The following is a 72,089-nucleotide window of genomic DNA, read 5'->3' as shown; positions in this document are numbered from 1 at the left end:
TATATCATCTTCGCATTCACAACGCTAACTCTGTTTCTCTGTCTCTGCAGGTGCTACCAGACCTGCTGAGTTTCTCCAGAAATGAATAGGCATAGCACAAATTTTCAATTAAACAAATAACTATGAATAGTTAAAATAAAAATGCACAAATTGCTGTAGAAACTGGGAGGTTTGTCGAAGGGTCACTGGACCCAAAAGATGAACTCAGCTTTCACTCCATAAGATGCGGAGAATCCTGCTTAGTTTCTTCAGCAATTTCTGCTTTTGAACATTTTCCAAAGACGTGTGTCGAATCTGCTCAAAAGCCCTGTCCAGCATGGAGCGCTGTACATTGGGAAGTGAACAAAAACGCAAAGTGTACTGGTTCATTGGCTCTGAAACATGAGGCTGGCATCACTGACACGACAGAGGTCTTAATCATGGTCAGGGAGAAAAATAGAGTTAAAAAACATTCACTTCAAACTCACAAGATATGATAATGGGAAAGAAAATGATTCATATTAATAGTTCGCACATCAGAAACCAGGTTAGGTACTGAGTACAGGTCTGATGGGTGGATGGTTCTTGGTGTGAACTGGGGGGACGTCTGTCGAATTGATTTGCAGATATTGCAGCTCACACTGGATTATCTTGTGATGCTGTAGATCACAGCAGCAGCCGCAGCAGAATTGCGTTCAATCACAATCCATAACTTTTCCCCAGTCTACCATTATCATCAAGCCGAGTGATGGTTCAGTGATGAATGTTGGTGAACATGCCAGAGTCAGAGTCATGTGTATCTAAACCTGATGACAACCCATTAAAGCTACGGAACGTGACTGGTTACATTATAAACAGCAGAACTACCATCTGGTGGAGAAGGGGAAATGATCCCTCGACAACAGATAAGATCTAAACTCTGCAGTCAAGGCACATCCATTCATCATTGTCGATGGATTAATAAACAACGTACTGGAGGAGAGGACTCCACAAATATCCCGAGCCCTGTACATCAGGGTGAAAGACAAGGATGTAGTATCTGCACCATCCTCAGCCAAAAGTGTTGAGTCGATAATCCACCTCACCCTCCTCATGATGCCCACGGAATCACAGATGCCAGTCTTCAACCAATTCGATTCGCTGCACGTGACATGAAGAAACAGCTGAGCACAATAGATATGATAACTGTAATGGGCCCTGACCCCATTCCTGCAACAGGAGTGAAGACGTGTGCTGCACAACAAGTCGTGTCACTGAGGAAGCTGTTTCAATCCAGCTCCAACTCTCACATCTGCCTGGCCAGGTGGAAAGTTCCTCAACTCTATTCAGTCCCATAGCAAGGGAATGACTACAGTCTGACCATATACCACGCCCTCAGTCCCATCGCGATAGTCGCATTGGTGGGAGTTCTTCTTGACAGAGCTGTCATACAGCACAGAAATAATGTGCTCAGTGTGGTTTCCGATAGGTCTCCATGTGGAGATGGTGCTGTTGTACAAATGTCACTGGATTACTGATCCAGACCAGAATTAATCTCTGGCAGCTGGTGGAAGTTAAAAAGAATTTACAAAATATCGAGACATAAAATCTGGTGCCAGTAATATTGACCTTGCATCTAATGTCCATTGTAAACATTTGTCCCTTCCCCAATGTACTTTCAGGAAGAGAATCTCCCGTGCTTCCTGGTCTGGCCAACGAGTGTGTCCACACACAGACATGTGACACTCTACAATGGTCTCTGAAACGGCCAAGCAAGACACTCAATTACATCAAATTACTGTGAGTTCTTAAAGGATAAAACGAGACAGAACACCCACAACGAGCTTTGGAACGGGGAACGGGAAACACAGTCCTGTCAGCCAGACAGATGCTGCCTTCCTAATGTTTAAGAGCTTGTGACAACAATGACAGAGCATTCCCGCACACTGCACAGAAACATCAGGAAGGGAGCAGGGCATTAGACACTTTTAGCTTTCCCCATTCTAGCTCATGGAGACAAGTTCACTTTTATAACCCTAGTTCATACATTCTTCTGAAACTGATCAATTCCTGTCTTACGCTGCTCAATGATTGGCCCATACAATCACAGAAGCACTGGCTCTGTACTGACATAAATACAGCACGATCTACATTAGTCCCACTTTCCGATACGAGGCCCATACCATGTATGTTATGGCACTTCAACGTCACGACCATGTATTTATTAATGGTTGTGAGGTTACCTGTGCCAACTGCCCTCTCAGAAAGTGCATTCCTGACCCCAACTGCCTCTTGATGAAAACCAATCCTTAAATCCTGACTAAACATCAAACCCTTCACTTTAAAATGGTACTCCCTTGTTTTTAGCCCTTTGACTGAAAGGAACAGCTGCTGCCTATCCATCCCGTCCATGCCCCTGGTAATCTTATCCTTCTGAAGCACGTTCATCTCAGCCTTCTCTGCTTCAAAGTAAACCACCCGAGCTGATCTACTCCATCCAAGGGAACATCCTGGTGAATCTCCACTGCACCCTCTCCAGTGCAATCACATACTTCCTGTAATGTGACTCCCAGAACTGCACATAATATTCCATTTGGACTAGCCGAAGTTCTACATAGCTCTTATAATCTGTGCCTCCATGAATAAAGGCTATGTTTATGGTCACTGTGCTTTTTCAACTTGTGCGTTAACCCGTTTAATCACATTCAGGAATATGTGGAGAAGCACCCTCTGAGCTTCCTAGTGTGCTGCTATTCATTGAGTCCTCCCCGTCTGGTTCCTTCTACCAAAGTACATCGCCGCATATTTATCAGGGTTACATTCCACCGGCCATTGATCCACCCATTTGATCATTCCATCTGTATCTTCCTATAATGTAAGGCCTTCCTTCTCACCGCCAATCATACAGATAAACTTTGTGTCAAACGCAAACTGGTTTATCACACTCACCCCAAACCCCTCCATATTCACACCTGCATCATTTATGAATATTACAAAAAATAAGGTTAAAAATCACACTACACCAGGTTATAATCCAACAGTTTTATTCAGACGCACTAGCTTTCGCAGTGCTGTTCCTTCATCACGTGATTATGCTCTTGGAAAGGTCGTGCCTCCAAATAAACTGTTGGACTATCATCTAGTGTTCTGTAATTTTTAAACTTTGCCGAAGCCAGTCCTGCACTGGCATCTCCGAATCACAAATAATATGGGACACAGCACGGATATCTGTGGTACACGCCTGGATACTGGTCTCCACTCAAACAAACAGACTTCTACCAGCAGACATTCTGTCTCCTATCACTAAGTTGATTCGGATGTAACTTGGCAAGTCACTAATGAATCCTACCTGTTCCCTGGTTATTCTGTTCCACTTGACATACCAGGAGAATATCTGGGGATTCTCCCTAATCTTTCCTGCCAGCCGGGTTCCATGTCGCTGTGTTCGTCAGTCCCCTTCAAATGAAGAATTGCCTTCTTATTGCAGTCTGAAATGGTCTATCCTTTACCTGCCAGTATTTGCCTTAAATGTAGAGTAGACACCCAGAGAAAACTCCTGTTTATTTCCACCTTGTCAGATGTTGAGTGACTTTTCTAAATTTCACTATGATCACTTCTCATTCTTTGAAACTCGAAAGAACAGAGGCCGAGTTTCCTCAATCGGCAATCTCACAACCTGAGGGATTAATCTGGAGAATGTCCTTTGCACATCCTCCGTGGTCAGTATATCCTTTCTCAGATTGGGTCACCAACACTGGACTCAATACTCTATGTACAGTTTCATTAGCAAGCTGTGAAACTGTTTCAGCATGACCTTCCGACTATGTTCTGATTCTCTTAAATGAAGGCGAACCTTACTTTAATTTTCCACTGCCATATATTCCTCCAATTACCATTCACATTACTTTATTTATGAATTCACTGCATGTGTTCTTATAAAAAGCCTTCTGAAAATCAAAATACGCCATTTTTATTTTGCAATAAACAAGTTCAAATCATTCTGAAGTTTGTCAAGGATGAAGACTCTGTCAGAGTCTGATTCTCTCCAATGTTGCTGTTAATTTCTAAATATCCAATATCATATCCTACGTAATATATTCCATCAGTTTACCTATAGATGTCAAGTTAATTGGTCTGCAGTTCTCCACACTATCTCTTCTTCCCTTTGCAGATGCTTGAATCCCTTCCATTCATCTACAATGCTTGGAACACATTTACTAAGTTCCGGCCTCTGCAGAATGTACAGGAAAATAAAACAGTCATCGACAGCACAATTCATGCGTCTATTGCTGATTTATTTCTAATATTTTGATACGAAGTACAACTGGCTCATCAGACTTAGCAATGCTCAATCCAGCTACAATACTACTATGCTAGCCTTCAACTATTACCTTGTGACTGATATGAATTGACTTTCTGTCTTTAGTTCCACAAGTTCCATGTGATCATTTGGTATTACTCAGCGATTTTATCGATCTTCCTGCTTGATGACAGATGCAAAGAAACTGGTTATTTTCTTGGTCATTTCCTTGTTCTCCTCAATAACCTCTCCTCTCCTAATTACGAAATTCCACATTTGACCCTGTTTTTATTTTGTTTTATTTGCAATACAGATTGTAGATTCATGTAGTCTTTGTGTTCTTCTTTCACAGAATCCTTAAAAGCCCACAGTGAGGAAAAGGCCTTTTGGTTGAGCAAGTCCACCCTGCCCCTCCGAAGAGAAACCACACAGACCCATTCCCATCCAATTCTACATTTTGGGACCTAATCTACACATTCCTGAACACTGCGCAAATAAGCATGGCCAATTCACCTAACCTGTGTGAGGAAATCGGAGCACCCGGAGGAAACCCACGCGGACAAGGAGAGAATATGCAATCTCCACAAAAACAAATTTCTGAGAATTCTCTGGTTGCCACAATGTCTAAAATTCTTCTGGGCTCACTTCCTATGATTAATATAATCTTCAATTTAATCTTCATGAAGTCACTTTCCCTTTCTTTGCTGATTCTACCTTAAAGAAATATACATATTTTTCAGACATTGCAGTATTTCTGTAGATCTCCTGGTCCTGAACAGGTGTAACCAAGAACACAGCAAGAGGCGAGAGAAGATATTGCGGGGGCCCTGGCTGATCTTTTTGCATCACCGCTGTCCAAGGGGGAGGTCCCAGAATACGAGAGGGTCGTGAACGTTGTATTCTGGTTCAAGGAGGGCTGCGAAGAAGAACCTGTGAACTATAGACCAGTTAGCTTAACAACTGTGACATGTAAGTTCCTTGAGAAGGTTCTGAAAGATAACATATGCATACATTTGAAAAGACATGGTTTCATAAGGAGCAGTCAGCACTGCTTTGTGCATAGGATATCATGGCTCACAATTCTTTAGCGTTCCTTTGAGGAAGGGAGTTCAAAAGGTGGTAGGGTGGTAGACGTAGTCTATCTAGATTTCAGAAAGGCCTTTGATAAGATTCCACATGATAGGCTGCTCTGAAAGGTTCGATGGCATGGAATTCAGTGGGATCTGGCAAATTGGACACTCAATGGGCTTGATGGGAGAAAGCAGAGGTTAATACTGAAAGGATGCTTTTTGGATTTGAGGCCTGTGACTAGTGGACTGTCTCAGGCGTCGGAAATGGGCATATTACTGTTTGTTATCTGTATCAGTGATTTTGGATGAGAATGTGCAAAGCATGATTAGTAATTAGGATGATGACAATAAAATAGGCAGTACTGTGAACAGTGGGAAAGGTTATCAGAAATTTTAGCAGTACCTTTATCAGCTGGGGAAGTGGGCCGAGAAATGGCAAATAGAGATTAATATAGATATATGTGGAGTGTTTCATTTTGGAAAGTCAAATCCAGGTTGGAGTTTCGTGGTGAATGTTTGACCCTGAAGGAGGGTAGAGGAACAGAGGGACCTTGGATCTCAGGTCAGTGGTTCTCTGAAAGTAGTTGTACGTAGACAGGACAGTGAAAAAGGCTTTTGGCACACTGGCCTTCATCAGTCAGGGCATTGAGTATAGAAGTTTGCGAGTTATATTGCAGTTAGACAGGATGCTGGTGAGGTATGCACTTGGAATATTGTGTTCAGTTTTGTTCACTTTGCCATAGGAAGGATGTGATTAAACTGGAAAGAGGACAGAAGAAATTTACAAGGATGTTGCCAGTACTCGACGGTCTGAGTTGTAGGGAGAGTTTGGATCGGCCAGAACATTATCCTTTGAGTGTAAGAAACTGAGGGGAAATCGTATAAAAAAGTATAAAATCATGAGAAGCATGGATAAGGTGAATGCACTCATTCGTCTTGTCAGTTTTGGCAATCAAGGTCTAGAGGACATCAGGTTAGAGGTGAAAGAATAAAAAGGATCCTGAGCGCCAACTTTTTTATGTCGAGGTTGGTACACATATGAAATTAGCAGACAGCGGTTTGGTTGAGGCATGCACATTAACAACATTCAAAATGCTTTTAGACAAATACGCGGATATGAAAGATTTAGAAGAATAAGGGCAAGGGCAGGGAAATGGAATGAGCAGGATGGACATTTTGGTCGGCACGGCCCACTTTGGTCCAAAGGGCCTGTGTCCAAGCTGCAGGGCCCCATGGTTCTAGCACTCTAACGGCCATTGCGTGTCGACCACTTCATGTTCAAACATTCTATGTTGTATGCAGGCGCTGTGTAGAATACAACATATTAACGTCTCTATTCCTCAGAGCTAGGTTTCCTAATGAGTCCTTCTCACCACACAACTCCAAATCCAAAATAACCTGCTGTCTTGTTTGAGTCACAATATAATCTTTAACCAACCTGATATATGCTTATGGAATTTATTTTTCACAACATTATCAGTTACTTAGTTAACGCAGTTAAGATGCAATTTGAGATCATTCAACAATACTGTAGCACCCACAATATTTGCATCTCTAATTTCCAGAGCATACAATGCACAGAATTTGCACGAGAGCATTGGTTTAGATGTATAATACACCAATGCTTGCTTCTCCTTCCTATTTGTAAGATCCACCCAAACGGATTCTGTAGAATCTGAGGGACAGGGTCTGTGGTGTTATTAGTGATAGCCTTGGACAAGACATTCGGGGAGGGTCACCTCAACACTGACATGATCTGAAGAAAGGACCAGCATCAGAGGACAAGTATCAATATCCTCCCCACTCTGTCAGGTTAACTGTCACCGTACTCTCTCTGCTCCCTCACACTCACCCTGTTATAGCACCTACCAAATAACAAGGCTCACACTCTATCTCCAAATGAGGCTCACACACTACCACTCTCATGTTGAATTCAGCACCCACCCCACCCCACTCCCACCCCGCACGCTCTCTCTCCCTCCACTATACTCCCAACACTAATAACGTTGCATGGATTCAACACGGTGGACTGACTCCCTCCTGACATCTCACCATTCCTCCTCCCCCTCCACCTGCACCAGCACTAACAGCAGGGCCACACACTCCCACCATCACTCCCTCCCCCCCCCTTTCTCCCATTCCAGGAGAAAAAGGACTGTAATAGGAGAGAAAGGGCCAAACCAGATGGTGGAGCACCCGATATCTGATCCCTTCTCCACACACCCCCCCCCAACCATGTGGGAATGACCCTGGTATGAGCCGGCGTGGACCGGGATGCGTCGTATGGAGATTCTGTGACATCCATGTCCCTCTAACGGAGTGAAAAATAATGTTTAGTGAAGGGCAATTCGCACTTTAACCACTCTGTCTGTTCTCACAATTTTCTCCCCCCAAAGACAACAAATATCTCATTGTAGAGAGATACAGACAACAAAAATATTCAGAGACCTATGTAAACACGCTAATATACTGACACTCGCAGTACGTACACGGAGATAGAACTGCACACAAGTAGTGGCATATGGAGAAATAGACAGTCGCACACAAATAGACACAAGCACAAGTAAAACACACAGGCGAATACACAGATGAACCGATGCCAGCACATAAATACGCAGATAAACCAATGTCAGCACATAAATACACAAACACACAGACACATGAACAACCACACACAAGTGCGCATACGGACACACAGAGACACAGACACTAGTGCTTATAAGGAAAAGATAGGTTTTTGATGAATAAGCGTGTCAAGAGTTACAGAGAACCGTCAGGAGAATGATGTTGAGAAATCTATAAGCCAGTATTAAATGGCATTCAGAGTCGATGGGCCGAATGTCCTAATTCTGCGTTTTTAATGCTAATGTGGTGTCATACTATCAGTTATTCTCTTCCTGGGACAGGAGCAGAGAATGAGTTTAATAAATATTTGATTGAAAAGGGTCACTGGTCCTATTGGACAGGTTTAGAGGGCTGAATGGTTTATGTCTATGACTAATTATTCTGGCCTTGTGTTTCAAAAGAGGTGGCGATTTCATGTTAGGTTAACACAGTTTAAGATAACGGGTCCCACACTGAAATAAGGTCATCCTATTACACTTTTGTATTGTACTATCTGTAGGGTCCTCATTCTCAGGGAGCAGTGAAGATTCAGTTTTTGAAGATATTCAAGACTGAGCTCAACTGATCTTTGCTGGACAGGACAGTCAATATCCATTGGGAACAGACAGGAGATGGATGGTCAAACACAATCAGATCAGTCATGAGCATTCTGAGTGGTGGCACCGAATGGCCAACTGCTGCCCCTATCCAATGTGTTGATCCCTCAATCCACCTCGATGTGGTTACAGGGATATACTGCTGCCGTTACCGCATGTATTGTGCCCTCAATCCGCCCCTCGAAGTTGGGACAGAGATAGGGGACCACCTCATTCAGCTAGTCATTATCATTACCATGAGACTGAAGGAGACCATTCTGCCTCTTTAACGAGTTACAGAGAAAAATGGAACGAATCATTTTAGCTCATTGAGGACATTTTAATGCACAACAGGCCATTGTAACTGCCCGAACTGCTACACAGGAAGCGGTTGCAAATAGTCAATAGAAAGAAGAGATAAATGCTTGTTTTCACATTACAAAGCTGTAACTGGTGGAGTGCCTCAGAGATCACTATGGGATCATCAACGATCAACATCTTTATCAAAGATCTGGAGGAATGGCCTGAATATACCAATGCCCAATTAGCTGAAACACCAAGCTGGTCATCCAGTATGTCATCAAATGGAGGTTGTGTGTCATCAATGTGATATAGGAAAAGGGAAGTTAGTGAGCAAACCTTCAGCAGATATAGCATAATGTGAGTTGTCAATTTTGGATGGAAGGATAAAACAATGTTAAACAATTTAAGTGTAGAGAGAATAGAGAACTCTGTGGTACAGACGGTATTCATGATCCTGGTACATGAATCATATGTAGTTAGTCTGCACTTGCAGTAAGTGATTTGGAAACTAAGTGGAATGATTGTGTTGCTGTCAAAGGGTACCAGATTTGATCAGGAATGTTTTATTCCATCTGCACCGGTAAAAGTGAGGAGTGCATTTGCTGGTGATCAGAGTCGAACAGTGTGAAGCTGGAAAAGCACAACCAATCAGGCAGCATCCGAGGAGCAGGAGAATTGGCGTCACGGGTACAAGTCCTTCATCAGGAATGTGCCATAAACATCGAGACTCCTGTTCGTTGGGTGCTGCCTGACCTGTTGTTATTTTCCAGAATCACATTTTTCGAATCTACATCTGTACAGGCATTGCTAAGACCACATATGACATTTTATATGCAGTTTTGATCCCTTAACCTAAAAACAAGATAATTGTTTCAGATGCTTATCAAGAATGCTTGTTCACATTTTCCTGGAGTGAAGGCCTTTGTTCTGAAACATTATCAGTTTTGGTCTTAGATGAGAAATCTTTTTGAAGCATACACAATTTCAAGAAAAATCCGCTGGATACATATGTTCTCTTCTCAGGGACACTTAAAATATGGAATAAATGTTCAGAATAAAATTATTGATTTTCACACAGATATTTTGAAGACATCAAACGATTTTTAAAAATATTAACCATATGCATACCTACATATCATCAAATTATAAAGCAGGAATTTTCTTTATTTTTCTAATGAAAGGCACTGTGTATAACAACAGCAATGATGCACTTTCATATCGTCCATTAATATCCATTCCAGAGGATTTTCATGACGAGCGCACATGGTCCAGTTTGGTGTTCAGTTGACATGATTGCATGTTTCAACACAGAGAGGGAGAACAATGTTCCCTGCCGGAGAAGCAGCAACCGATTGATCCCTCTCTGTTATTGTGTTCCACCTGACAACAGTAAATCCCTGACTCACCGCTACCAGATGCGTCGTGGAGAATTCCTGTTGAGAAATTCGTTGGAATCTCCCTACCATCTGAAACAAAGGGAATTCAGCTAAATCCACCTATTCTGGTGAGGAATTGCATTGCAAGCAACTTGTCTGAGCAGAATGGGTGGCACGGTTGATCAGCGGTTAGCACTGCTGCCTCACTGAATCAGGATCCCAGGTTTGATTCCAGCCTCGGGCGACTGCCTGTGTGGAGTTTGCATATTCTCCCGGTGTCTGTGTTGGTTTCCTCCAAGTGCTCTGGTTTCCTCCCTCAGGTCCAAAAATGTGGAGGTCAGGTGAATTAACCATGCAAAATTGCCCATCGTGATGGGTGCATTAGCCAGAGGGAAATGGGACTCTTTGGAGGGTCGGTGTGGACTTGTTGATCTGAAGGGCCTGTTTTCACACTGTAGTGAATCTAATCTAATAACTTCAGTGGATAGAATAACATTTGGTCAGTCTATCAGCTATCCAATTGTTATGAGTTCAACTATTATGACACTCTGGAAATCTTTCATTTTTCTATTTTGTCCTAAGATGTGAATGAATGTGTGTGTGTGTTTGACATTTTTCTAGAGGATGAGCCAGGCTAACATTTATATCATTAGCCATATCACTAAACTTTGAAATTTGTTGTAAACAGTGGAGGAGTCTGACTGCAAAAGGAAACACTGACCGTGAAACATTGATTGGAGCACGAAGTCTAAAAGGGTTGCTCAAGTGGGAATTCCCTTCCCCAGAAGTTTGTGGTGCCTGGATGTTTACATTTATTCAAAGCTGTGTCTGTTAATTATTTGATAGATATGCGAATGTAGGAAAATGGTGCACGTACAGAAGAAGTACTGCTGAGACCACAATCAGATCAGCTACGATCTTAGTGCGAGACAGAGCCAAGACAACGTCCCTAATGGCCCACTTCTTCTCCTCAGTCCGATGTTCCTATATTCCATTCAGCCCCTCACAGCTCCTGCACAGGAGTAGATGGAGGCCACTTGCTCCAAATACCTGGTCCACAGTAATCCAGCTCCTTTTGTCCCTCACAATTGGCACACACGGTTTGGTGTGGGGTGAAAAATGTTAATTCAAAACCCAGGCTGGGCTCAAAAGACGCCTCTGATCTATTTATAGACTGTCTCCTCTCTGCAACTTGTGCTTCATTTGTTGGTCATGGTGCAGACCCAGATTCACCGTGAATACAGTCCCCATACCTCACCCAGAGATGACTCAGAAAATGCTTTGCCCTCTCGAACTGCAACATCCAATAACGGAATGCTCAGGAAAATTGCAACCATTAACTTTCTAATTACAGAATATGAAAGCATGAGGAACAGGATCGGATGGTCAGGCCTGCCGTGCCACTGTATAAGATTATGGATGATCCAAAGTTCTTATCAACTCTGTTTTATTTCCCAATTCTTCACAACCCTCAATTCTATGACAGGGTCAAAAACCCACCTACCTCCTCTACAAATCCTTTCGGTGACACAGCTCCCCAAACTCTGTCTGTACCAGATAATTCCTGACATTCACAATCCTCTGTGAGAAGGTTACACTCCCCAAATATATACAATAAACTATTTGTATGTTCAAAAGAGGTGAACGCAACAGCTCACGTAAGAGTGACAGACCCTGACATCAAGGCCGGAGTTGACTCCGGATGGTATCAAGAAACGTTGACTAAATTAAATTTAATAGGAATCAGTCACAATCTCTCCACTGGGGGTCAGAAGACAATGGATCAGAATGTTCCATCAATGACAGGAGTTTATCCAAGGGTTTTTTAAATACCTTTCTCAGCCTTGGATACCATTAACATCGCGGATTGAAGATAACCTTTGGATTACTCAAGGTGGTTGCTATCCCATCCTCGTTATAGTTGGTGTTCCTAGTAAGTCATTGTCTTTGTCTATTAAACCATTCAGCTCAATCCAGTCTGCTCAAACATCAGTCAAAGCTGATAAATTTCTCAAACCCATTCTCCCCATAACCCTTGATCCTCTTTTCAGTGGAGAACCTATCCTATGCAGGCTTAAATATACTCAATGACTTGGCCTCCACTCCTTCTGAGGTAGTGAATTCCATAGACTCACAATGCTCTGTCTGAAGGAGTTACTCGTTATCTCTGTTCGAAAAGGTCTTCGCTGTGGTCTATATCTATGCCTCGGATCCTAGTCTTACCTACGAATGGACACGTTTTCCAAAAATCCATTCTGTCCAGGTCATTCAGTATTCTATAAGTTTGAATTAGATTCCCCTCATCCTTCTAAACCCCATCGAGTATCGAACCAGGCCCTCAAACGTTCCTCGTATGTTAAGCTTTTCATTCCTAGGACAATTCCAGTGAACTTGTTGGGCCAAAGGGCCTGTTTCCACACAGTAAGTAATCTAATCTAATCTAAAACAAATCTAAATGTGGCCTGACCAGAGCTTTTAACTTCAATTCCTCTCGAAATAAATCCCTTCATTGTATTTACCTTCTTAACTACTGACTCAACTTGCAAGTTTACTGTGAGAGAAACCTGGACTAGGATTCCCAAGACTTTTTGCATTTCAGACTTCTGAATTTTCTCCCCATTTAGAAAATAGTCCGTGTCTCTATTCTTCGTACCAGAGTGCATGACCTCATACTAGCCCATGTTTTACTCCAACTGCCACTGCTTTGCCCATCTCCTAACCTGTCCAAACCCTTCTGCAGCTTCTCTGCCTCCTGAGTGCTAACTGCCCCTCTAGATATCTTTGTAATGTCTGCAAACGTGGCCAGAATGCCCTCCGTTCCATCATCTAGATCATTAATGTACAATGTGACAAGTTGTCCAAACACTGAGTCTTGCAGAATACCGTTTGCCCTCCTGGGAAGGACCATTTTATCCACACTACCTGCTTTTTACCAAACGGCCAAACTTCAATCCATGCTAGCACTTTGCCTCTGTCACCATGGGCCCTTATCTTAATCAATAGTCTTCTGTGTAGCATTCGCCAAAAGCCTTTTTGTGGTCCGGGTAAGAGAATACATTGGCGCACCTGGCTCTAAGCTGATCGTTACTTTCTCAAAAGGTTCAAGCAGATGCGTCAGACATGACCTCCCTTTGATGATAACATGCTGACTTTGCCGTATATTTCTATACACCTCCAAATATTCAGAAATATTAACCTTCCAGTTTGGTTCCAGGATCTTACCCACGACTGAGGTTAGGCTGTTTGGTGTGTAATTTTCCGTCTTCTGCCTTATTCCCTTTGTAAACAGGGATTTTACGTTAGCGTTATTCCAGTCCTCTGGGACATTCCCTAATTCTAATGATTCTGGAAAGGTCAACACTAACGCCTCCACTACCTCTGAGCTTTCTCTCTTTGAACTCTGTGTTATAGTCATTCCCGTCCAGGTGATTTATCCATCTTCAGCCCATTTAGCTTTTCTACCCTGTTTGCCTTGGCGATGGGTGACATACTGAGCATTGCGTCTTCACATTCTTGAACAATTAGGAATTTATTTGTGTCTTCGGCCATTTCTTTGTTCCCCACTACTGTCTGTACTGTGCCATTGTCCACTTTTGTCTCGCCTTTGCCTTTTTTATATCTAAAGAAAATCTTCCAACTTTCCTTGATTTAACTGGCAAACATATCCTCATATTTAATCTCCTCGCTCCATATTCATTATTCTATTGTCCTCTGTTGGTCTTTGTGAGCTTACAAATCGTCTGGTTTTCCTGTGCCCTTCGTCACATTATACGCTTGCTTTCCTGTCCCTGACTTTCTACACAAACACCTGTTGAAGTAGCTCCACTCTGAAAGCTAGTGTGCTTCCAATTAAACCTGGCTGAACTATAACCTGGTGTTGTGTAATTTGTAACCTAACCATCCATGGTTGCTTCATCCTCCCCTATACCATCCTTCTTTTTTCACGGGAAGAATCTCTGTTGTGTCTCCTGAATTACTCGCAGATACTCCTTCCATTGTTGTTCTACTGTTTTTCATGTTAGACCCATCCCAGGCAATTCTACCAAGCTCCTCCCTCATGCCCCTGTAGTTGACTTCATACAGCTGAAATACGATTACCTCTCATTCTATGTTCTCCCTCTCAAATTGCAGAATAAAATCAATCATATTATGATTACTGCTTCCTTTGTGCTCCTTAGTTTAAGTTCTCTAGAACAGTGTGCCTCATTGCACAACACTAAACCCAGTATTGCCTGTTCCTGAGTGGGCTCCACCACAAGCTGCTCCAAAAAGCCCTATCGAAGATATTGGCGCAAACTATTTCTTCTGCAAACCACTAACAACTTGATCTTCCCAGGCCACCCGTGTATGGAAATCTCCATGACCACTGTACTTTGCCTTTTTTATGCATCTTTTCTATCTCCTGGTGTGTGTGTGTGTGTATATATATATATATAGGCCCTGCCTACTTTTTGGAATCCTGAACATATCGCCATGTAGAACATAGAATATAGAACATTACAGCACAGAACAGGCCCTTCAGCACACGATCTTGTGCCGTCCACTGATTCTCATGTATGCACCCTCAAAATTCTGTGACCATATGCATGTCCAGCAGTCCTTAAATGTCTCTAATGACCTCGGTTCAACAACTGCTGCTGGCAACACCTTCCATGCTCTCACAACTCCATGTAAAGAACCGGCCTCTGACATCCCTTCTATACTTTTCTCCAACCAGCTTAAAACTATGACCCCTCATGTTAGCCATTTCTGCCCTGGGAAAATCGTCTCTCACTACTGACTCTATCTATGCCTCGCATTATCTTGTATATCTCAATTAGGTCCCCTCTCCTCCTTTCCTCCAATGAAAAAAATCCGAGCTCAGTCAACCTCTCTTCATAAGATAAGCCCTCCAGTCCAGGCAGCATCGTGGTAAATCTCCTCTGAGCCCGCTCCAAAGCATCCACATCTTTCCAGTAATAGGGCGACCAGAACTGGATGCAATATTCCAAGTGCGGTCTAACCAAAGTTTTATAGAGCTGCAAAAAGATCTCACGATTCTTAAACTCAATCCCACTGTTAATGAAAGCCAAAACAACATATGCTTTCTGAACAACCCTGTCCACTTGGGTGGCCATTTTAAGGGATCGATGTACCTGCACACCAAGATTCCTCTGTTCCTCCACATTGCCAAGGATCCTATACTTTATCCTGTATTCAGCTTTCAAATTCGGCCTTCCAAAATGCATCACTTCGCATTTATCCAGGTTGAACTCCATCTGCCACCTCTCAACCCATCTCTGCATCCTGTCAATATCCCGCTGCAGCCTACAACAGCCCTCTATACTGTGATCGACACCTCCAACCATTTTGTCGTCTGCAATCTTGCTGACCCATCCTTCAACCGCCTCATCCAAGTCATTAAAAAAATTACAAACAGTAGAGGCCCTAGGACAGAGTCCTGTGGAACACCACTCACCACTGACTTCCGGGCAGAATATTTTCCTTCTAATATCACTTGCTGTCTTCTGTTGGCCAGGCAATTCTGTATCCAGACAGCGAAATTCACTTGTATCCCATCCTCCTGACCTTCTGAATGAGCCTACCATGGGGAACCTTATCAAATGCCTTGCTAAAGTCCACATACACCACATCCACTGCTTGACCCTCATCAACTTTTCTATTCTCATACTTAAAGAACTCGATAAGATTCGTGAGGCATGACCTTCCCCACACAAAACCGGGTTGACTGCATTTAATCAAGCCATGCTCTTCCAGATGGTCATAAATCCTATCTCTCAGAATCCTTTCTAACACCTTGCAGACGACAGACGTGAGACGTATGGTCTGTAATTGTCGGGGATATCCATATTTCCTTCCTTGAAGAGAGGAATTACATTTGCCTCTCTCCAGTCCTCAGGTACGCCTCCAGTGGAGAGCGTGGATGCAACGATCTTCGCAAGCGGTGAAGCAATCGCATTTCCTGTTTCCCAAACCAGCCGAGGACAAATCTGGCCAGGGCCTGGCGACTTATCAATCTTAATGTTTGACAAAATTTTCAGAACATCAGCTTCCTCCATCTGTATCCATTCCAGCATGCACATCTGCTCTTCAAAGGTTTCACTAACCATCTATATTTCTTCAACCTTTGGGGCTACTCAATTCTACCCACACCCATTTTGTGCCATCTGATCCTACTTTATGTCATACAGTCAGAGAGCTGTACAGTCAGAGAGCTGTACAGTCAGAGAGATGTACAGTCAGAGAGATGTACAGACAGAGAGATGAACAGAACGGAAACAGATCCTTCGGTCCAACTCGTCTATGCCAATCAGATTACCCAACCTAATCTAGTCCCATTTGCCAGCACTTGGCCTATATCATTTTTACACCTCCTCTTTGAATACCCATCCAAATGCCTTTTAAATGTTGGAATGGGACTAGCGTCCACCACTTCCTCCCACAGTTGTTTCCAAAGACATACACCACCCTGTGAATGATAAAAAAAAACCTGCTCTTTTGGTAACTTTTAAATCTTTCCCTTCTCAACCTAAACCTATGCGCTCTAGTTCTCCCCCACCCCATGGAAAATAATTTGTCTATTTATCCCATGCATGCCCCTTGTGATTTTCTAAATAGCTATAAGGTCACCCCTCAGCCTCTGAAGCTCCAGGGCAAACAGCCCCAGCCTATTCACCTTCTGCATGTAGCTCCAATAGTCCAATCCTTGTAAATTTTTCAGAATACTTTCAAGTTTCACAACATTCTTCCGATAGCAAGGAGACCAGGGTTCTTACGATTGATTCATTTTCATTCTTACTCCCCACGACTCAACCTATCTTTTCGATAGGATGCATACACTTGAATGCATCAGCTGTCAATCCTGATTCCCTTGCAGCACGTCTCTGCCAATTTCAATCAGCTCTACAAGCTCATTTACCTTATTTCTTATACGGCATGCATGCAGACATACAACTTACAGTCCTATATTAACTGTCCATCCTTCTCATTTTCATTTGTCTGTCCAGTGTGCTTGAAGTTTGATTGTTTACACTTTCAATACACTGTGTCCTATTTGTGCCTGTGCTCGAGATTTCCTTAAATTCTCCTGCGTTCTTCACTCTTACCTCCTCTTTGAATTCAAGTTTTCTAATTTCCCCTATAACTGAAATCGCACCCAAACCTAAAGATTATTTGAAAGACCTGACCGCAGCCCTCATTACGTGATTTGTTAGGACTCTGGACCCAGCATTGTTCAGATGAAGACCATACCATCAGAACAAGTCCCTTCTTAATCCATAATTCAATACGCATATGCAACACAAAATACAGGTACAAAATGACTTGTTGTACATTCCAAAATGTGGAAAGTACAAACAGATAAGATTGGTAAAATACAATCATGACCTTGAGCTGTATAAATTGAAATGTGAATTACAAAACCATGGAAGTGCTGTGCAAACGTTATCAATCAGTATTCGACCCACAGCTGAGATGCTGATTTCCCCTTTAACAGTGATCTCCCTCACTGAGAATCTCTGGTCCAGTCCCACACACAGTATTTCGGGGGCTTATCAGTTCCTGCTGCTGTTCGCCCAGTCTATTTAAGTTAATCCACTTTCTCCCTGGAACCAATCAATTGATCTATTGGATTCCGTTTAACTGTCAGAAACTGTGATGTTTTTGCAGATAAATGATCTGGAATGACAGCTCGTGTCAGCACAGTGCTCACAGGTTATGGCACTAGACAAAGGGCTTGCAGTCCAGAGGAATAACTAAATAAAAATTCCATTTTCTGTCTATTTTCCTCATGCTGTCTCCTGATCTATCCAGGTTCACTTCCTTCTAAAACCCGTTTCTCCCACTCAGTCAGTCGCTCCACTTTCTATCCACTGTGTTGGCTTCCCTTCACATACTTTCTTTCTATTTCTCTCTCTCTCTCTCTGTCTCTCTCTGTCTCTCTCTCTCTCTGTCTCTGTCTCTCACTCTCTCTCTCTCTCTCTTTCTCTTCTCTCTCTCTCTCTCTCTCTCTCTCTCTCTCTCTCTCTATCTCTCTCTATCTCTCTCTCTATTTCTCTCTCTCTGTATCTCCAATAACTCTCTCTGCTTTCGGATAGTGCAGTTGGAGAGCTTGTGGATGTAGGATGGGCTAAATTGCCAACGTTTGTGCTGTATTAATTCTAAGGGTCTCTGATCCACAATAAATACTTTCAGTGCCTGGAGAAACAAGCTGGTCCTGCGATGGACACAGTGCATTATCATTCATTATCACTTCCTGTTTTCTGACATGCAATATCCTCTAAATATCTGTTCAAACAAAATAGATTGACATTCGAGCAGTTGGGACGACATTCACCAGACAATATTGAAATCAGGATTTAATAAACAGTCCCACCATGCAAAATGTGGATTTTCCTGACAGCAGCTCCTTCCAATTAACAGCCCCTCGCTTCTGCCTGATGTAGATTTGCCTTCCTTCAATTTACTAACTTCCAAAGATCCTGACTTATTCCATGATCGTAGCTATCTCAAACCTGAGGGCATTGTTATCACTGTTTCTAAAATGATCTTCTACTCAATGGTCAGTCACGTGGACATGCTCATTTTCTACTACGAGGTCCAGTATGGCCCATGTTGTAGTTGGACTATCCACATGCCGCTGCAAATAACTTTCCTGGGTGCGCTTAAGAAATTCTACCCCGTCTACGCCTCTTGCTGTAAAAGATTCCCAGTCAATATTGGGGATGTTAAAGTCCCTCACTATGGCAACTCACGTCTCCATAATCGGCCGACATATTCGTTCCTCAATTTCTCGGTGGCAGTTGGAGGGACTGCAGTACAATCCTAACACATGCATCCATCATATCTTGAGCTCTCTCCATGTTGCCTCAGTAGATGAGCCTTCCAATACGTCCTAAGTGCAGATGTGAAAAAACTCCCTGATTAGTAATGCAACTCCTCCCCCTCTTTTAGCTTCCCCTCTATATCATCTAAAAGAACAAAACCCTGGAAGGTTGAGCAGCCAGTACTGTCTCTTTCTCAACAAAGTCCCTATAATGTTTGCAACAGCGCAGTCCCATGTAGGGAATCATGCTCTAAATTCAACTGTTTACACATAATTATCCTTGCTTTGAAATAAATACACTTCCGCCAAACACATTAGATACTTACGTGATATTTGGTTTGAGTTTCCCTGAAGTACTTTCTGCTGCTATTTTCCGGTGACAGGAGATTACAAAAGACTATCAGTAAAGCAGAAAAGATTGTTGACAGACAATTCCAGTTTCCTCCTTTGTCACTTCAATCTGTACCTTGCATTACACATGGTCCGATTTCGATAGAGTGCTGAATAATTATTTCACTTTAAACAACTGTCTCCAGCCACTCACTGCATATTCAGCAAGTATTTCTGGACCCACTGGATTGATTGCTCTCTTGTCCCTCTCTCACGAATTCTTGGTAATATTTACATTGTAGTTATATGTACTCATACAATCTCCAAGTACTCACCTGCCAGATTCCTCACATGAAACTAATAACACTTCAAGTTGCCAGTCCCATTGTGTTCAGTGCCCTCTACTTCTTTCTTGTTGGTTTTAGATGCACTGGTTTTAGTCCCCAATTCCTCATCAGTCACTGTATTGTGGACCGACTGCTCTGGTTCCCACTCCACAGTGCCACACTAGTTTAAACCCTCCGGAGTGACAATAGCAAAGCTACCTGCCAGGGGATTGCCGCCAGTACAGGTCCGTTCCGTCCTTCTTGTGCACATCCTACTGACCCGGGAATCCCAATCATCCACATATCGGAGATTGCCGCCTGTTCAGGTCCATCCCGTCCTTCTTGTGTATATCCTACTGACCCGGGAAACCCAAAGATCTACACATCAAAGCTTGCTGCTACTTCAGGTCCATCCCGTCCTCCTTGGCAATATCCTACCGAGTCGGTAATCCCAATCATCCACATATCAGAAGTGCTACCATCTTTTTGGCCGTTTATATAACTGTACTACCTTCCTATTCCTCATCTCACTCGCACGTGACATATTCTAGCGTCTCCAAAATTCAAATATCCTTTCAGCACAACTCGAGGAAGGCCTTTTCTTTAAAGTGGATAGACGTGATTATAAAAACGTAAGTGTGACCACATTTACCAGAAAGGTGGAGCCCACTGACACAGTCCGATGGCCAGAGGATCTGATATCTATCACCTCCACCAAACCTGTTTGACAAGGTAGACATATGGGCCATTTATTTGCAGATTGACGAGAATAAACAGAAGACTACAAAATGACAGAGTAGATGGATGTCATTCAGCCTGTTTACTCTGCTTTGCTATTAAATTGGATTTTAATTATTCTGTTCCTTTCAATGGCAGGGTCTTTACCCCAGCATCCCCAGCGGGTGAGGGAGTGCCCAGTGTCGTTGTGTGCACAGTCCTGCGAAGAGAGTATCCAGAGCCAGGCGATGTGGTGTGGGGAGTCCCAGGTTTGGCAAAGGAAAGGCTGCATGCAGTATGGATGGACTGAGGGACTGAAAGAGATGGAATGCGGGACACTGCATTCAACAAGATCCCTGAACAACCAGGGAACACGAGAATCATGGCTGCTTTTACAAAAGCTGCCACATTTACTGCATTCCTCCATGAAATATAAGGAAATATACTGTAGATTGTAGAAATCTGAAGCAAATACAGAGAAATCCTGTGGAAAGAGAAAGGAGTTAATGCTCCCAATGCAGACACGGGAAGAATGTACAACGTACACACAGACAGATTCGAGAGATTGGAATTGAACCCAAGTACCTATCACTATGAGGCAGCATTGCTGCGCACACAACCGTCATCTCTGGGTTGTTGCCGGTGCCACATGACAGTGAGGTAAGGAATAGGGAGAGAGTGAAGTTGAACACGTGGCTGCAAGGATTGTGTAGCAGGGAGGGATTCAGGTATTTGGACAATTGGACTGCATTCTGGGGAAGTTGGGACCTGTACAAGCAGGACGGGATGCACCTGAACCAGAAGAGCACCAATATCCTGGGGGGTAGGTTTGCTAGCACGCTTCTGGGGGTCGGGGGGTGGGTGGGGGAGTTAAATTTATTTGGCAGGGGGATGGGATCCGGACTTGTCGTCCATAAAGTAGGTTAGCTCTTTTTCAGGATGTCCAAGAATGTAGCGAGGCTGTGGAGTAGGTAGCACTGACAGGGAATACTTGCAGACACAGATGGGTTCAAGTGTGTATACTTCAACGCAAGGGGTATCAGAAATAAGGTGGGTGAACTTAAGGAATGTTTGTTACTTGGGAGTACAATGTTGTGGCCATCACGGAAACGTGGATAGAAGAGGGAGAGGAATGGTTGTTGTTTTTTCCTGTTACAGATGTTTCAGTAAGAATAGGGAGGGTGGTAAGAAAGGAGGGGGTGTGGCGTTGCTAATTAGAAATGGTATAATGGCTGCAGAAAGGCAGTTCGAGGGGGATCTGTCTTTGGAGGTAATATGGGCTGAAGTCAGAAATAGGAAAGGAGCAGTCACCTTGTTGGGTATTTACTATAGACCCCGCAATAGCAGCGGAGATGTGGAGAAACAGATTGGGAAGCAGATGTTGGAAAGGTGCCGAAGCCACAGGGTAGTAGTCATGGGCGATTTCAACTTCCCAAATTTTGATGGGAAATTGTTTAGATCAAGTTGATTGGACGGAGCGGTGTTTGTGCAGTGTGTCCAGGAAGCTTTTCCAATTCAGTGTGTAGATTGTCCGACCAGACGGGAGGCCATATTGAATTTGATACTTGGTAAAGTACCGGGACAAGTGATGGGCTTGTTAGTGGGTGAGCATTTTGGTGATGGTGACCACAATTCTGTGACTTTCACCTTGGTTCTGGAGGGAGGTAGGTGTGTGCAACAGGTTTGGTTTTACAATTGGGGGAAGGGTAAATACGATGCTGCAAGACAGGATCTGAGGAGCATATGTTGGGAGCATAGGCTGTCAGGGAAGAATGTCATTGAAATGTGGAACTTTTTCAAGGAACAGATACGACGTGTCCTTGATATGTATGTAACTGTTAGGCAGGAAAGAGATGGTCGTGTAAGGGAACCTTTGTTGACGAGGGAGGTTGAATGTCTAGTAAATAGGAAGAAGGAGGCTTATAGAAGGATGAGGAAACAAGGTTCAGGCAGAGCTTTGGAGGGATACAGAATAGCCAGGAGGGAGCTGAAGAAAGGGATTAGGAGAGCTAAGAGAGGGCATGAAAAATCTTTGGCGGGTAGGATCAAGGATAACCCCAAGATCTTTTATGCATATGTGAAAAACACGCGAATGACGAGAACGAGGGTAGGTCCGATCGAGGACCGTAGTGGGAGACTGTGTATTGAGTTGGAAGAGATAGGAGAGGGCTTGAATGAGTACTTTTCTTCAGTATTTACAAATGAGAGGGACCGCATTGTTGAAGAGGAGAGTATGAAACGGATTGGTAAGCTCGAGGAGATACTTGTTAGGAAGGAAGGTGTGTTGGGCATTTTGAAAAATTTGAGGATAGACAAGTCCCTGGGGCCTGATGAGATATATCCTAGGATTATGTGGGAAGCAAGAGAGGAAATTGCAGAGCCGTTGGCAATGATCTTTTCGTCTTCACTGACAACGGGGAGGTACCAGGGGACAGGGGAGTGGCGAATGTTGTGCCCCTGTTGAAAATAGGGAATAGGGATAACCCCGGGAATTACAGGCCAGTTCGTCATACTTCGGTGGTAGGCAAAGCAATGGAAAGCGTACTGAGGCACAGGATTTATGAGTATCTGGAAAGACACTGCTTGGTTAGGGACAGCCATCACGGATTTGTGAGGGGTAAGTCTTGCCTTACAAGTCTTATTGAATTCTTTGAGAAGGTGACAAAGCATGTGCTTGAGGGTAGAGCAGTGGATGTAGTGTACGTGGACTTTAGTTAGGCAATTGATAACGTTTCTCTTGGTAGGCTTATGCGGAAAGTCAGGAGGCATGGGATAGTGTGAAATTCTGGCTAGTTGGATAGAGAACTGGCTCACCAGTCGAAGTCAGTGAGTGGTGGTAGATGGTAAATATTCAGCCTGGAGCCCAGTTACAAGTTGAGTTCCACAGGGATCAGTTCTGGGTCCTCTGATGTTTGTAAGTTTTATTAATGACTTGGAAGAGGGAGTCGATGGGTGGGTCAGTAAATTTGCAGACGATATGACGATTGGTGGAGTTGTGGATAGTGAGGAGAGCTGTTGTCAGCTGCAAAGGGACTTAGATATGATGCAGAGCTGGGCTGAGGAGTGGCAGATGGAGTTCAACTCTGTCAAATGTGAGGTTGTCCATTTTCGAATGACAAATAAGAATGCAGAATACAGTGTTAACGGTAGGGTTCTTAGTAAGGTGAAGGAGCAGAGGGATCTTGGAGTCTATGTTCATAGCTCTTTGAAAGTTGCCACTCAGGTGAATAGAGCTTGTAAGAAGGCCTTTGGTGTATTAGCGTTCATTAACAGAGGGATTGAATTCAAGATTCGTGAGGTGATGTTTCAGCTGGACTGGACCTTGGTAAGGCCACATTTAGAGTACTGTGTGCAATTCTGGTCGCCTCACTTTAGGAAAGATGTGGAAGGTTTGGAGAGGGTGCATAGGAGATTAACAAAGATGTTGCCTGGAATGGGGAATAGGTGGAGAGTGCTAGGTATTTTCTTATTGGAACGGCGAAGGATGGGGGGTGACTTGATAGAGGTTTATAAGATGATCAGGGGAATAGCTAGAGTAGACAGTCAGAGAATTCTTCCACGGGTACAACAGAGTGTTACAAGGGGACATAAATTTAAAGTGAAAGGTGGAAGTATAGGGGGGATGTCAGGGGTGGGTTCTTTATCCAGAGAGTGGTGGGGGCATGGAATGCGCTGCCTGTGGGAGTGGTAGAGTCAGAATCATTGACGACCTTTAAGCGGCAATTGGATAGATACATGGATAGGTGCTTAAGCTAGGACAAATGTTCGGCACAACATAGTGGGCTGAAGGGCCTGTTCTGTGCTGTATTGTTCTATGTTCTATGTTGCCCAATTATGGATAATTACGGATAGTACAGTTAGAGGCATAGATAGCATTCTCTGTGACCAGGAATGAAAGTCCTGAAGGTTGTATTGCATACCTGGTGCTTGAGCTTGGGATATGTCATCTGGGGTGCAGATGAACTTGGAGTGGGAGGGGAATGATTCAATGGCCAGGGTTCGTGGAGGTACGAACGGGCTGGACAAACAAATGACAATGAGAAGAGGGACGGTAAATACTGAACTGAACTGTTATATCGGAATGCAAGCAGTGGAAGGAATAATGTAAATAAGCTTGTGACGCATACACAAATTGGCAGGTATGACGTGGTAAGCATCACAGTGACGTCACTGCAACAGGATCAGGATTGGGAGCTGAATATTCAAGGATATCAATCCTGTCGAAATGATAGGCAGGTGGGCAGAGGGACAAATGGTTCTCATTAATATGAAATGGAATTGAATCAGTTCAAAGAAATGAAGTAACATCAGATGGTGTAGAATCTGTGTCGGTAGAATTGGGGAATCAAAAAGTTGAAAAAATGCAATTGAAGTTATGTACAGGCCTCCAAACAGTAGTCAGGATCTTGGGTGCACGATACACCTGGAGATAGAAACATTTGTAGGAAAGGCAACGTTACACTGATCATGTGGGATTTCATTATGCAGGTGGACTGGAAATTCAGTTTGATACTGCTTTGCAGGAGAAGGATTTTGTAGAATGTCTATGAGATGGCTTTTTGTAGAAGCTTCTGCAGGCAGATTAGATGAGGGGAGCTTTAGATGAAGGAAATAATAGGAGGCAGTGATCATAATATGATAGAATTTACTCTGCAATTTCAGATGGAGAAGTTAGAATCAGAGGTAATGATATTACAGCTGAATAAAGGCAAATACAGAGGCATGAGAGAGGAGCTGGGTAGAATTAACTGGGAGACGGGCCCAGAAGGAAAGACAGTGGAACAGCAATGACAGGAGATTTTTGGGCTAATTCAGGATGCAGCAGAGAATTATCCTGAGGAAAAATAGGCATGGTACAGGAAGGATGAGGCAACCATCGCTGACTAGGGAATTCAGGGACAGCACAGAAATAAATGAGAACGCATATAATGTGCCGAGGGACAGTGGGAAACTAGAGGATTGAGAAGCTTACAAAGACAAAACAGAGGGCAAACAAAATAAAATAAGGAGGGAGATTAGTAAATATGGGGGTAAACGACCCACTAATATAAAAGAAGTCTGTAAGTGCTTCTTTCAATATATAAATTACAAAAGAGAGGCAAAAGTGGACATTGGACTGCTGGAAAATGATACTGGAGAGATAGTAGTGGTGAACAAGAAAAGGCCGAGGAACTGAAAAATTAGTTCACCGTGGAAGATATGAGTAATACCTTAACATTCAAGATAGTGAGGGGCCAGAGCTGAGTATGCTGGCCACCACTATGGATAGCATGCGAGAAAAATCTGAATGGCCTGCAAGTGGTTAAATAACCTGGACCGGATGGACTATCCCAGAGATATAAGGAAGATTGCTGTCAAGTGTGTGGGGGGATAGTGGTGATCTTTCAAGAATCACTAGAGTAAGGAACGAACCCAGAACACTGGAAACCCACGAACGTGACACCCCATTGTAACAAGGGAGTGAGGAAAAAGACAAAAAGAAATCCACAATTAATAGCTTAACTTCGGTCGTGGGTGAGATCCTGGAATCCATTGTGAAGGATGAGATTTCTGAATACTTCAGAGTGTTTGGTAAAATAGGGCAAAATCACTTTGGTTTCATCAAGGGAAGGTCATGCTTGAAAAACCTGTTGGAATTATTTGAAGATGAAATGAGCAGGCTTGATCAAGCACCATCAATGGATGTTATCCACCTGGAATTCAAGAAGGCCTTTGACAAGGTGTCACACAGGAGATGACTGAGTATGTTTAGGGTCCGTGGTGTTAGAGGCAAGGTAGTGGCATGGATACAAGATTGTCTGTCTGGCAGAAAGCAGAGAATGGAGATAGAATAGTCTTTCTCAGGATGGCAGTAGGTGACAAGTGGTGCTTTACAAGGCTCAGTGTTGGAATCGTAACTGTATACTTGTTACGTTAATAATCTAGATGATGGAACTGAATGTCCTCTGGCTAAGATTGCAGACGATTCATAGATAGGCAGATGGACAATGTCGTATTGAGGAGGCGGATAGACTGAAGAAGGAGATTGGCAGATGCATTCCAACGTTGGAAAGTGTGAGGTCTTGCACTTTGGCACAAAGAATAGAGGTATGTTCCATTTTTTAAATGGGGAGAAAATTCAGAAATCTGAAGTGCAAAGGGACTTGGGAGTTCTAGTGCAGGTTTCTCTCAAGGTAAGCTTGCAGGTTGAGGCAGTAGTCAGGAGGGCAATTGCATTTATTATTGATGGCATTTATTACGAGAGGAATTGAATATAAAACAGGTTGTATCCATCTCTTGTCAGACCACATTTGGAGTATTGTTCGAAAGTTTGAGCCCCATATCTCAGGAAGAATGTAGTGGCTCTGGAGCTTGTGCAGAATATTTTCACGAGAATGGTCATAGGAATGAAAAGTTTATCGTATGAGGAATGTTTGTGGACTCTGGGTCTATCCTCGGTAAAGTTTAGACGATGAGAGGGAAAGAAATGGAAGTGCAGGATGCTGAATTACCGGGATAGAGTTGACGTTGGTAAGATGTTTCCATTTGGCGAGAGGTCGAGGACACAGACTTTGATGAAAGGGAACACCTTTAAGAACAGTGATAAGGAGAAATGTCTTTAACCAGCGAATGGCGAATCTTTGAAAAGTATTACCACAGATGGCAGTGTATTGTGTATATTTGAGACGAAGATAGATATGTTCTTGATGATCCAGGGGATGAAGAATTACGAGGAGAAGCCTAGAGAGTGGATTTGAGAAACCTATCAGCGATTATTGCATGATGGGCAGACTCAATGTGCTAACTGGCCTAATTTCTGCTCCTGTGTCTTATAGACTTACATTCTAAACCTGAAGGAGTCACCTTGCATCTCTGTGAAGATGGATTCATGTTCTTCATGAATGTCAGATCCTGGTGAGAATAGTTAACTGCTTTAGATTGAACGTATTGTGGCTGCTGTCAAGGTGGTGGATAATATGACATTCAGTGCAGGATCACACACCAACTGCACTGTATTAATGTGGGGAGGGTTTATTCAAAACCTGGACTTCTCTGTCTCTCTCAATTAGCGTGGGGAGTGGAGGTTGAGGTAGATGGGCGTAACGTCCTCAGAGGCACATACACTATCCAGAATCATGCACCCTGAGTGAAACAGCAGACATGGAATTTATCATTTTCTCATTATCTGTTTAAGTGCAATTAGTGCTTACCCATCCCACTCAGTGTTCGATGCAATCATCTCTTATTCTCTGAAAGCACTACAGATCCAACTTTACTTAATCCTCATGATGCCATTATCCCAGGGATTAATCTGGTAGAACCCCTGTTCACTCTCTCTGCGGTAAGGAGATCACTCCTTGGAAAGGAGAGAAAATCTGTCCACAGCACCCCAAATACTGCCTCAAAAAAATCTCTCAAGTTTGATCGCAATAATTCATTTCCCTCACTTAGCTGGCTCCGTTTCCTTCATGTGACAAAGGAAACTATTCATTAACAATGCATTGCCACTGATGTGGAAAGTCAAACATCCTTACATCTGTAGGTCAGCATCAATAAAGCCAGCACCAGAGGTGCCTATCGAGATGGACATCACTCCCAAGGGGAGACTCAATCACAAAGAATACATCCAAAACAGTGAATGGCCACCTACCTGAATGGTAATCAGGTGTCGGATTATGGGAAACAGGCAGAGGAAGGGAGCTGCCTTCACTTTTGTTTTTCCCTCACGGGATGTGTGCAGCCCTGGTCAGGCCAGCATGTTGTACTGACCTTGAACTGAGTGGCTGGTTCAGCTGTTCCACAGGGCAGGATAGAGTAGAACAAACTGCTGTAAATTTGCAGTTAAACAGAGACCTGAGCAGGGAAGTATGAAACCATTGCCTTCTCTGATGGGCATCAGGCAAGCCGGTAACAACAGATTGTTATTCTGTGGACCTAGATTACAAGCCAATGAAGTGACCACCATACACTATCTTCCCATCTTTCAGATTCTGCACAGAGAAAAAGTTAAACATCTCAAGTTCAATTATTTTGCAACGCACACGTGGTAAGAAGGGGCTTGAAACATGCATCCAGAATTAACAAAGGCGCAAACAATGGTTTATTCAGAAGTTGCACTGAGGCTGAGGAGGATACTTGGACGTCTTAATGTCGTTACTGGACAGGATTGGTATGTGGGGATGATATGGAGATGTAAACTTTGCAGGAGAAAATGAATCAAGAAAGTTGAGAACAGTGTGTTTCATCTTCGCATATTGGGAGTAACTTGTCAATAATAATTTGCTAGTTATTATTTCCAAGGAATGGAATCTTTGATTGGAACTGAAAAAGTTGACTTGCACCTTTCCAAAATTTACATATCATCAGCATCAATTCAGCTCAGTCGACAGACAGAGTGACTTACCAGGAACACCAACTATAACAAGAATAGGATAGTAACCAGCTTGAATAACCATCAGTGCATCTTCAATCTGATATGCTAATGATATCCAAGGCTGGGAAAGCCGGTAAAGACTATAAGATAAACTCCTGCCAATTGTTGGAACAGTGCAGTCCAATGTTCTCACAGACCGATCTCTCCTCCAACCCTCACGTGCTGCTGATCCCTGTTACTGGTGTGGATTGTGCTCCCGCTCATACTAAGGGATAAAACACTGAAAGTATTCCTTTATTGATAGAAGAGAGAAACTCTCTCTGAATGATTAGGATCCACGGAGACTGACACAATCACAATCGCTGAACAAATAACTCCAGTTAACCGAATGGAATTCAATACTGTTTTATTAAAGTTCAAAATAACTTTGAACCTTTATGTTTTCGAGGTGTGATATGTGAGTGTGACTGAAGGAAGGAATGTTGAAGATAGCAGATTGATTGTGTGTAATCATTCAGTCAGCCTTGGACATGGACGTAATGCCAGAGGTTTGACGGAACATAAACAGGATTCTCTGCTCATAAATAGAGAAATAAATCCTGTAACTACAGATCAGTCATTGCAATATCTGTAAAACATTGCCATCAGAGCATGGACGAAAGATGGTCTCTCAAAGTGTGCCTAAGAAAACGTAGGTTATAACAAACAAATGGCATGGATATGTTAACAGAGAATTGAAAGTGACAAACACAATTCAGATTGTTATTCCAGAATGAGACACGGCAGGTGTGGGTTATGTTGTTGATGTTATCCATGTTAACGAATTGTGGTGAAGTGTCATTTAATGGACTTCAATTACATTACATTGTGATTATGACATTGGGGAAAGACAGAAGATGGAGAGGAGTGGGGGACATGGTTGTTTAGAGTGGGTAAAGGGACAGTGGTGTTCTCCAGTCACCAGTATTGGAACGTTACTCTTTAAAACTCATACGAGAAACAGATTCAAGGATACATTTATAATGAGGAAATAGCAGAGAGAATATTAATGAAAGGCATTCATGCAATATAAAATACAGAAACAACATGATTTTCTGCATATACCAATATATGCAAAGTACAAAGAGATAAGGTTGATAGAATGCACTCCTGATACTGTGCTATATAAATTGAAATGAGGATTACAAAACTAGGTAAGTGGTGTGCATACTTTATCAATTATTATTTCACCCACAACTGAGATGCTTATTTCCCCTCAGTTAGTGAGTCCCCTCACTGAGATTCTCTGGCCTAGTCTCTCATACAGTGCCGGGGGGTGGGGGAAGGGGTGTCATCATTTCCTGTTTCTCTTGGCACAGTCTATTCAAAAACTCTGCTTCCCGCATGGAACCAATCTATTGGCCTAATGGGTTCTGTTTAGTTGTCAGTAAATTATGTGATATTATTGGAAATAAATACTCTGGGATGACAGTCAGTATCTGCATAGTGCTGACAGGGTACGGCACCCAGACATAGGGCTTACAGTCCAGAGGAATTTCTAAATAAAACTTCTAATTTCTATCTGCCCATATGTATATACTCTAATGCAGTCTCCTGATATGTCTAACTTCAAACTCATCTAACAACTCTCCCACTTAGTTAGTCACTCCCCTTTCTATCCTCTCTCAGTTTATCTCCCCTCAAATTCTTTCTCTCTGTTTATTTCTCTCCCACACCATCTATCTCCACACACTCTATCTGTGTTTGTGCTGTTGGAGAGCTTGTGACACCTCGATACGCTGAATGGCCTCCATCTGTGCTCTAATAATTCTGAGGTTCTCTGACCCACAATAAATACTTTAGGTGCCTGGACAGACATGCTGGTCTGGTGACACGTACAGTGCACAGTCAGCCATTCTTCCTTCCTGTTCTTTTCTGATGTGCAGCTGCCTTGAAATGTCTGTTCAAACGAAAAAGATTGAATGAAATCCAAGCAGTCGAAAGGACGTTCATGACTTTGTATTTGAATCAGGATTTAATGATGGGTGAGATTACAGAATAACATAATGAATGAAAAACAGGGTAACAAGAATTGGCAGTTGAGTACAACATATGGTTCCAAGTAGGCCTCATGGTATTACGGATAGATTATCAATCCAGAAAATCAGCTCCTGTTCTTGGGAGCCAGGTTCGAATCCCGCCACTGTAGATGGTGGAAATTCAATTCAATCATTTTAAAATATCCCTGGAATTAAGAATTTACCTATGAAAAGGAAAGCATTGCTGATTTTCAGAATATCTGGATCTCTAATATCCATCCATCCTCACCTAGTCTGGCTGACATGCAACTCCAGACCCACAACAATGTCATTGACTCTCAATCGTCCTCTGAAATGGTCTAGTGAGTCATTCAGTTGTACCAATCATTACAAAGTTTCAAAGAAATGAAACCGGGTGGACCAACTGGCAACAAACTCTGCACTGGAAAAGTCAACATTGGAAATACCACTGTAGAATATACAAAATCTTCCTTACTATCATTGAAGGGGTAGTGCCAAAATTGGGACAACTGCCTTACAGACTATTTAAGCAACAGCCTGACATAGTCATACTCACGGAATCAACCCAGGCACCACCATCATCATTTCTGGATATGTCCTGCCACAAAGGCAGGACTGGTCCAGCAGATGGGGCAGCTCAGTGAGATACAGTCGTAGATAGTAGCTCTGGGAGTCCCCAAAATTGACTCCAGACCCAATGACGTCCTATGGCTTCAGATTAAACATGGACAAAGATGTCTCTTACTGATTATCACGTAACGTCGTTCCTCATCTGAATCAGTGCTCCTCCATGTTAACATAGAACATAGAAAAATACAGCACAGTACAGGCCCTTCGGCCTTCGATATTGCGCCGATCCAAGCCCACCTAACCTACACTAGCCCACTATCCTCCATATGCCTATCCAATGCCCGTTTAAATGCCCATAAAGAGAGAGTCCACTGTAACTGGCAGGGCATTCCATGAACTCACGACTCGCTGAGCAAAAGATCTACCCCTAACATCTGTCCTATATCTACCACCACTTAATTTAAAGCTATGCCCCCTCGTAATATCTGACTCCATACGTGGAAAAAGGTTCTCATGGTCAACCCTATCTAAACCCCTAATCATCTTGTACACATCTATCAAGTCACATCTAAACCTTCTTTTCCCAATGAAAACAGCCCCAAGTGCCTCAGCCTTTCCTCATACGATCTTCCTACCATACCAGGCAACATCCTGGTAAACCTCCTCTGCACCCATTCCAGTGCCTCCACATCCTTCCTACAGTATGGCGACCAAAACTGCACACAATATTCCAGATGCGGCTGCACCAGAGTCTTATACAACTGCAACAGGACCTCAGAAACTCAATTCCTCTACCAATAAAAGCCAGTACACCATATGCCTTCTTCACAGCACTATTTAACTGGGTGGCAACTTTCAGAGATCTGTGTACATGGACACTAAGATCCCTCTACTCATCCACACTACCAAGTATCCGACCATTAGCCCAGTACTCCATCATCTTGTTCCTCTTACCAAAGTGAATCACTTCACACTTAGCGACATTGAACTCCATTTGCCACCTTTCTGCCCAGCTCTGCATCTTATCTATAACCCGCTGTAACCTGCCACATCCTTCCTCACTGTCAACAACTCCACCAACTTTCGCATCGTCCGCAAACTTGCTCACCCAACCTTCTAGCCCCTCCTCCAGGTCATTTATAAAAATGACAAACAACAATGGTCCCAAAACAGATCCTTGCGGAACACCGCTGGTAACTGCACTTCAAGATGAACCTTTACCATCAACTACTACCCTCTGTCTTCTTCCAGCCAGCCAATTCCTAATCCAAACCTCCAACTCCCCCTCAATGCCATACCTCTGTATTTTTTGCAGTAGCCTACCATGGGGAACCTATCAAACGCCTTACTAAAATCCATTTACACCACATCTACCACTTTACCCTCGTCCACCACCTTAGTCACCTTCTCAAAGAATTCAATAAGATTTGTGAGGCACGACCAGCCTTCACAAAACCATGTTGACTATCCTTGATCACATTATTCCTATCCAGATGTTCATAAATCCTATCCCTTACCTCAGTTGTGTGCAAAGTCTTAGAGAGAATTGTAAGACTCACCGGCCTATAGTTACTAGGGTTATCCCTACTCCCCTTCTTGAACAAGGGAACCACATTTGCTATCCTCCAGTCTTCTGGCACTATTCCTGTAGACAACGAGGACATAAAAATCAAGGCCAATGGCTCTGCAATCTCCTCCCTTGCTTCCCAGAGAACCCTAGGATAAATGCCACCAGGCCCAGGGGACTTATCTACATTCACCCTTGCCAGAATTTCCAACACCTCTTCCCTACATATCTCAAAGACATCCATTCTAATTAATTGTGTCTCAATATTTACATCGCCAACAATGTCCTGTTCCTGAGTGAATACTGACGAAAAGTATTCATTCAGTGTCTCCCCAATTTCTTCAGCCTCCACACGCAACTTTTCACTACTATCCTTGACGGGACTTATTCCTTCCCTCGTCATCCTTTTATTCCTGACATACCTATAGAAAGCCGTTGGGTTTTCCCAAATCTTACCAACCAAGGACCTTTCATGTCCCCTCCTTGCTGTTCTTCGCTCTCTCTTTAGATCCTTCCTGGCCACCTTATAACTCTCAATCGCCCCAATTGAACCTTCACGCCTCATCTTTACATAGGCCGCACTCTTCCCTTTTACAAGGGATTCCAATTCCTTATTAAACCACGGCTCCCTCACAGGACCCTTTCCTCCCTGCCTGACAGGTACATACTTATCAAGGACACTCGGTAATTGTTCCTTGAACAACCTCCACATATCGATTGCACCCTTCCCTTGAAGCCTACCTTTCCAAGCCACGCATCCTAAGTCATGCCTCGCCGCATCATAATTTCCCTGCACCCAGCTATAACTCTTGCCCTGTAGTGCACACTTTTCCCTCTCCATCACTACAGTAAAAGTCACCGAATTGTGGTCACTGTCCCCAAAGTGCTCACCTACCTCCAATTCTAACACCTAGCCTGGTTCCTGATCCAGAACCAAATCCATTATGGCCTCACCTCTTGTTGGCCTGTCTACATATTGTGTCAGGGAAACCCTCCTGCACACATTGGACAAACACCGACCCATCGAACGTGCTCGAGCTATAGCTTTCCCAGTCAATATCTGGAAAGTTAATGTCCCCCATAACAACCACCCTATTACTTTCACTCTTCTCCTGAATCATCCTCGCAATCCTTTCTTCTACGTGTCTAGGACTATTAGGAGGCTTGTAGAAAACTCCTAACAGGGGGACCTCACCTTTCCTATTTCTAAGCTCTGCCCAAACTACCTCAGATGGCAAGTCTTCATCCATCGTCCTTTCCGCTGCTGTAATACTATCTTTGACAAGCAATACCACACCTCCCCCTCTTTTACCCCCATCTCTGACCCTACTAAAACATGTAAACCCTGGAACCTGCAACAGCCATTCCTGTCCCTGTTCTATCCATTCCTTTGTAATGGCCACAACATCGAAGTCCCAGGTGCCAACCCACGCTGCAAGTTTACCTTCCTTATTTCGTATACTCCTCTCCTGCGCGCCTTTATTGGGGAAAAAAAACAAACAACTTACCCAGGTAGGCTTGCGCTACACCGGCTTCCGGGTCCGCTCCGCGCTTTTTAAAAAAACTTTCAAATTTACACCGTTAAACAAACGTCACCGATCCTTCAAGCAGCCACTGCCAAACAGCTCTTACCTGCTCTGCTGAAAGAGTGAGGCCGAGGCCTTGAAACTAGGCGCCTTTATAGGGGAAAAAACAAACAACTTACCCAGGTAAGCTTGTGGTACACCAGCTTCCGAGTCCGCTCCGCGCTTTTTTAAAAAAAACTTTGAAATTTAAACCGTTAAACAAACGTCACCAAGCCTTCCAGCAGCCACTGCCAAACAGCCCTTACCTGCTCTGCTGAGAGAGTGGAGAACACTTGGAGAAAACGCTGACTGTGGAAAGGGCACAGAGTGTATTCTGGATGGGAGATTTCAAAGTTGACCACCAATAATGGTTTGCAGCAGTACTACTGATCACGTTGGTCGGGTCCTAAAGGACATAGATTCTAGATTTGGTCGGCAGCAGGTGGTGAGGGAATGCACAAGAGGGAAAAAATCATACATGACCTCATCCTTACCAATCTACCAACTGCAGATGTATCTGTCCATGACAGTATCGGTAAAAGTCTCAAGGTCACATTCAGAATAAACTCTATTGTGTTGTGTGGCACTATCGCCATGCTAAATGGCACCGACTTTGAATAGATCTAGCAACTCAAGACTGAGCGTCCATAAGACACTGTGGACCATCAATAGCAACAGAACTGTACTCAAGCACTATCTGTAAGGTCACGGCCCATAATATCCCCCACTCAACCATTACCATCAAGCCAGACAATCAACTCTGGTTCAATGGAGAATGCAGGAAGGCATGCCAGGAGCAGAACCAGGAATATACAAAGATGAAATGTTAATCTGCTGAAGCTTCCAAACAGAAATACTTGCGTGCCAAACAACATAAACAGCAAGGGACAGACTGAACTGAGCAATCCCACACCGAATGCATCAGATTTAAACTCTGCAGTCCTCCTCATCTGATCTTGGATGGTGTTGGACGATTAAACAACTCACTGGAGTAGGTGTCTCCACAAATATCCCCATCCTCAATGATGGAAGTGCCCAGCACAGCAGTGCAAAATATAAGGCTGAAGCTTTCGCAGAAATCTTCAGTCAGAAGTTTCGAGTGGATGATCCATTTCGACCTCCTGCCGTGGTCCCCATCATTACAGAGAGCAGTCTTCAGCAAGTTCGATTGACTGATATCAAGAAATGATTGAAGGTACTGGGTACTGTAAAGGCTATACCTCCTGATAACATGGCAACAACCGCCGTGAAGACTTGTACTCCAGAATTTCCCGCTTCCCTAGCCAAGCTGTTCCACTACGGTTCCAAACTGACAATGGGAAAAGCTGCTCAAGTATGTTCTGTACATAAAACGCAGAACAAATTCAACCTGGCCAAATACCGCCTCATCAGTACACTCTCCTTCATCAGTAAAATGATGGAAGTTGTCATCAATAGTGTTATCAATCAGCACCTGCTCAGCAATAACCTGCTCAGTGACGCCCAGTTTGGGTTTTGCCAGGGTCACGCAGCTCCTGAACTCGTCACAGCCTTGGTTCAAACATAGAAAAAGGAACTGAATTCCAGCCTTTGACATCAAGGCTGCATACTGTCAAATATGGCATCAAGGAACACCAGCAAAAAGGGTATCACGGGCTAATACTCCATTATTGGTGTCATACCTGACAGATAGAAAAATGGTCATTTTTGTTGGAGGTCAGTCATCTCCGTTCCAGAACATCTCTGCAGTAGTCCCTCTGGATAATGTGGATGTCGGTTTGCTCCATGAACTGGAATGTTCATTTACAGACGTTTCATCACCATACTGCGTAACATCTTCAGTGGCCCTCCGGATGAAACCTAGGTCCAAACATCTTCAGTGGCTTCATCAATGACCTTCTCTCCATCATAAGGTCAGAATAGGGATATTTGACGATAATTGCACAATGTCCAGCACCATTCGCAAATGCTCAGATACTGAAGCAGTCCATGCCTAAAGGCAACATGATCTGGACTATCTCCAGACTTGGGTTGACAAGTGGCAAGTAACATTCGCATCATAAAAATGCCAGCCAATGACCATCGCCAGTAAGAGACAATATAAACACTTTGTATTCAGCAGCATATTTGTCACTAAATTCCACACCCCACCCCTACCAATACCTTTGGGGTTACCATTGACCAGAAATTCAAGTGGACTCGCCACATAAATATAAGAGCTGATCAGAGGAAAGGAATACTCCGTGAGTAACTCACCTCCTGTCTTCCCAAAGCGTGTCAACCATCCAGAAGGCACAAGTCAGGACTGAGATGGAATACTCCCGAGTTGCCTGAATGAGTGCAGCCACAACGACACTAATAAAGCTTGACACCATCCAAGACAAAGCAGCCCATTTGATTGGCACCACATCCACAAACATTCATCACCCTTCACCTCCAACTCTCAGTGGCAGCAGTGTGCACTATCTACAAGATGCACTGCAGAAATTCTCCAAAGATCCTCAGACAGCACCTTCCAATCCTACGAGCACTTCCATCTAGAATGACAAAGGCAACAGGCTCTTGCGAACACCACCGCCTTCAAACTCCCCTCCAAACCAGTCAAGATCCTGAGTTGGAAATATATCACAATTCTTTCACTGTTCCTGGGTCAAAACCCAAAAACAGCTCACAAATGCCACACTGCCATACATCAAGAGTATTTCCGACCTGACAGCCAGACTACTGCGACAACTAGGTCTCATAACAGCACACAAACCAACAGCCACTCTCAGACAACAACTCACAAGAACAAAAGGCCCGATACCTAGCATGAGCAAAACAAATGTAGTGTACAAAATCCCATGCAAGGACTGCACAAAACGCTACATAGGACAAACAGGAAGACAGCTAACGATCTGCATCCATGAACACCCACTAGCCACGAAACGACACGACCAGCTATCCTTAGTAGCTACGCACGCAGATGACAAGCAACATGAATTCGACTGTGTCAACACAAGTCAAACAGAGAACAGCCAGGGTATTCCTAGACGCATGGCACTCATCCTCAGATTCAATCAATAAGCACATCGACTTGGACCCAATATACCAACCACTGCAGCGGACAGCTGGAACTGACAACCGGAAGTGGCAGATTCAAACCACTACATATGCCCGAGGAAAGATCACAGAAGCGCTTCACAGGAGGCTCCCAAGCACTGAGGATATCACCGAGACAGGGGACGAAACGTCTGCAACACAAATTCCCAGCTCGGTGAACAGAACCACAACAAAGGTTTAAGTAGTTCCAATTTGAGCACCTCGATGGGACAGGTTGTCTGATTTGAACATGAACAGGAAAGCAGTGTTTCTGATGATGAACATTTTAGACCTTTCTGTTATGAGAAGAGTGATCAGTGTTCCATGAACTATTGTTGCTGAGCGCTGTGATAAATTTCACCTGTTTTGTTAAATTCAACAATATTAGCGTAGCAGGATCGATCCTTCAAAAATACCAGACTGAAAAATGACAATCATCGTAGAGACAATGTACTCCCGCTAGATGAGACTCACAGACAGCAGCTTATATTCAACATATTACTGCGCTACTGGCTAACACTGAATCCTCCCACCGTTCATATTACAGGGGTTACCATTGACCAGAGGGTGAAGTCAAATCAACATACAGATACACGGGTTACAAAGGTAGGTCTGAGACTTACAATTCTGCACTGAATAATAGACTGCATGATCTTAAGGGCATGAGATATAGCAATAGATTTAGGCCATTCAGCCTATCTCTTCACTGTGAAACTGTGACATTTTGTCTTAGTCTCTAAAACTAGTGTAAATATCTTCTATACTCTAACTATATCAATCGTTGCAGTAATCACTCAGTTTCAATCAGTTGCGCCTCCCCCATTCTTCTAAATTCCATTGAGTACAGACATAGAGCCCTCATATAGAGCTCATATGACAAGCCATCATTCCCAGGATAGATCATGTCCAACACCCGTAGATCCTTCCCCAGAACAGCTGGCAATAATCCAAATGCTGTCTGACCATAGCCCATTACATTCTCAGCAGTATATCTCCGCCCTTATATTCACACTCTCTTGAAATGAACGTTAGCATTACATTTGCTTTCCTAACTGCCAACTGCACCTGCGCATTAACAGTAAGAGAGGGTGAGGACTCCAAACTCCTTTTGTGCTTCAGATTTCATGAAGGCTTTTAGAACATAGTATCTGCCTGTATTCCCCCTACTGAAGTACATAATCTCACATGTTCCCATATTGTCTTCCATCAGCCACGTGTTTTCCCAGTGTCCTAATCTGTCCAAGTCTTTCTGCAGCCTCCCCACTTCCTCAATATCACCTGCCTATCCAATCATCATTGTATCATCTGCAAACCTGGTAACACTGCCGCCAGGTCAGATGGTTCGAATAACTGGCACTTCCTGACTACTTAAGGACTATCCACTATTGAAAAGGCACAACGCTCAACATGCTTGATTCCATTTAGGTTAAAGCATGAAGGCTGGAATTACACCTGCAAAGTCTTCACTCCTTGCACCACTGGCACTGACACCCTGCCCACCATTTTATTATGAATTTACCGCATTATGGTGACATAAAAATTGATGGCGCACGATCCCAGTCTATTAATGACAATCTGTCTCAATGCTGACTGTGTGATGTCATTTTGTGTTGAAGACGACAGAGGGAGGTGGGGGGAGGGGATGTCGGTCATAAATGACTGTGTGACTGTCACTGAGGGCTGACACTGGCCTTGAAAGCCCCAGATGTACCTGTGTCTGCTGTCACCGCTGCAGGCAAGGTCAGTTTTTCAATGAGTCAAATCAAAGAAAGTGATGGGCCTGGACAGTGTTTCTGACTGAGCACACAGATCCTGTTTGTACCAACGAGCAGAGGTATTCACATACAACTTCAGCCTCTCCCTCCAGAAGGCGAAGTCCCAAACTGATTCAAGAAGGCTATCATCATCCTTGTAAGTGAGAAAGCACATGGAACATGCCCTTACAGACGACCATACAGTGACTCCGACCTCAATAATCATGAAGTGCTTTGAGAGGCTGGTTATTGCCTACACCAACTCCAGTCTCCCAGCCTGACCTACTGCACTATAATTTGCCGACTGATGTAACGGGTTCACAACGGATGCCATATCCGAGCCTACACCCATCCCTGTAACATCTGGACAACAGGCACACCTACACCAGACTCCTGCTCATTGACTAAAGCTCCACCTTCAAAATCATTCTCCCTTACAGACTAATCACAAAACTCCGCGACCTTGGTCTTGGTTCCATCCTCTGCAACTGGATCCTCAGATTTCTGACCCACAATCGTGAAGATAGGTTAAAACTACCTCCTCCACAATAAGAATCAACACTAAAGCTGCTGAAGGATGTGTTCTGAACACCCGACAATACTCCCTGTACACACATGACTGTACCCTCAGCCCACTACTGTCCTCCCTATACTCCAATGGCTGTGCCCTCAACACATTACTGTACGCCGTGAAGACCCACGGATGTGCCCTCAACCCCCTACTGTATTCCCTGTACACCCACGGCTGTGTCCACAGCCCCCCACTGTTCTCCATGCACACCCACGTCTGTGCTCTCAGCCTCTTACTGTATTCCATGTACACACACGTCTGCGCCCTCAGCCCCTTATTTTACTCCAGTTACACCCACGGTTGTGTCCTCAGCCCCTTAGTGTGTTCTCTGTACACCCACGGCTGTGCCCTCAACCAACTACTGTACTCCCTGTACACCCATGGTTGTTTAGCAGCCCTCTACTGTTCTCCCTGTACTCCCACGGCTGTGTCCTAAGCGCCCTAGTGTCCTCCCTGTTCAACCACGGCTCTGTCCTCTGCCTCCTACGTACTCCCTGTATACCCACGGCTGTGTCCTCAGTCCCCTACGTACTCTCTATACAGCCACGGCTGAGTTTCCAGATTCCAAACAACGCCAGCTACAAGTTCGTTGATGACATCACGAAAGCAGTACAGATATCAAACAATAATGCGTCAGAATGTAGAAAGGAGATATAGGGCTTGGTGGCATGGTGTGTTGGTAATGACCTCTCTCTCTAATCTGGCAAATGTAAAGGAAAAATCACTGACTTCATGAAGAAAGGAGGAGAACATACTCCATCTACATCAACCGTTTGAGGGAGTGCAGAGCATCAAGTCCCTCGGAGTGATGATAACTGACAACCTGTCATGAACTTCTCACATAGGTCCGACGGTCGGGAATGTTCAACAATGCCTTTCCTTCCTGAGGTGATACAGGAAATTCAGCATGCGCTACTTCTACAGATGCACCATTGAGAGCGTATTGTCCTGGTGCACAACAGCCTGGTACGGCAACTGCTCTACTCAGGATCGTGAGAAACTACAGAAGGTTGCTTGCACAGCTCTGACCAACACGGACTCTAACATCCCAACCATTGATTTCATTTACATGGCTCGTTGCCACAGAAAGGCTGCCAACATCTACCCCAGATTACTGAGGGAAGGGAGACAGGAAATAGCTGGGGCATTAACAGATATCTTTGTGGCATCCTTGAACGGCTGAGGTTCCGGAAGACTGGAAAATTGTTAATCCCTTGTTTAAGAAAGGTAGTAGAGATAATCCAGTCAATTATAGACCGGTGAGACTAATGTCAGGGGTAGGGAATCTGCTAGAGTATATACTGAGGGTTGGGATCTACTCTCATTTGGATGAAAATAGTCTTATCAGTGATGGACAACATGGTTTTGTGCAGGGAAGGTCATGTTTTAACAACTCAATACAATTCTTTGAGGAAGTGACATAGTTGATTGATGAGGGAGATACTGTAGACGTCATGTACATGGACTTCAGGAAGGCGTTTGTTATATTACCCACGGTCTGGTTATGGAGAAAGTGAAAGTCACATGATGCACTAGCTCCGTGGAGAAAGAACTGGCTGGGCAACAGGAGGCAGCGAATAATAGGTGGAGAGAGTTTTTCAAAATGGAGAACTGTGACCAGTGGTTCCATTTAAGATGTTTCTGGAAAGGTACATGAATGGACAGGGAGCAAATGGATATTCACAACCTGAAAATAGGCGACAGATTTACGTAGAGGATTTGGATCGGCGCAGGCTTGGACCACCGAATGGCCTGTTTCTGTGCTGGAATGTTTTGTTCTTACATTATCAAAGACCAATCACACCCCAGTAATGGTATCCCACAACCTCTTCCATCAGGCTAAAAGATATGGAAACTTGAAAACACTGAGCAGCTGGTTTATTAAATGTTTCGTCCTGACTGTTATTAGACTGATGAATGTACTCTCTAATCTCAGATAATGCTGATCTTGTTCATGTTGATCTCGCCTCGCACACGCTCTGTGCAGCGTAACCTGCATGCCTCTCAGACATGTTTTACAGCCATTGTTCTGCACATCCTTGCTTACTATGATCAGCCTGTACACCTTGGTACAGGTCACAGTAAATCCTCATCTCCCTCCCCCAGCTGACTCCGAGCTCTCTCTGGTCCTCACCCCCAGCACCTCCGATTCCCCATCCTGAAATCACTGTGTGCTTTGTGTCTCACTATTTCTCTCACACTGTCTGTTTCCTTGTATTTTCCTTTTCTATGTCTTCCGTTTCTTTCCCTGAACTTACTATCTCCTCTTCTCCCTGTCCATGTGACTGTTTGTTTTTTGTTTTGTTTCCTTTCTCTGTTTTACTTCCTGTCCTTCTGTTTCCCTCGCTGTGTTCTCTCTCTCCTTATACGTGTCTGTTTATTTCTCACTCGTTGTGATGGTAATGGCTTCTGTATTCTTTGGAAGCAGGTGATGGCTCTTTGGTTGGATGTTGGCAATAAAATAAACTCAACTGTGTTTTGGTATCTTGGACATAGTTTAAATTTATTGGTTAAATTTCAATTGTTGGCAAAACAGCAACCAGAACTTGGATATCCATTTAACAGCCAATTGCTACATCTAAATATTTGGGAACTGCCTTCTCTGAGTGCTCTGCATGCTGGCAACTGAAAGCATTCTATTCATGTGCATAATAGTGTGACTGTAACAGCTCTCCCCAGGACCATAAGAAACTACAGACGGCTGTGTGCACAGCCCAGACTATCATGGAAAACAACCTTCCATCCATTTATACTTCTCATTGTCAGCGAAAGGCGGCAACATCAAATATCTCTCCAAAACCGGTAATGATCTCCTCCAACGTCTTCCAAAATGGAGAAGATACAGAGGCTTGAAAACATGGACCAGCATGCTCAGGAACACCTTCTTCCTTACCTTAAGTACACTGACGAATTGAAATCTCTAACCTTTCAAATAATATTAATCTTGCGAAAGTCGATCTTGCTTTGCACACCTCCTGTGCAGCTGTCACCTTGAGTGCCTTACTCTGTGTAAGTGCCATTGAGGCTCAAGGTCTTCTCAAGGGCAATCAAAAAAGTGAACTAATGCTGGCTCAGCCATCGATACCTATTTCACATTAATAAATTTAAGAAGATGACGACACTCAGGGAACACAGACAGTTTGGATCAATTCGTTTTCAACGTGATCTTAGATATATACAGGTTTCCCTCGGTATCTGAAAGTAGAGTGTTCCTACAAAACATTTCGTAAGCTGATATGGCGTAAAGTGAAGTCACATTAGTTTATGTGGGAAAAAAAATCACCTTTCTTGGTGAAAGTGAAATCCTCGTCGGATTTCTTTTGGTTCGCGAAAACAGGACTTAATGGAGGTTTTTCGGAAACTGAAGTGGCAAAAAGCGAATTTTTGAAAAGCGGTGTATGCATGTACCGGCATGGACATGAAATTCAGGAAGATGGGAAAAGTTAAAAATACATAGGGTGAATCTCACATTTAATTTCCATCCCAGCTGATTAGCAATCGCTTTGTTTGCTCTTTTTCTTCTAACTCTCTTTTTCTCTATCGATTTAACCCACTCCTCCTCCCCTTCAAAGCAGACTTCCCTATCACCAGCATTATTCACACTATTTTCCAACTGTTTTCAGTTCAGAAAAGCTCCCCAGCACATTCTGTTCTTTTCTTTGCATTTATTATGCAATTTCAGATCTCCAGCATCTTCTTTTATTTGGTTTAATCTTCAAAGTCGCTTGAAATAATGTCTTTAGTTTAATAAGCTTTGCTCCTGAATTATATCCAGCGACATTCCTACTCTGACACATTGTCCTAATCATGAAGTAACGTCTGAGACAAGAACAATTTTGTGATTGAAATACCTGCAACTGGAAAAGTGGCCAGAAAAGAGCTTGAAACATAAAGTCTGAATTTTGCCAACGTGCAGCCACTGGGTTGTTCAGCCACAGCACTGACGAAGAGATGGACATTGGGGATATTATGAGCTGGTAGTGGACAGGGTTGGTGACAGAGGGAACATGAGACATACATCAGTTCAGGGCAAAAGGGGATCTCGAGGTTGTTCACAGTTTTGTTATCAGATGTTTGTAAGTGGTCTGCAATTCAGATGAATGGAGACAGCAATTTGAATTGAAGATAATAGTTTCTTTCTTTGACAAATATAGATAACAGAAATTGCATCGAAGTTCAAATTTTTTTATGGGATTAATGAATGGGCAGAGGTAGAGAACACCAACAATAGCGAGAATAGGTTAGTAACACACCCTCCACCCCGCCCAAAATGATATTCAGCACCGCTAATATCCGATATGGTAGAAATTCCCAATAGAGGGAAATGTTGAAAAGACCCAAGGAAAACCTCCTCTCCATTGGTGTAATTATGCAGTCCATTATTCTCAGATTCAGATCTGTCCTCTCCATGTCTGTGCAGCTGCTGATCTCTGCTACTGTTGGAGCTGATGCATCTGCTCCTACACTGGGATAGCGCACTGTCACCAATAGGAGAGGGAAACCCTCCAGCGACACAGTTACATTGAATGGAGACTGCCGTCAATCACACTGACTGAGCAAATAGTTCTAGCTTTCAATACAGCACATTCAGTTCACAATATAACTGGACTGGACTGGATGTTGATATTGCTGGCTTTTGGTCACATCTCCCATCACCAATTGCTCTAGTGAAGTCAGTTGTGAGGGAGAATGATGGATGTTTTCTTATTGCAGGCTACATGACTCTGCTCTTTTGTACGTTTGCAATGCTATAACCATCTTACCCAGAATTTAAGCCACTCCACTAAAAAAAGAAACACAGTCAGTATGTTGTTATTGTGCTGATCTCTCCTCCACGGGAACAAACGCAAGCGAACAGACTGTCACTGGGAACAGTTGCCCTGAACATAGACAGGAAGTGTAGACTTCTCTGAATGTTCCTCTCACTGCTATAATAAAGAAACGTTGGACCTTCCATTCATAGTATGCTTCAGTAATTAATTTATACAAATTGACAAACATCTTAATGCAGTTTACTTGCTGTAAAACAGTCCAAAACCAAAAGTGGACCTATTCATTAAGACGTATCAGGTCAGGTTCAGTTAGGAATTAGGACGGAATGGGGGCAGTGGCTGTGGGGACTGCATGGGAAGTACAATGATATTCCCCAGTCACCATCACTCTTTAACGTCAGATAGAATTGAATATAGTTCACAAAAAGGAACGAGCCAACGTTTGGGAGATGCAATGCTGAATGACAATATGAACTGAACAGGATCATTTTAAATGCGATAAACTGAACTATATTTTATATACACACCATTTAATCATTGGGAATACAGATTGAGTAGGGTCACCACACCTGAAGCATTAACTTTGATGTCTCTTCACAGATACAGCCAGACCTGCTGAGCTTTCCCTCCAAAGTCTGTTTTTGTTTGAGATTGATCATATTGTTCATATCTGGCAGGATGCTTACAATTAAAAGCAGATGCTAATAACAAAATGGACAGGGCTACGGGGACAATACAGAGCAATATTAGTCGAAATATCGCTCATTCCAAACTGGAAGAGACAATGGGCTGAGTTTTCACCACCTTTCTGAAATAATCATATGTAATGCATTGAAAGCTATTGGAGATTGGGGAGACAAGCGATTTCCATGAAGCTCACAGAGTGTTCCATCATCAAAAATTATCCCTATTATTTCATGAAGTTCAGCTCCCTCTAAAATGCATTTTCAAACAAAATAGATTTACAGAGATTTCCAGAAATTTACAAGATGTTCAGAATGTTTGTGTACTTTCTATCTTAAAGAAGAAACAGATTTCGGCTGTAATTCAGGTGTCACAGACACACTAACTGTAATAGAAAGAAGAACGGGCCACATTACGAAGGTCAACATGTAGACCTGTCAAGAAACATGAAATATAGAGATAATGGAAACATGAAAAACAAACAGAAAATGCTGGAGAAACGAAAAATGAAGAAGTATTTGCAGATAGCAACAGAATTAACATATGTCATATGACGTGACACTGTTCTGAAAAGTCATGTTGGAATCAAAGGTTAATTTTTTGCATCTCTGCTCAGATGTTGCCAGATCTACTGAGTTTCGCTCCAGCTCTTTTGATTTCTTTCTTCTTTCTGAACTGTGACAAAGTGTCTGACCTGAATGATAGCAGCAAAGCTGTTATCTCAGTTGAAACTCGAGTAATTTGTTATTGACATTAAATGAGAAATTACAAAGTTCCTATTTTTGGCAGGGCTCTAAATATCGATGACGTGTTGCATTGTGAGAACTTGCGATGAAAATGTTGAAACAAAGCAAAAGTTGCTGTAAATGTTCAGCAGATCTGGCAGCGTCTGTGCAAAGAAATCAGAGTTAACGTTTCAGGTCCAGTGCCCCTTCCTCAGAACTGATGATAACACGGTAAATGTTGGTTTATATGCAGAAGAGGTTGGATAGCTCTTAATGGAGACTGTTAGTAGCTAACAGTAGGGTGTGAGTAATAGAAGGCTATGTGACAACTCGGCCTGGTGTATGGGTAGGGGGCTAGGATATTGGGGAGTTCAGGCCCGAAAATTATTGAACTTGATTATGAGTCTGAAGGGCTGCAGGGTCCGCACATGGAAAGTAAGGTGTTTTTCCAGCTTGCACTGAACTTGCCTGGAACACTGCAGCAAGCCTGACACAGCGACATTGGCCAGGGAACAGGATGGACTGTTAAACTGTCAGGCAACTGAAAGCTCAAAGTCATTTGCAGCGGGACAACGTGGATGTTTTGTGAAGCGGTCACCCAGTCTACTCTTTATTTCCCCGATGTAGAGGAGACCACATTGCTTGCATCACATGTAGTAGGCAGGATTCTGGGAAATGTTGGCAAGGTGCTGCTTCAAATGGAGGGCACAGTTGGGCCCTAGGATATTGATGAGGAGGGACGTAAATGGGAAAGTGTTACACCTCCGGCAGGGGAAGTGAAGTGGACCTGTGTTGGAAATAAATAAAGAGTAGACCACTGTGTCCTGGAGGGAATGATCCCTCTAGAAGGTGGACAAGGGAGGAGAGGTGAATATGTGCAGGTGGGGGCATCTCGCTGGAGGTGGGGAAAATGCGGGCTGATGATCCTCTGCATGTGAATGCTGCTGTGATAGTAGGTAAGGACAAGGGAAACTCTGTTGCTAGAGGGACGGGGAGGAGTAGGCTTAAAGCGCAGGAGATGGGTCAGACTCCTTTGAGGATCCTGTTGACAACAATGATGGGGAATCCCTTGACTGAGGAACAAGGAGGACATTTCAAAGGCTTCCTTGTTGAATTTAGTGTCATCAGAAGCAATGCGGTGGAGACGGAGGAACTGGGGGAGTGGCATTGAGTCTATGCATGAAACCTGATGTGAGGACGTATACTCCAGGAAGCTGTGGGAGTCGGTGGGATAATACTGGATATCAGTGGCTTGTCTATCCCCAGAAATGGAAGCAGAGATATTGAGGAAAGGAAGGAAGGAGTCAGAGACAGACCAGATGAAAGTGATGGAGGGGTACAAATTCCAAGCGAAATCGGTGAACTTTTCCAATTCCAGACAAGAGAGAGATGCAGCCGCGATGATATCATCTATGTATCGGACAAAGAGTTGTGGATGGGTGCTGGAATAGAACTGGAACAGGGAATGATCGACGTACCCCAAGAAGAAACAGGCATACGTGTGTATCCATGCACTTCCTCTGTGTGGCGGGAGCAGGCTGAAGCAATGGGTCTGCCCAGACAGTTCTGTTTGTGGATTTTTGGGGGAAGATAGAAGCGATCACTGCTATCAGAGGACCATCAAATTGGGGGCAGTTAGGGGGAGGGGTGAGTGGGGCAGGAATCTCCAGATGAAATATGGTCAGTTATCATAGTTGATACAATGGCATGATGTGCCATGGTTGGGTCATAGCGCAGGGGTGATTAGAGGAGGTATGTGAGAGTGAGCGTTCAACATCTGCAATGTCGAAGTCAGTTCAAAAGACTTATCGGGACAGGCTGAGAACACAGTCAGGGTTGGATCTAAGCACATGGAGTGTAGGCTGTTCGGACAGTGACAAGTTGGATTTGGCGAGGGGAGTGCAGAGAAATTAAGACAACCAATATAATGTGGAGATTTCGTAATGAACCTATTGATTTCAGGTCAAGGCCAGGGCGAGGGGTTCAGGTGGAGGGACAGCTTTGGAGCTGGGTAACGGGGTATATGGGACAGGGAGAGGAATCTTGCCGAAAGAAATGGGCACTGAGGCGAAGACAGCGGAAGAACTCAAATTAATGTCATGCTTAAAATTCCTTAAAGTGGGGGCACAGAGAGGTAACGTTCAGATATTTGCTAAGTACAGAACATTCAGTATCAGAATGTGGAATTTCGGGAGGGATGGTGAATAAACGACAGGAGGTGGAGTTGGGGGAGGGCATGGAGTCAGAGGGCAGGGTATAGGAATGGAGGAAGGTTCCAGAGGGTGCAAAGTGTGTGCCCAGTACATCTGGTTAGTACAACGAATCAGCTGGTGAATAAATTATAATTGTGAAGTGGTAAAGCCTTGAGACAATATGGTGTGATGCTGCTGGACAGAGAAAATGTTGATCTCAGTTGTACTGATATCGCACGATCAGTCCTTAGAAAGTAACTGATTGAAAATAATTGGGAAGGTAATCTTATTGAACGTCCTGATTTCATTGGAGTGACACTCAAGCGGAAAGATCTTACTTTTTGTGGACTTTAGACCAATCTGAAAACATAATATGTCTTGATGTTATTAACAGGACAAATTTATCCATGGTTTACGAATGCACTAGCAAGGGCAGAGTTTATTTGTCATTCCCAATAGCTCTGGCGAAAGTGTCATTGTTCATTCAGAAAATTACCAGTGCAGAATTTCCTGCGATTCCCATTGACCATAGTTTACTCACGATCCCTGATGTCACATGAGTCAAATACTATTTTGATGCAACGCAAGTTACTCTGACCTCACCTCAACTGACATTTGAAAAATAGTTAAATGAATAGAGAACAAAAGGATAGTCCACGGCCTTCTCACAATTTTTAAGGGAAAACTGATGCATGGATTTCTGTTTCTGAGGAGAGGGTTGTCTTATTTGTGATGAGGCTGTTTGGTTAAATGCTGTGACAGAGAGACAGAAAGACACTCCACTCTGTACCATGATGAACAAAACCAGCTTGTTCACGATGCATCCGGCAATGACAGAAACTCACTATTGTCTGTTCCTATTGGACATTGATCATCTCAATCTCATCATTGACTGATGACAAATAGCAGCAGAGAAGTCAGCGGCTCCTATCATCCCAGTTAAAAAACAAAAAGGAGAAGGGATGGCCAGAGAAAGTGGGAGTAACTGGGGAATTGGTGTAACTTACAGTGGGAGGCGCAGAAGAAGTGTGAACAGAGATCATTAATGGAAGAATATGTAGCAGAGGAAGGGGTAGTGCAAGGGAGGAAGGAGTGTAAGAAAAGAGTAGGATGGAGGAGGAAGAATGGCAGATGAAGTTTTAGTGATCGGGAAAAGCTCGTTTTTGAGGAAGTGAGATTGGATGAGAAAACATCACTGTCCAAGAAAATCGGGATCTAGATTCCATTCAAAATGTAGAAATGATTCCTTGTACTTTCTCTCCTATCACTTGATTCTTGTTCAGGTTGGACATGTATTATATATTTCTATATCTCCATCAAGTGCAGATGACATGTTTCTTTCTCCACTACGGTGGTGTTTCAATATTTTTGATTTTATTTGCAGTAGATATTTGCTTTCAATTCAATGAGGATATGAGAATATGATTTGATCTTCTGCAGTTTTCCCATAACATAGAATTTATTTGAATATTTATCCTCTTCACACTCGCTGATTTAAACAAACAATGAATGAGTCCATGTCCATCCTGCAGATGAAAAATTTCTTCAGCTCTAGCAATTGCAGGGAATGTTACAAAAAACAATGCCACGCAAGGTAATAATGTTCCACTGCAAAGTGCCAAACCCTAATTTATCCTAAATTATTTACAAGGTTTATAAAGAAAACATGCAGAGGGGCAGAGTGTAAAAGGTGAGTTCGACTCTGTGTTATTTGAAAATGTTATTTGTGGCTCCCTCATAAAATGTGTTAACTACATCACTCATAAATTCACCAAAATAGGAAAAGCAAGAGACTGGAATTGTCAAATCATCCTCTGAATAACATCTGAAGAACAGGAAGGAAATCACGGTTTGTTTGTGATATTCAGAAATGACGATTGTGAGAATGTGGAAGGTGGGGAGCAGTGGAATAATGACCAATGTTACGGATGACACAAAGATAAGCTGGGTTGATCACAGTCAGGAGTAAAGTGTAAGGCTACAGGAGGATAGAAACAGATTATTCAGATAGCCAGATCAATGGCCAATGAAATTTAACACCGATAAATTGGGAAGATGCAAGTCAGAAGTAACAAGACAAGTGAGTAATCAAAAGTGTGTATGAAGCGGGGGCGGGGGGTAAATTTGCTCGTTATTTCTTTGCAGCAGGGAAGGTTGAGGAGGGAACCTGGTACAGATGTACAAGAGCATAAGGGGTATGGAGAGAATAAACAGACAACAGCTGTTTTCCTTAGTCAAAGGATCAAAAACAAAAGGACACACTTCTAAAGTGAAAGGCAGAGGTTTGAGAGAGGACTTGTGGAATGTGTTTCGAACTGAGAGGATGGTATGAATCTGGAATGCGTGGTCTAGGAGGGTGGTTGAGGCAGGTAGCCTCACAAACGTTTCAAAAGCCTTTGGATATGCACTTGCTGGCACAGACGTGATAGGCCTGTTTTTCATTGCATAATCCTTTGCAGTGGCAGCCATGAACACTCTGATATATTCTGAAACAATAAGCAATGTCAGTTGCTGCTTTATTCCTTTGACTGTACTCAATAATTGGCGATATTACAAACCAGCATCATCTCATGCAGCTTCAGCACTTACTCAACCAAATTCAGCCCAGCCATCTCTGGGAACATCCAGGGTAATTCACATGCTCTGTGCAAGCATTGTTCAACAACAGCAATGATATTGTTCTGGCTGTTTGCCACCATTATTATAGTCACAGCCATAACTTGAACATAGCTTTTCCTTCATTATAATGCAGACCTCTAGCAAGAACGGTGTTATTTCTCTGAATTATTTACCAGGTATTCACTTTGACAAACAGCAGGTTTTCCGGTGTTTTTTTGCCAGTTGTTTCTCACAGAATTCCCCCCCAACCTTTTTCCACTTTAACATTTTTTTGTGCACTACCTCCCTGATCTCACATACCTCACTCCCTCACATCCCCCACACTCTCCATTCTTATTGATGAATCTCGGAAAAACCTGTGCCTCATCTCGATAATTTATTCCAACTCCCAACTCACATTTTGGACTGATTTGATGGTCATTAAACTGGCCGTGTCTGATGTCCTATTCACCTCGACCTTCTACTCAGTTCCTGATCTGCTGCTTTGGTTCTCACTCTCCTGGTTTATTCAAATCCATATGACTCGCACTAACAAACCTCCCCACAAGGACATTGGTGCTCGTCAACTTAAGCTACCACCTGTCTTTTTTGTCCAAATTCCCACCTGTCTTGGAAGAGATTCCAATGATCCAACAATGTGAAACACTCACCACTGAAGTAGCATGTTACCAACATGTTAAGCTATACTGTCTTCCTCATTCTTTCCTCTTTTCCACATGGCACGGGGAGTAATCCAGACATTACAGAGGATTGCTCTCTCTCTCTCTCTCTCTCTCTCTCTCTCTCTCACACACACACACACACACACATTCAGAAGACAGACAGACAGACACGACATTACTCGGAGGATGAGAGAAATTGCACTTCTTCTGGATGTCGGTTTGCTCGCTGAGTTGGAGAGTTCATTTTCAAAAGGATCATCACTACACTAGGGGACATTATCAGTGAGCCTCTGGTGAAGTGCTGGTGTTATGTCCCACTTGCTATTTATGTGTTTAGGTTTCCTTGAGTCAGTGATGTAATTTCCAGTATTGGTGATTTTATCTCTGGTTCCTTTTCTCAGAGAGTGTCAGATGGAATCAAAATCGATGTGTTCGTTGATAGAGTTCAGGTTGGAATGTTATGCTTCTAGGAATTCTCCTGCGTGTCTATGTTTGGGTTGTCCTAGATGGATGTGCAGACGCAGTCGAAATGGTGTACTTTCTCATCTGTATGTAAGGATACGAGTGATAGTGGGTTATGTCTTTTTTTCTGGCTAGTTGTTGTTCATGTATCCAGATGGCTAGTTTCTGCCTGTTTTTCCGATGTAGTGTTTGTTACAGTTCTTGCAAGGCTTATACTTCCTGGAGCAGAAAAGACAAATATGTGAACTTAATGTGGTGCTCAAAGGTATGAAAAGATGTAAAACAGGAGTACTTTGTTTCCGTTAGTTGGCATTACAGTATCAAGGAGTTCTAATTTCAAGACGATCAGCAAAAGAGCCATGAGTGAGATAAGGAAAATCTTCTTTATTGAGAGAGTTGTTAGGATTTGGAATGGACTGCCTGGGAGAGTTGTGGATGAGCCAGACCTCTGTGGTGGGCAAGTTGTTGGAGGGAGTCCTGAGGGACAGGATGTACATGTATTTGGAAAGACAAGGACTGATGCGGGATAGTCAACATGGCTTTGTGCGTGAGAAATCATGTCTCACGGACTTGATTGAGCTTTTTGAAGAAGTAACAAAGAACACTGATGAGGGCACAACAGTAGATGTGGTCTACATGGACTTCAGTAAGACGTTCAGCAAGGTTCCCCATGGTAGACTGATTAGCAAGGTTATATTTCATGGAATACTGGGAGAAGTAGCCATTTGGATGCAGAACTGGCTGAAAAGGTAGAAGACAGAGGGTGGTGGTGGAGGGTTGTTTTTCAGACTGGAGAACTCTGACCAGTGGAGAGCCACAAGGATCGATGCTGGGCCATCTACTTTTTGACATTTACATAAATGATTTGGAATGCGAGCATACGAGGTCCAGTTAGTAAGTTTGCAGATGACACCAAAATAGAAGGTGCAGTGGACTGCGAAGACGGTTTCCTCAGATTACAACAGGATCCGGACCAGATGGGCCAATGGGCTGTGAAGTGGCAGATAGAGTTTAATTCAGACAAATGCGAGGTGTTGCATTTTGGGAAAGCAAATCTTAGCAGGAATTATACACTTAGTGGTAAGGTCCTAAGGAGTGTTGTTGAACAAAGAGATCTTGGAGTGCGGGTTCATAGCTCCTTGAAAGTGGAGTCGCAGGTAAATAGGATAGTGAAGAAGGCATTTGGTATGCTTTCCTTTATTGTTCAGTGTATTGAGTACAGGAGGTTGGAGGTCATGTTGCGGATATTGGTGAGGTCACTCTTAGAATATTGCGTGCAATTCTGGTCTCCTTCCTATCGGAAAAATGTTGTGAGATAAGATGTTATGCAATTCCTATTCGGTCTTTAGTATCTTCCTACTTATTTGCCATATTTCTTCAGCTGACCTGCCTTTGACTGTTCTTTTCTCTCCCCAGACCACCACAGCCAAATCTTTCCTTACGTCAGTATAATTATCGTTGCCTAAAGCTAAAACTCTCATGCATGACTCAGTCTTCACTCTTTCGATCTGAACATGAAACTCCAGCGTGCTGTGGTTACTCCTTACAAGGCAAAGCTCATCCTTCAATCTTTCCTTGTTACATAATATCAAATCAAAATTGTTACATAATATCAAATCATTCATTCTAAAAATAGCAAGTTTTCAACTTATTGTATGCTACAATTTATTAATATAAATGGTTTATTTATTTGATAGTGCATGTTAAATTATTGTCATTTCTAAATTACAGTCACAGGGCCAAAGAGATGTATAAAATGGAAAAAAAAAACTTTGGTCCAACTTGTCCACGCCGACCAGATATCCCAACCCAATCTAGTCCCACCTGCCAGCACTTAACCCATTTCCCTCTAAACATTTTCTATTCATATACCCGTCCAGACTGCATCTAAATGTCGCAATTGTACTCACCGCCACCACTTCATCTGGCAGATCATTCCACACACGTACAACCCTCTGAGTGAAAAAGTTGCCCCTTTCCTTTCTTTTATATTTTTCCCTTCCCAACTGAAAACTATGCCCTCTAGTTCGGGACTTCACCACGCCAGGAAAAATACCTTGTCTATTTACCCTATCTATGCCCCTCATGATTTTATAAACCTCTATAAGGTCACCCCTCAGTCTCCAATGTTCCAGGAAAACAGCCCCAGCTTGTTCAACCTTCAGCTACAGCTCAAATACTCCAATCTTGACAACATCCTTGCAAATCTTTTCTGAACACTTTCAAGTTTCACCTGATCTATTAGGTCCTGGCGATTTTTCCACCTTTATGCATTTCAAGACATCCAGCATGTCTTCCTCTGTAATATGAACATTTTCCAAATGTCACCATCTATTTCTCCCTATATCTACATCTCCCATGTCCTTTTCCTGAGTAAACATTGGTGCAAAATACTCGATTAGTAACTCTCCCATCTCCTGCGGCTCCACACGAAGCCATCTTGCTGATCTTTGAGGTCTCTATTCTCTCCTTGTTCACCCTTTTGTTCTCAATGTATTTGTAAAATCCTTTTGGATTCTCCTTAACTCTATTTGCCAAAGCTATCTCGTGTCCCCTTTTTGCCTACATGATTTCCATCTTTAGTATACTCCTCTTGCATTTATACTCTTCTTGGGATTCACTCAATCTATCCTGCCTGTAGCTGCCGTATCCTTCCTTCTTATTCTTAACCAGACCTTCAATTTCTTTAGTTATTCTGCACTCTCTATACCTACCAGCCTTTCCTTTCACCCTAATAGGAATATACTGTCTCTGGACTCCAGCTATCTAATTTCGAAGGCTTCCCATTTTCTAGCCTTCTGCTTACCTGCGAACATTTGTCACCACCAGCTTTTGAACGATCTTGCCTAATATCGTCAAAATTGGCCTTTCTCCAATTTAGAACTTCAACTTTTATATCTAGTCTATCTTTTTCCATCATTATTTTAAAACTAATATAATAGTTGGCAAATAACTGAAGCTCACACATTTCAGGCGAGAAATTAAATTGACTGATTATATTCAAATGTATAAGATTAAGAATTCTTTTGAATTGTTCAATCATTTGCTCACTCTGAATATTCAATCAGTCAGAGGTCAACCATTTTACAAATGACAGAGCGACAATGTATGCATTTGAATACTGATATTCAATGTGTAATTGTGATCACCAGCATAGTCAGACAACATGTTCTTTTTCGATAGAAAACAACATGTGCATTCTTTACTTTTGTATCATAAAAGGTTGTTCGGTTTTTATACTTTAATTCAGTTATTGTTCAGTTGAATAATTGTAGCTCATGCTTTATCATTGCCCAATCCACAAACATGGCAAACTCCTGACTATTATTCATGCCAGTAAACCAATCACTTTGCATCATGACCGACAATAAAAGTGGATTCCTAAAGGGTGAATTCAGGTACAGCGCTACTGGACCTTACAGCTGCATGTAGCACTGAGTGGGACGCTGGTCTGGTCGTGAATTTGTCCAGAGAGTTTCCATCCTAGGTCAGGGCAGTCATTCAAACATTCCCTCACAGAGAATCATTTGGAATCCACCTTGAGCAGGAGGAAACTAGCCAACAGGCTATCACTGCTCTCAGTGTAGGAACAAATGCTGTCTAAATTAGATACCAATGACTGACCACGAACCATGCCTTACAAATTCATCCTCAGTCAGACCCTTGCCCAGGGAGCAGCTGTATGGACATGGAGTGTTAGAATCACATCGCACAAGTTACTTATGGTGATGACATCTGCCATGCTCTCCAGACTCCATACATCTGCACCCTGGACCAGACACTGGGTGAAAACGTTCACAATTGACAGTCTATTGCAGCATCTTCTGTCTCACAGTCAGCCCCCTGAAACTATATCCAATAAATGCACCTTCACATTCAACAGTATCAAAACAAAATTATACATGTCTGTGGATGGTCAGATACTAATTCATAGGTCACCCAGCAGAATTTATCTGAAGAAACCAGGAGCAAACGGCAAGCCAAAAATGCTTTAATAAGTGAACTTGGTGGATTTTGTCTGGTCTAGATAACCACACATATTGTGCTGACACTCAGGAGAATATAACAATTATATCAAAACTGGAAGTCTTGGTCTAACGCTCCTCCCCACCTTCCTGACCTCACACACCTCACTCCCTCACATACCTCACCCCCTCACACACCTCACTCCCACACAAACCTCACTCCCTCACACATTCCATTCCCTCACTCCCTCACACACCTCACTCCCTCACAGGTTCATCAACTGATGAGAATCCACAAGCTGAGTGAAACTTGGAACATTGAACGGTACGGCACAGTGCAGGCACTTCAGCCGTCAATGTTTTGCCAACCTTTTCTCCTAATCGAAGATCAGACTAACCTACAAAACCTTCAATGCACTAACTTTCGTGTGCCTATCCAAGAGTCTTCTTAAAAATCCCGAATGTATCTGATTCGACTACTACCGCTGGATGAAAGCCCTAGTTGCTCAACTTTCCTTTGGGAGACATGCCCTCCAGTCCAGACAGCACCATGGTAAATCTCCTCTGCACACTCTCTGAGGCTTCCACTTGTTTCCTATAATGAGCCAACCAGAACTGAACACAATATTCCAAGTGTGGTTGAAACACAGCTTTATAGTGCAAAGAAATAACGTTACTGCTCTTACAATCAATCCCCCTGATAATGAAAGACAGCACATCGTATTCTTCTGAACAACCCTGTCAACTTGGCTGGCAACTTTGAGACATCTATGGACAATGGCCCCAATATCCCTCTGTCACTCCACTCTGCCGAGAATTCTGCCTTTAACCCTGTATTCTTTATGCAAATGCAACCTTCCAAAATAAATTGCTTCACACTTTTAAAGGTTGAACTCTATCTGCCATTTATCAGCCCAGCTCTGCTATCTGTCGATATCCTGTTGCAACCGACAACAGCCCTCCACACTATGCACAACCCCAACAACCTCCGTGTCATCGGCAAACTTACTAACCTACTTGTCCACTTCCTCGTCAATGTCATTGATAACAATCACAAACAGCACAGGTCCCAGAGCCGTTCACTGTGGAACACCACTGGTCACTGAGCTCCAGGCTGAATACTTGCCATCAACTATCATCTTCAGTCTTCTATGAGCCAGCCACGCCGGTATCCATACAGCCAAATGTCTCTGCGCCCCATGCTTCCGTACCTTCTGAATGACCCTACAATGGGGAAAGCCTTACTAAAATTCTTGTTCACCACATCTACTAGTCTAACTTCATCAACGTGTTCTTTTTACATCTTCAAAGAATTCGATAAGGTTTCTGAAGGATGACCTGCTCTTCACAAAGCCATGCTGACTATCTCTAATCAAACTATCGTTTTGTAAGCAATTGTGAATACGGTCTCTCAGAAACGTCTGCAATACTTTGCCTACCACTGATGTAAGACTGACTGTTAGGTCATTCCCAGAGTTATGTCTATTCCCTTTCCTGAACAAGGGAATAACATTTGTCACCCTCCAATCATCGGGCTGGCACTGCTCCAGTGGACAGTGAGGATGCAAAGACCATGGCCAAAGGCACACCAATCTCACCCGTCACTTCCTGGAGTAACCTCGGATAACCCCATCTGGCCTAGGGGGTTTATCTATTCGTATGTTTGTAAATCATTCAATCAGTCTACACTTCCCTTCAACTTTTCTACACACTGTCCAACCAACTGATTGACTGCTTTCCATTTCAGTGCAATACACAGTCCTGCCTTCCTGAGTAAGTACAGTTCACAACATTCTGTGAATCATGGAATGAAAAAATAAAGGAATGCACCATTGGTTTCCTGATGAAGATATTATGACCGAACTATTGACTCTCCTGCCCCTCGGATGCTGCCTGACCTGCTGTGCTTTGCCAGCGCCACACTTTTTGACTCTGATTCCATCAACTGCAGTCCTCACTTTCTCCATGACTGAGGGCTGTCCCCTCTGCGCACTGAGTGGGCAATTAACCATCAGACACTCATTGTATATGGAGCTGACTGCTCAGTTCCGGAAAGCTGCACTTGATGAATACATTTTTTAAAAATGAAATTACAATTCCACAGATATTCATTCAGTGCCAGATTTAGAGTTGTGGTTCATGGTTTGAACAGCTTGATAACAAACAGAAAATGACTGAAGAACTCGGAGGTGCAGGATATTCCAGTTATTATATTCCAGCTTACGTTAATGCAAGGAGTATTATCAGGCAGGCTGACAGATGTGATAAGGAATGAGTTGACATCTGGAAGTGTGAAATTTTTGCCATCACAGTGGTGCATTTGAGGGAGGTCAGTGCTAACAACTCAATACTCTGTTGGACTGGAACTATAGGCAGGACAGGGCAGGTTGTTAAAGAGGATATGGTGTTGCATTATTAATTAACAAATCAGTTACTGCTGAAAGGATGGACAATATCGTGGAAGGGTCTTCAAATGAGGCTTTGTGGGTCGAGGTTCGAATCAAAAAGGTGACAGATGCACTACTTTTTAAAGCACATTTCAGCTTACAGCGTGGAAACAGGCCCTTTGGCCCAACAAGTCCACACAGACCCATTCTTCGACATTTACCCCTTCATTTAACACTCCGTGCAAATAAACATGGCCAATTCACCTAATCTTTGGATGGTAGGAGGAAACCGGAGGTTACCCACGCAGACATGGGAGGAATGGGCAAACTCCACACAGACAGTCGCTGGAAGTGAGAATTGAACATATGCCTCCGTGCTGCCCACAGAACGACAAAAAAAAACAGAAGCAGATGCAAAACCAATTCACTGAGATGTATAGAAAAAGCAACGCTGGTGATTTTACAGAGAGAAGAAAGCAAGGCTGGACGTGTTTCAGAGACAAGAAAGGAAGGCTGGAGATGTTAGAGATCAGAAAACAAGGCTGAAGATGTCCCACAGATAGGAAAGTAAGGCTGGAGATGTTACAGTGATAGGACAGCAAGGCTGGACATGGTACAGAGACAGGAAAGCAAGGCTGGTGATGTTACAGTGACAGGAAAACAAGGCTGGATATGTTACAGAGATAGGAAAGCAAGGCTGGACATGGTACAGAGACAGGAAAGCAAGGCTGGTGATGTTATGGAGACAGGAAAGCAAGGCTGGATATGTTACAGAGAGAGGAAACCAAGGCTGGACATGTTACAGAGATAGGAAAGCAAGGCTGGATATGTTACAGAGACAGGAAATCAAGGCTGGAAATGTTTATGAGAAAGGAAAGCAAGGTTGGACATGTTACAGAGACAGAAAAGCAAGGTTTGAGATGTTACAGTGTTAGGAAATCAAGGCTGTAGGTGTTACAGAGAGAGCGAAGCAAGGCTGGAGATGTTACAGAGATAGGAAAGCAAGGCTGGAGGTAGTCAAGAGGTAGCGTGGCTGAAGATGTGTTGCTTCAAAAGCACAGCAGGTCAGGCAGCATCCAAGGAGCAGGAGAATCGACATTTCGGGCATGGGCCCTTCTCTATGTGGTCCTCTATATTGGGGAGACAGGACATCTACTTGCGGAACGTTTCAGAGAACACCTCTGGGAAACCCAGACCAACCAACCCAGCCACCCTGTGGCTCAACATTTCAACTCCCCCTCCCAATCCACCAATGACATGCAAGTCCTTGGACGCCTCCATCGACAGACCATAGCAACACGACGGCTGGAGTAAGAGCACCTCATCTTCTGCCAAGGAACCCTCCTCCCACTTAGAAGGGCTCATGGCCGAAATGTCGGTTCTCCTGCTCCTTGGATGCTGCCTGACCTGCAACATTTTTCCAGCAAGACATTTTCAGCTCTGATCTCCAGCATCTGCAGTCCTCACTTTCTCCTAAGGGATAGCATGGCCTATGCATGCTAGAAAGTTCGTGAGATATTTGTAAATTCATTCTCAGGATATGGGGAGAGGTGTAGCTGCTGGAGATTTCAGAGATTGGGAGGGGTGTGGGGGCTGGCAGAATTTACAATGATAGATGGGGCTGGAGTACGAGATAATGTTTGTCGAGATACGGAGGGTTACTAAGATACAGATGAATACAGCAGATGGTGGAGATGACGGAAAAGATGCAGAGAAAAATGTAGATAGTTTAAAAACGGAATTGTGCAATGATTTAATAGAGAAAATATTGCAGAAATCTGTGGAATAAACAAGGCACTGGGAAGAACCCGAGGAGTGAGACTTGGAGTGTCCAATGACAAGATTCATAGAGTGTCACACAGACAGAAGAGGCCTTTCAATTGACAGTGACAAAAACAAAAAAACTCTGCAGACCCTGGAAACCCCTCCTTTCTAACATCTGAGGTCTAGGGCAAGACTTGGTAGAGGTGTCCTACAGGATGCTCAAGCAACAATGTGACATAACAAAACCAAACGGTGTCAGATCAAACACTGACACGGAACCCTCCTGCTGACTCCCCTCCCTCAGCCTCACGATGTCAGATCAAACACTGACACAGAAACCTCCTGCTGACTCCCCTCCCTCAGCCTCACGGTGTCAGATCAAACACTGACACAGAAACCTCCTGCTGACTCCCCTCCCTCAGCCTCACGGTGTCAGATCAAACACTGACACGGAAACCTCCTGCTGAATCCCATCCCTCAGCTGATGAATCAGTGTCCCTCCACATTGACAAGCACTTGCAGGAGGCCCTGAGACAGTGACAGAGCTGGAGAATGTATACTGGGTGGGCCTTTCAGAACCACCACCAAGTCGGGTTCTGCAGCAGCAGTGCTGTTAAAGATGGTCGGGTCAAAAAAGGATATAGCTGCGAGACTATTCCGCACTGGATCGGGGGAGTGGGGAGGCAACTGAGAGTGAGAAACCTACTGGCAGCAGACACATTGTTGGATGACCATATTGGGAATGGTGACACCGCACACAGTCTTTCTGGAGACAAAGACCCACTTTTACGTGTGTGTGTGTGTGTGTGTGTGTGTGTGTGTGTGTGTGTGTGTGTGTGTGTGTGTGTGTGTGTGTGTGTGTGTGTGTGTGTGTGTGTGTGTACGCATGAGCACATATGTGAGAGATACTATCACCATGCTAAATGGGACAGGTTTTGAAGAGATCTAGGACTCAGAACTGGCCTGTGTGAGGTGGTTTTAGTCATTACCAACAGCAGCAGAATAGTACTCCAACACAATTTTCACTCTCACTGCCTGGCATATGGTCCACTTTACACTGACAATCAGGCCAGGAGATCAGCCCTCGTTCAATGGAGAATACAGGAGGGCTCACAATGAGGTGACGTTTCCAAACAGGACCACTTACTCACCAAATAGCATAAATAGCTCGTGACAGACACATCTAACCAACATATCAGACCTAATCTCTACAATCCTGTCATATGCTGTCAGCATGAATTGTGTGGTCAATCAAGGCGCAGGAGCATCCACAAATACCACGTTCCTGAATGATGGAAGGGCTTAGCACAACAATAGAAATCTAAAGCTGAAACATTCACAGCAATGTTCAGACAGAGGTATCGATGGCATGATCTATTGTAGTCTCCTTCAGGTGGCAGTCATCAGCTAATTTAATTCATTTTGTGTGTTATCTCTAAGTGGCTGGACGAATGGGGAATGCAAAGGCCCTGAGAACATTCCATTCAAGCTGTTCCTGCTGGGATAGAGCACTGGCATATACCTGACAATGTGGGGAACTATCCAGGGTTTTCCTGTACACACATAGACCAATCATCAGGCAATCAATGACTGCCCCATTGCTATAATCCCTATCACTAATAAAGTGTTGGAATGTTATTGGCATCTACAGTGGGATCAAGCAGCACTTCCTCAGCACCAGCCTGTTCACTCAAATTCACTTTGGGCTCTGCCAATGCCACTCATCCCTTGTGCTCATTGAAGCCTTGTTTTAACGATGTACAACAACAAAATACACAGCTGAATTCTAGAGGTAAGGCGGCAGTAACTGCACTTTTAACATCATCATAACTGCATTTGACCAAGTGTCATATCCAGGATTAACGGCAAAACTGGAGCAAATAGGAACCGTCTGCACTGGCTGGAGTTATACCTGGTACAAAGGAAGGTGGATGGGGTTGATGGAGAGCAGCCATCTCCGCAGCAGTTCCCCTGTGTTGGTGTTTGAGTAAGCCCGTAGATCAAAAATGGAAAGGTAAGGCACCACACTTCTGCAGTATGATAGGACAGCTGTCCTTAGACAGAGACAACTGGTAGTAGTTTAACTGGACCGTCATCATGCTTCAAGTAGGGAGTGGTTGAGAAGGACAGTCCTTTAGTCACACCAGTCCATGAGGGAAATGAACACACACTGTTGGCATTAATAACTAGCTGTCCAATTGATTGAGCTAACCAAGTCCTCGCTCAGCTTATTGGGAAAGATACTGTAACATTATTCTTTTCAGATATGTTGTGAGACACCTCTGGAACTAGAAGCTAGCCTCCTAACGCCAGAGAGAGGGACAGTATTAGTGAACTATAAAAGTGCTCTCTGCCCTAGGACCAATCATAAATGGGTCTCCTTATACATTAAAGTCACAAGTGGGGATGCTTGGCAATGATTGGACAATGTTCAATATCATTCGTGATTTACTCAGATACTGAAGCAATCTTTATCCAAATGCAACAAGGACCTGGAAATATGCAGGCGTGTGCTTAACAGTGACAAGGACCACTTCCATTACACACGTGCCAGACAACAATTACCTCTAAGAATACAGTACTGAACCATATCCTCTCACGTTCAATGCCATCGGCATCACTGAACATCCACCTAGCAATATCCAGGGGATTACTGTTAAGCAGAACTGGACTTATCATATAATTTCACTCCCCATTCATGTGAAGGGCTTACGCTAAAACGTCGATTCTCCTGTACCTCAGATGCTGCCTGATCTGTTGTGCTTTTCCAGTGCTACACTTTTCGACGTATGTAAATTAATCGGCTACAAGAATATGGCAGGAGGTAGGCATCCTGCATAACTACGGTGGCACAGTGGTTAGCACTGCTGCCTTACAACGCCAGAAACCCAGATTAGATCCCTGCCTCGGGCAACTGTCTGTGTGGAGCTTGCACATTCTCCCGGTGTCTTTGTGGGTTTCCTCCAGGTGCGCCGGTTTCCTCCCACAGTCCAAAGATGTGCAGGTTAGGTGAAATTGCCCGTAGTGTTAGGTGAAGGGGTAAATGTAGGGGAACGGGTCTGGGTGTGCTCCTCTTCAGAGGGTCGGTGTGGACTTGTTGGGCCAAAGGGCCTGTTTCCACACTGTAAGTAATCTAATCTAATAATTTACCCCATGATTTCTGAAAGCTTGTTCCCTATCTATAAGTCACATGTTGAATGTGTGTGTGGTGAAATACAAACCCCCCCCCACCCCCAATTTGTCTGTGTGAGTGCAGCTCCACTGCTTATCCACTGACATTCAGTAGAAGTAATACCTGCCGTCTACAAGCTGCCCTGCAGAAATTTATCAAGGCTCTTTACAACGTACCTCTGGAACCACAACCATCAAGAAAAACAAGGGAAGCAGACATATGGGAGCCCCATCAGGTTCCCATTCCGATCCAAGCCACCCACCATCCTGATTGGGAAGTATATTGCTGTTCCTTCAGTGTCACTGTTTCAAGGTCCCTCCCGAATGGTATTGGAAGTCTAACTACAACACATGGGCTGCAGTCATTCAGTGCGGCAGCTCACCACCACCTTCTCAAGGGCAACAAGGGATAGACAATAAATACTGGCCCAATCATATTCCATGAATATATTCAACTGAAAAATATTGTCCAAACATGCCCAATGCTGGACACTGTGCTTTGGATTTTGTGAGCTCAGGCTGGTTGGGTTCAGTCAGTAACTTGCTTGTTGTGAACAGCAAAAGGGTTAATCTGTCGTTCTCTCAGAGGCATGGCCTACATACCGAGCATCACATAGACATTGACATTCACACCCAACATCACTGAGCTCTGAGATGGACATAAGCAATTCAAAATGTACTCATATCTGACTAACATGTTTAAACACATTGTGAAATTGTTACCACAAAAATTATTATGAGTGAATAACATGAGGGAGAAAGTGAGCACTGCAGATGCTGAAGATCAAAGTAAAAAAATGTGGTTCTGTAAAAGCACAGCCGTTCAGGTAGCATCTGAGAAGAGGAGAGTTGACTATTAGTTCACAACATTAATACAAAGGAAAATAATTGCATATTTTCAAAGTTATTGCACTTAATAATAATGTGGTCTTGGGTGTGGGAATGATATTCATCATTTCAATGCTCCTTATAATGAGTTGGGCAGTGTTTGCATCATATTGTTGTTATAAAAGTGAACAGAATAAATGGGTGGATTTTATGCTTATTGGACAATCTAAAAGCTGGTATTATGAAAGAATGTCGGACCTTCAGTAAAGAGACTTTGCTGTTAGTGGTTAGAACAATGCTGTAAACATTTACACAGAGATTTCCAGCTCAAGTCACACACAAGGAAGTTGGGCTGGGATGATGCTGACCAACAATGGAACTGCACAATTCTGTTTGGATACTGACATCGTGAGGTTAACATACACTGGATATGTTTTATGATGTATTCAATGTAAGCTGCCATGTGCTGCAGGAGTCTATCACCTTTATAAAACCTCCATTCAGGATTGGGTCCAAGGTTTAGAATTACAGAGTTCAGGGATATAGCAGAAGAAATATACTTCCAAGACATGGCTGTTACAGGTCATTGTTACAAACATTGAACTGCGTCTGGACCAGCGCCATGTGCTAGTCCATTGACCAGTCTGCCCCACACACATCTCCCTGTTGTTCAGGTATGTCTCTAACCAGTCTATTGTGAGGGATTGCGTGAGTATCTGCCCGGCTCCAGTTTGGAAGCTCTCTGGACAGATTTTGGAGATGGCCAGTGTTTTGGAGGTCATGGTGAGGGCCAGTAACACCGTGTCTGAATTCAGGCTTTTCTTCAAAGCCATTTCCAATAGCTTTGCTGCCTGCAAGATGGTGTGTTCACTGATCTGAACATGAATCAGCTGTTTACTACAGACACTGAATTGTGTAATATTTAGGTGTGCGCTCTGGTATTTCAATTATTGTTCACTTCAATTGTTTTCAACTGAAAAATAATGACGTTTGGTTTATTTTAAAATATGTAAGAAATAAAGTGATAGTAACTCTTCACTATACAAAATGTAAAATTGACCTGCTGCATATTTCCCTCAGACTAATCAAGCAACAATCAATATTGTCTGGAAAGCAGGATTCTGTGAACAGGACTATGTCCCAGGCAACATCACCACCCTCCCTGGTAGGTTCTGTACCACTGAAAGGACACAGCCAGGCAGAAGAGGGCAGGTCCTTGGCATATAGGGCAGCATGGTGGTCAGTGGTTAGCACTGCTGCCTTACAGCACCAGGGATCCAGGTTCGATTCCAGCCTTGGGCAACTGCCAGTGTGGAGTTTACACATTCTCCCCGTGTCTGCGTGGGTTTCCTCCCACAGTCCAAATATGTGCAGCTCAGGAGCATTGGCCAGGTGGGTTGCTCTCTGGAGGGTTAGTGCGGACTGGTTGGGCCGAAGGGTATGATCTCACACTGTAGGGAATCTATTCTAATCATAGTGCTCAGCATTGATGCTGGATGCTGAGACTGCTCTGCAGCAGGTTTTGCGGGAATCAATAAGAGGGAAACCTATAATGACCACATTGTCACCTTTCTGCCTGCGGCAGATACAATTGTCCATTTCATATATCTGTAAGAATGGTCACTACACAGTCCTTATAGGGAACAAGGGCTATCTTCACATTTTGCAGACCCTCCACACAATGATATGTACTGAATGTTACTGACTTTAAACAGGTTAAGGAACTAATGACGATGCATCCATGAGGTACAATGGCCCATCGGCGTCGGCAGCAGCATCATATTCTATACAAAACATAGTCTGCAACTTCCTTGTCCGACATACCTCCCACTGTACAGTAACCACCACCGGGAGCTCGGACACGGTCAGTCACGGTGCCCAGGACAGTGAGTCAAGGGGAGACTCAGATCCTTGTCCGGCAGCTTGGACACGGTCAGTCACGGTGCCTAGCACAGTGAGTCAAGGGGGAGTCTCAGATCCAAGTCCAGGAGCTTGGACAGGGTCAGTCACAGTGCCTAGCACAGTGAGTCAGGGGGAGTTTCAGATCCCAGTCCGGGAGCTTGGACACGGTCAGTCACGGTGCCTAGCACAGTGAGTCAGGGGGAGTTTCAGATCCCAGTCCGGGAGCTTGGACACGGTCAGTCACGGTGCCCAGGACAGTGAGTCAAGGCGAGTCTCAGATCCCTCTCTGGGAGCTTGGACACGGTCAGTCACGGTGCCTACCACAGTGAGTCAAGGGGGAGTCTCAGATCCAAGTCCAGGAGCTTGGACAGGGTAAGTCACAGTGCCTAGCACAGTGAGTCAGGGGGAGTTTCAGATCCCAGTCCGGGAGCTTGTATACGGTCAGTCATGATGCCAAGCACACTGAGTCAGGTGGAGTCTCAGATGCCAGTCCGGGATCTCGGAAACGGTCAGTCACGGTGCCTAGCACAGTGAGTCAAGGGGAGTCTCAGATCCCAGTCCGGGAGCTTGGACACGGTTAGTCACGGTGCCTGCCACAGTGAGTCAGCGGGAATCTCAGATCCCAGTCCGGTAGCTAGGACACGGTCAGTCACGGAGCCTAGCACAGTGAGTCAGGGGGAGTCTCAGATCCCAGTCCAGAGCTTGGACACGGTCAGTCTCGGTGCCTAGCACAGTGAGTCAGGGGAGTCTCAGATCCCAGTCCGGTAGCTTGGACACGGTTAGTCACGGTACCTAGCACAGTGAGTCAGGGGGAGTCTCAGATCCCAGTCCGGGAGCTTGGACATGGTCAGTTACGGTGCCGAGCACAGTGAGTCAGGGGGAGTCTCAGTTCCCAGTCCGGTAGCTTGGACACGGTTAGTCACGGTACCTAGCACAGTGAGTCAGGGGGAGTCTCAGATCCCAGTCCGGGAGCTTGGACCCGGTCAGTCACGGTGCCTAGCACAGTGAGTCAAGGCTAGTCTCAGATTCCAGTCCGGGATCTTGGACACGGTCAGTCTCTGCGCCATGTCTCGGGCAGTTTCGGATTGACAATCTAAGAGTGTAATGACTTTTTACTAATGGCACCTGGAACAGGAAGGCTGGTGCATTCTGGGATATCAGGCAGTGGACAGTTGTTATGACGAAGGGGAAAATCATCATGTTTGTGTCAGTTGAGAAGATAACCACGTGGGCAGGGAGGGTAGTTAATGGGGTAGATTGGGGATGGTATCATAAGAAAATGTACTTCACCTTGTGGAGAGACACCCTTCATAAAACCTGACTAAAATGAGACTTGACCAAATCATAAGATGGGTTAGGCCTCTGTTTGTCTGAATCAAAGTAGGGATGCAGTGTGAAACATTGGGAGCAAGAAACTTGGAGCAGAGAATTACAAAGGAGATTCAAATCCTTAAAAAGGAGTAACACAACGTCACAGACTGTTAAAAGGAGCCGGGGAAAATCCCTGCCTTATAGTTACCTACATTATCCAATCCTCACTGGATGCACGAATGGTGCTGGAGGCCTGGAGAACGGGTAATACCGCAACTTTTTCTAATGTGGACTGACTGAATAGGTTGAGGCTGGAATTATGAGACAGTGGATAAACGGTCACTGAGGAAGCCCCAGGAACTCCAGGACAGGCGGTCTGGATTTGTGCAAGGAAGATCGTGTGTAATTAATCTGACTGTGTCGGTTTGAGGCAGTAACCTGTAACTGCATGTAACTTCTTTGTATTTGACGAGAAATCCGATAGCAGACTGTTTAAAAATAGAAACTATGGGGTCCAGGTGAAAGGAGCAAACAACCCAGAGAAGTGCAAGGCAAGGCATTGGGGACATCAACAATAGAGAGGAATCGACAATAAATGAGAATATGGTCAGTGTGGGCAGATAAACGAAGGTAGCTGGAAACACCAATAATCTCGTTAATGTCGCAAATGGCACCATTTTCTCTCTCAGCCATAGGGCAGAATTTCAGAGCAGGAAGCTTATGCTGGCACTGCATAAATAATTAGTTCAGTCACATCCTGGTGACTGTATACAGTTCTGGTCACCCCATCACATGGAAGGATGGAATTGGACTGGAGAGGGTATAGAGGAGATTCTTCACCCTGTGACAGTGGAAGTGCAGTTCTGAGGAAAGATAGGAATGGAGGATGCCGAGAGGAGATTTGATTGGGGTGCACATATTATCAGGGACATGGGTACAGAGGGAAATAACATCGTTTTTCTGTTGATAAACTGCTTTACCAGTGGTGAATATTTAATATAATTTATTGAAATATCAGAAAAGTGGTGAGGAAAGTTGTTATTTCACCCAGATTATGGTCGGGATCTGGGAGGCACACAGGGAAGCGGAGTAGAGGCAGAAACTCTCAAAGCATTTTAAAAAGGTGCCGGAATCTGCAGCTGAAGTCCTATAGTATCCAGAGAGACAGAACTAGGACTTTAAAAAACAACATTACCACTTGTCCAATGCAGACAGTGGACAGATTGATCTTGTCTATACTGCTATTTTCTGAAGTTTTCAAAGGTTACCAATATCTGATAGAATCAATACGCGGGGATGAGGGGTGAGGGCAGGGAGGAGCAGTGTGTGAATTGATTAGCATCACAATAATACTGATTCCATCCTTTATACACAATGCTACTTCACTGTGTTGGCCTATTTACCCTTCCTATAGAAATGGGGAAAACCTTTAATTATCCAGTTCCCAATCACAGTCACACTGCAATCCCATTTCCATAATCGCAGCTACATCTGAGCTGATTTACACTGTTTAAAGCTACAATTTCACTGGCCTCGTTGAAAAGTTCCCAGTTTCATTCTTGCCCCATTGAAGGCTGCTCTCAGTCAACTAATGTTTCTCAGTCACAATTACTGCATATCATTCTCTATCATCATCCTGAACGTTACAATAAAATGATCGCTGCCCCCCAAAACGTTCCCCTACTGACACTGGATCCACTTCCCCCATTTCTTCCCAAGGACCAGGTCCAACAGTACATGCTCTCTTGGCCTGAAGTGAGCTCTCCTCCATGTAATCCAGGAACACTCGCCCCTCAGGACGCTGCACCACCAGTAACCCAGTCAATATCTGAATAAATTAAGTTTTTCATTATAACTAATCTGTAATACTGACATCGCTCTCAAATGCGCCTGCTTATTTATTCTCTCCATCATTTCTTTGGTTGCTGGCTGACAGACTGTACCTCACAGTGTAATTGTATACTTTTTGTTCTGTAGCTCCAGCCAAATTCATTCTGTCCTTGTACGATCCTCTTTCTCTTGGGCTCCTTAACTAACGCTAATCTAAACCCATACTTCTACCTTAATCCTTTCTCTTCCCTTCTATCATTTTGGAATATTTTATCCCCAGCAATATTTAACATCCCGTCCTGCCATTCCTTGAGCCAGCTCTTGGCGATCAGTACATCAGATTTCCACACACCAAACTGTGTCTGTAACTCCGCACACTCCCAGTATTCAGGTCCATGCAGAATACCTCAGATTAAGGCTTTCTTTCTCACTCCGTCTTCCACTGTTAATCGTGTTGTTGTAAATTATTACCAACTGTATCTCCCATTACTTTCAGAATCCTGGTACTCTCCTCTACTATTTCTTTTTGGATCTTAAGCACACACCAAGTTATTTACAATCCCTCCCAAAAAAAACCCATAAGAACTTCAGTCCAGGCTCTTTCACGTTAGCCCATCCAACTTGTACAGTTGCTGCCTTCCCCAGAACCAGTCCCAATGTCCCAGGAATCTGAAGCCCTTCCTGCTGCACCATCGTTCCAGTCACACTCTCATCCACCTACAACTCTGAGTCCTGTTCTCACTTGGACACGGCACTGGGAGTATTCCAGGGCTTGCTACATTTGCGGACCGGCTTGCTAACCATCCAATTAGCTCCCTAAATTCTGACTCCCACACCACTTCACCCTTCCTACCCAGGTCATTCCTACCAACATGGACATGACCTTTGACAGCTCACTGTCCCTCAGAAAATGTTCTGCAGATACAGTGACATTCTTAACCCCACAATCCTGGAATTACAGGCACGCTGACACCTTCTTCACTTCCCTGACTCCCCTGTGACTATTGCATTACTTTCCTTCTCCCTCCCCTCCTGTATAGTCAGGCTGCTTATGATGCCACAGAACATGACTCTGACTGCCATCCCTTGAGTAGCCTACACCTTCATCAGCTTCCAAACTGGGAACAAGGATATGCTTTTATTCCCTGACTGTTTCTCTCCGATTGCCCAATCCCCAGACCCTTCCTTCTTCCAGGCCGTCATGTCTGCAGGGTGATCTGCTGTGTGTGTGTGCTTTCCACTTAATCTCAGCATCACAAATGTCCCATAGAGTCTCTCGTCCCTGTCTGAGCTCCATGACCCATCTAGGACACGAGCAGGGGCTATGACGTCCCAATGTAACAGAACACATTTTCCACTTGACAAACATGTCCTAAAATGCATTTTGTCTCGAGATGCTTAATTAATTACTTAGAATGAAGTTAACATCCAGGAAATAACAATATGCTTCAATCACTTATTCAACTGTGGCTTACTGAGGGTAATTTATTATATTGGCTCATAATGTTACTTCTCCCTCTTACTTCTCTGTTCAACCCTTATTTCAGAAGTTGAAAAAAATTTGCTAACTTATAGCAATTAATTGACAGTCGATAATAACAGCGAATTTATCAGCCAATGAACTTACAGTATTTTCTGTGATGGCTCTTGCACTTTTTTCAAACTCGGTACAGGCAGGTCCCAGCAGCAGTAAGTTATCTCTGTGACTCCCAGGTACGTGTAATCCTTCACCTCCCACTCCACTCCGCTGCCTCACAGGGTCACTGTCTCTGTGACTCCCAGGTACGTGTAATCCGTCACCTCCCACTCCACTCCGCTGCCTCACAGGGTCACTGTCTCTGTGTCTCCCAGGTACGTGTAATCCTCCAGCTCCCACTCCACTCTGCTCCCTCACATGGTCACCTTCTCTGTGACTCCCAGGTATGTGTAATCCTCCAGCTCCCACTCCACTCTGCTCCGTCTCAGGATCACGGTCTTTGTGACTCTCAGGTATGTGTAATGCTCCAGCTCCCACTCCACTCTGCTCCCTCACAGGGTCACTGACTCTGTGACTCCCAGGTACGTGTAATCCTCCAGCTCCCACTGCACTCTGCTCCCTCACAGAGTCTCCGTCTCTGGGGCTCCCAGGGACATGTAATCCTCCAGCTCCCACTCCACTCTGCTTCCTCACAGGATCACGGTCTATGTGACTCTCAAGCATGTGTAATGCTCCAGCTCCCACTCCACTCCGCTCCCTCACAGGGTCACCGTCTCTGTGACTCCCAGGGACGCGTAATCCTCCAGCTTTCTCTACATTCTGCTCCTTCATAGGGTCACTGTCTCTGTGATTTCCAGGTATGACTAAGCTTGGATCCTCAGTGCTGATTTATATTCTCTCACTTTGGTGCTTCTGTAACTCGCAGTCGTGAGTGAACCTCATGTTCCTGCTCCAAGTTGCTCCCTCACGTGGTCACTCCCTCTGTGACTCGGTGCTGATTTCGAGCCTCCTGCTTTGCTGTTTCTCCAACTCCAAGTCCTAGTCGGCCTCGATCCTCGCTGCCGATTTATATTCTCCTGCTCTGTGTTGCTCTCTCTCAGGTTCTCTCCCTTTGTGACTGCCAGGTAATGGTAGGCCTAAAGCCTCAGCTGAGATGTATAACATCCCATTCCACACTGGTCACTCACAGGATCGCCGCTGTGCCTGGAAGACAGTGGAAAAGAGAAGGATTAGATAGAGCAGAGGGTGTTACAGTGATTGAGGGAGCTGTTGGGGATGGAACAGGTTATCTGGAGAGGTAGGCAGACCTGCAGTGTTTAAAGTAGGTTACTGGAAGATACAGAGAGAGTTGCAGGCACTGAGGGAAGCAAAAGGAGTCCAGAGATGGCGGCTTGTTGGTGACGTAGCCTTATAGAGTCTAAAGGGCTTTTTGTGAGCTGCTTCCTGAGATGTGAA

This window comes from Hemiscyllium ocellatum, unplaced genomic scaffold (genome assembly GCF_020745735.1).
Source record: "Hemiscyllium ocellatum isolate sHemOce1 unplaced genomic scaffold, sHemOce1.pat.X.cur. scaffold_406_pat_ctg1, whole genome shotgun sequence".
Classification (NCBI taxonomy): domain Eukaryota; kingdom Metazoa; phylum Chordata; class Chondrichthyes; order Orectolobiformes; family Hemiscylliidae; genus Hemiscyllium; species Hemiscyllium ocellatum.
This window is presented reverse-complemented; position numbering follows the sequence as displayed.